This window comes from Ixodes scapularis, unplaced genomic scaffold, assembly GCF_016920785.2.
Source record: "Ixodes scapularis isolate PalLabHiFi unplaced genomic scaffold, ASM1692078v2 PGA_scaffold0__279_contigs__length_252992795, whole genome shotgun sequence".
Taxonomy (NCBI): domain Eukaryota; kingdom Metazoa; phylum Arthropoda; class Arachnida; order Ixodida; family Ixodidae; genus Ixodes; species Ixodes scapularis.
The window spans coordinates 175,761,392-175,833,480 of NW_024609835.1; the positions used below are offsets into that span (position 1 = coordinate 175,761,392).

The window sequence follows — 72,089 nt, forward strand, 5'->3', positions numbered from 1 at the left end:
GACATCCACCAGGTACTCTTTGCTAATCGTTAATTCGTTTTAAAATTCCCTTTCGTGTATTTTTTTAACAAAAGGTTGGTGTGCCTGATGTGATACTGCTCCCTTGAACACGAATAGACCAAGAAATAATCACCAAAATTTTGTTGTAGCATCCCTTACTTTTAAATTAGGCGCCCGTTGTCTTCAATGTAAAAGAGAGACTTCGCCAGCGGCGCATGTACGACTGTTTACCATACAACATCAAGGCCATTGCGCAATACTAGCGCTTCCATCCGCATTCGAATGGCCCCTTTGAATCCTAATGGCTAGAGAAGGGTGAAGGGGGGAGAGGGGGGTGATTATCGCCATCAAATATTGGTGTGTCCAAGGTTTGTCTTTGACTTTGCTCTTTCCCGGTATGTGGATCTTCTAGTAATGCGTTTAGTGTTTGGTTGGTTTCCAGCAGCTACCGCGGACCTTTAGCAAACCGTTACAGTGTCCCGCGTGCGGCACTACTGAATTCCTTGAAGCATGCTTTGAAAGGGATACTACAACGAAATTTCGGCGCTTATTTCTTGGTCAATACATGTTCAAGGGAACAGTTAGTAGCACATCGGACAAACCAATATTTTATTGAAAAAGACAAGAACAGAAATCTTAAAGCGAATTAAACGATTAGCAAAGGGCGCCTGGTAAATGTCGCTAAAGCCTCGTTTGTAGTGCCTGTCTACTAGGAAGCTTGACAGGTAGTGACGATGCCTGTCTTGCCTAAAATTAAACATGCATTGAATCCAGTGCTGCGCGCCAAACACTCAAAATAGGTATTTAAGATAAGATACTAAATACGCATTTCAAAATGTATTTGGAATAGTATTCAAGTTACTTTTAGTACGAACTCCATTGAGTAGAGTACAAACACTTTGAACAAAATGAAAGACGTTTACAATCCCCTGTAACGCCGAATTAGGGCGCAGCTCTTGAGGAGGAGGAGGGGAAGGTACGGAGAGGAGGGATTTTCCCACTAAACCTAGCGGGGCTTTTTTTACCGCTAAATTTAGTGGGGAATTTTTTCCGCTAAATTTAGCGGGGAATTTTTTTCCACTGAATTTAGCGGGGAGTCTTCCTGCTAAACTTAGCGGGGAAAAGTTAGCGGGGAAATTTTTCCGCTAAATTTAGCGGGGAAAATTTACCCATACTGCAACGCGTGGTGACGTCACGAGTGAGTCTCGTGACGTCGTTATGGGAAACGTCAAATAATGAAACGCGCGGTGACGCCGACGCCGGTCAAGCCGAAAACGGGCGCCCAAGAGCTGCGCTCTAAAACGTAATTGAATTGCATTCGAAGATACTTGGCAAGTTTTGTAAGCGGGTAATATAGGACTAAATTTCAAAAAGGGTGCGCTCTATTTTTTATTACTTCTAACTGAAAATAGTTGCAGTGATTCTTATAACATTCAAAAAGCGCGCTAACCGCTGCAATTGAAGCCTACCCTGAAATAATTGGGAATATGCAACATAATGCGTGCTACAATATTTAGGGCGCACTTTAGTTTGACGACAGGCTCGGCTTATGACACATTCTGCAATAAGTTCGTAACATGCTCCTCCGCGATTCGGGGGACTTGACATGTGGTCCGACATCGGATGTCAATAACAGACGAACTAAAAGTTAATCAGGCAGCCAGACTTGTTGATGAATACGCGAATGAACGACACACGTGCATGCATGCTTGGCATAAACATCGACTCAAGGACAGCAGCTTCTGTCGCTGATTAGCGACCAAGAGCGAGAACTTTGTCCCCCCAGTCAGAAGCGAGAAAAAACACTTTTACCTTCAAACTGTAAAAAAAAAAGAGGGTTAAAGAGAGAAACACAGAAAACACAGGATACACAGGACAGTGTGTACAAAACCGCTTCTAAACCTGCCCTTGCCCCCTCTGCACCAGTTCAAACCATTCTTGGCGCAGTGATATCAAAATGGCTAAAATTCCAGAATCACAATCCACTAGTTTATAAATGACTCCGCCTGGCAGAAAACTAGTTTCGAGAAATTCGAGGATGAAACAATGCGCGCATTTCGAAGGAGATCAAATAAGCGCCTTTGAAACAGCTTCGGAGGAAGGGAGGGGGGTGCAACAATTTTAAGATTAAAAGAATTTGCATCTTGTCATTTTTACGTTACTTATCGTGTCCCGGAGGATAGACTCCTTCATTAAAAAAATGTCGCGATTCCGCTGCATAATCGCAAAGCAAAAGCCGAGCTATTTCCCCCACCTGCAGCCGCGAGTGGCAGCCGAGGGAACTACGGTCAGAAGCTTACGTGACCTTGCTCGGCTCTAAGCTGCAGCATAACGCCCGCTAATCTCAGCAGAGAAAGGGGGGGGGGGGGGGGGAGCGTCCTCTGAGAGAGCACACGGGGGCCTACACGGCACGGGCCGAACTACGTCACTATCAGGTGTGACTCGAAAGCCGGAGCGAGTTGAGGGGTGCCAGAAATGCCAATATTTATCCTTTTTTTTTTTCGCAACAATTAGAACAAGCAGGCAAAATCGTTTTTCTGTTTTTTACTTCAGAAGTGTCAGAGGGCAACTTCCACAATTTTTTGACCAAAGTTCGTAAATCGTGTCACCCCTCCCCCCTCCCCCCCCCTTCAAGACACAATGGGCACAGAATAAAATTTGGGGAAGCTTAAAATCTATATTAAAAAAAAGTCACTACAGGTTAAAAAATTTAGCAGTATCTAGCTTCTTTCGCCGAGGGTGTACCTGTGGAAGAAAACGTATGGGCGCATTTTCATACTGGAACTCTAGGAACCGGCGATTTCTGAAAATGGTTCATTGTGATCATACCGAGCGTTGATGTCACACTCTTCCGCTGACGAAACCACTCTAGCTCTAGAAAAAAGGTGGGATTTGAGTGTGAAATCCGGATAACAATCCCAGCACTTTGCAAGCTCAGAGCAATGACAGTTTGAAAAAAAAAATGGACAGGAGGACAGAAGGACACATAGAATCGGGTGTACTTGGAGCCCTCCATTTGGACGTTTGTTGGCATTTAAAGACTGCGTTTTGCTCGTGCCTTCTTTCCTGTTCTCTATTTGGTCGCTTGGCTCCAAGTTTGCAATCGGTTCAGCTTTCCTCTAGAGTCTGACGACCTTTAGTTCCGTAGATTGTTTCGGCGAAATTTTTTTCCAAGGTTGCAAAATGTATTTAAGATACTGAGTACAAGATTGCGAGAAATCTTATTAAGATAGAGTAGCAAATACTCTAAAACTAAATATATTTGCAAACTACCAAAATGCTACCAAAAATTTTAAAATACAGTATCTTGAGTAGAGTATTTAAGATAGGCACAAGTCTGATTAAACCTTACGTCATTCGCCAGCTCTCCGGTCACCACGAGAGAAGAGGCGAGGGAGGAACCCCTGCTCACCGGGACTCTCTTTTGTGTGTCCCAGATATTGCTATTGTCCCTCTAGAAGATTATAGAAGATTCACCCGTTACCTAAAATTCGTACTAAAGCAGCTTTGCGGTTAGTTGCGGTGGCCCGATCGCTGGTGTAGTTCGGCCGCTTCGGTGGCTCGAACGACTAGAATATCCTGTTGACGTCAGCCTTGCCGCAGCTTTGCTTGTCCCGAGACAATCTACGTCACGATTGCGCCGGATGTCACGTGCTTTCCACTGGCTGCTCTCCGAGAGCTTGGTAGAGCAGACCGTTTATAACGAAAGATACAGCCGTCAGGCTCAAAATAGAAACGTGCGATTGTCATTTCGAGATATTAAGTATCATATTTAGCTTATTTCTGAACACAGCAAGTATATTTCAAATTCTGTTGAAGTATCCCTTTAAGCGCGCGCCCGGGTGTTACCTTGACCGCGGGCCTCGCGCATAAAAGCATACTTCAAAGGCTCCGACAGTACGCAGAGCCGTATATAGAGAAGTTTGGCCATTCATTGAGAAGTATAGGAGGTAAATGAAGAGGCGCCATTGGCCGAAAGCGGGCTGGGCGTGTTCAAGGGCGTCTTCGCAAATTCGAATACAGCCGGCCACAAGTCGGAAATAATACCCTGTCGGTGGTCGCGAGAAACAAAATTAATAAATGCGTCGGAGTAACTCTCGGTGTCTGAAAATATGGTGCACGTGATTTGTCCATCACGGTCATGCAAAATCAAAACTTAGCAGAACTATCGACGTGATCCGTACACCATGCGCCAAGGGCCGGGAATCTGGGGTCCCAGCGGTCAGACCCCGTCTGACCAAAACAGAGTTCGAGCGGCACATTCGGTTCTTACCTATTTTTGCATGGTCATAATCGAAACATCACGTGCACCATATTTTCGACAATGAAGAGTTACTACATTTAACTCTTACGCACATATATAAACTGTTTCTCGCTACCACCACTAGGGGATTATTTTCGGCCTCTGGTTGGCCAAGAAAGCATGTCCAGCCTTTTATCTGCGTCTGGTGCACTCTCTGGCTCCGCCCGCTCCTCCCATTGACCAAACTATTTTTATACACGGCTCTGGTAGTGCGGTACGCGGAACACGGCAACGGTTTGCTAAAAGTCCCCAATATATGCGGTGTTATACATAGGCTTGGTAGTGATTTTGTTGCGGCTGTTACAATCATATGGTTGCTTACTTTGTTTCAAGCAAGATAACCAAAATTGTGTCCCTGGGTATTGGTTTAGTGTTCAGTCTCTGGATGTTCTTCCTCCCACTTTCTTTAAAATAAGAATAGTGACTGTATAAACGTTAGTGTTACAATGTAGACGTATAAATATAAACAATATAATTTTAAGCGTTTTTTTTTTTTCCTTTCGGGAAGCTCAAATGCTCTGTTGAAGCAAGACGAAGCAAGGAAAATCATTTTAGATTATATTTCAAGTACTACTTGCAGCTGAACCAGTTGGTACGCAAGATGGAAGACTGCAAGGCGGTGATGTCCGGTAACCATGCTGCCAACAATTGGAGCGTTATATACAAAGGTGTCGCAGAAACGAGTATGCCCTACTTGAGTTGGAAAGGCCATCAAGCAGCAAACGTGGTCGTGACGATAGCGTCGAACCGCCACCTAAAACACGCTATCAGCCGAGCATCAGGGATGCGCTCGCACAAGTTCCAGCTGTCGTAGTAAAGATGACCTCAAAAACTCTAATGGACAGATGCGCCGAGCTGGCGACGAAGAACGGTCGCCCATTTCGGTTAATCGACGACAGCGGACTTTGGAAGATTGTGGATTCAAATCTGAAAGGCTTTCAAAAAAATGTATCTATTAACTCTGAAAACGTACGAGCTAAGGTGAATAAGGAAGCACAACCAGCGAGAGATAATATCTCGCGCTCTCTAAAAGACCACCTAATCTCCATGAAAATGGACAGTGCAACGCGCCTGGACCGTGCCATTCTAGGAATCAACGTACAATACGTACAAGGTGGAAAGCTGATGCTTCAGACAATGGCCATGAAAGAACTATACGACCGACACACAGCAGAGTACTTAAAATCTGAAGTGCTGCAAGTCCTGTCCATGTACGATATTAAAGTCGGGCAAGTGATATTAAAGTCGGGCATTACCACAGACAGCGGGGACAACTTAGTAAAGTTGGTATAGAACTACTGAAAGAATGTTCTGCGGAAGAATCCGAATCCTCCGACTCGAAAAACGAAGACTTAGATAAAAGTGTAGAATCTGCCGGAGTGTCGCATGACACCGTCTTTGGAAGTTTTGAAGGCACCCTTACACTCGACAATGACACCTCATTGTTGCAGGGCATGAAATGCGCTGCCCACACACTGCAGCTCGCCGTTCATGACGCACTAAAGGAAGCGATCCTCACTGACTTCATCAAGAAGAGCAGGACGCTTTGCAAGAAACTCAGGAGGTAGGCAGTGATGCCGGTAGTAAGAACATTGAAGATGAAGAAACCGATAATTGATTGCAGTACCAGATGGATGTCAGCTTTTCGAATCTTGAGGCGACTTCTCCAGCTGCAAGAGTTCTGCGGTGATCTTTTCTCCTCGGAAAAGGAGTTACACTTTACCGAAAAGGACTGGCAGAATGCGGAACGAATCGTGCTTTTCTTAAGCGAAGCAGAAGAAGCTACAAAGGTCCTCCAAAGAGAGCAGCTGACGATGGGTGATTTCTATGGCACTTGGCTGAAGTGCACAATGCAGACATCGGTGATCAACTCTTCCATGGCAACTACGTTGGTCGCGTTCATGATAAAAACAAAGAAGTGACTGCTGGATAACATCCTTTCCTGTGTAGCTACTTATTAAGGCCAAAACCTTATATGTCGCATAGTTCAGTCGACCTTTAAAGTCCTTGAGCGAAAACACGTCGGCGACACGAAAAGTACGAAAACACGTCGGCGACAGGAAAGGTACTAACATCAAAGGTACCAATGAAACGGCGCGAAAAGTGCGTCGTCAGAGAGAGCGCTGTCTTCGGAGGTTCGCTACCACCGGGACCACAGCCGACGCCACGATCCGAGTGAGCCAATGAAACGGTGCCAAAAGTGCGTCGTCAGAGAGCGCGCTGTCTTCGGAGGTTCTCTATCACCGAAACCACAGCCGACGCCACGATCCGAGTGAGCCAATGAAACGGAGCCTCCTTCAAAACTCAGCACCATGTCTCGCCGAGAAGCGACGAAAATAAACAACTTCTCGAATCGTTGAAAAAAAAAAAAAAAAAAAAGCCTCTAGCTAAGAAGGACGTTAGCGTCTTGGAGTTTTGGACCAGGGAAACACTTCATTTTCCGGAGCTCCACCAGCTGGCAGTGGTGGCAATCGAGGGCCCGGCAACCCTACCCAAGTGAGCGTCAAAAGGGCCTTTTCTGGTCTGAAGTAGATCCTCTCTTCTCAACAAGAAAAGCTCGCACCAACCGACTCTGGACAACGTACTCCTTCTCCGCTCAATGTACGGCAACAAGGACAAGGATTGATTGCAAACACCTAAAGCCACGCGATGATTTGTGACGAAAAAGCACGTCTTCAAATGATAGGTCTGACAATAAACGAACATTTTTCGGATTTCTTTAGGAACCTTTGAAACAGAAGCAAATATATCCAGTAGAAATAGGAGAAATGCGGGGTGGTAATGATGCGGCACCCGATGCAACTATGAACATTCACAAATGAGACTACATGGGCCAGATAAACTCTTAACGAATCACAATAACATTTCGCTAAAACAACCAATAGGACCCAATAAAACCCGAAAGTTAATGTTTAGTGCGATGATTTTATTGCCGAAGCCAAATTAGTACATGACCAATGTTATCACAGTAATGAAAAGAACCTAAAAGCATTATCTTTTAACATTTTGGCTGTATTAAAAATTTTGTTATGTTGTTGGCGATTGCGAGCAGGAAAATACTTATATTGGTATGATGTATGCAGCAGCCGTTCCTACTCCGACACTGACAAAGACTCCATTGTTACGAGACAGTTTGGTTTAGCCGATAGGCGTTGAACGGGCTTTCATACCCCATGGCGTCAACAATTCCTTTAGACCCCTTATATCCTAGATATTTCCGTCAAAGCCTCATTGCGTCATTAATATTAATATTTCTAAATTTCGACTTATATTTGCGTTCCTTATCCACCTTCGGCTAGACCGCTACCCCAAGGTCGATTTATAGAAACTTCACCAACCTTTCTCTAAAACTAAAAAAAAAAAAAAAAGAAAGAAAACGAAGCTCAAGACGCGAGCACAAAAAGAAGGCGCTCCTTTTTTCTTTCTTTTATTTGTTTCCGTGCTCTACAACCCGGTACAAGACGCGCTCCATTACCCCCGCGATGGACCGCAGAAGAGGGTAGTTAAAGAGATGCTTGAAATGTACCCATCGTGTTCATAAATAGGTTGAATATGATCCACAATATCCGTAAATGACAATAGCAAGTTTGTATTTTTAGCCTGGTGGCTGTATTTTTCTTTATAAACGGCCCTCTCTGGCAAGCGCTCGGAGAGCAGCCAATGGAGAGCACGTGATATCTACCGCGATCGTGACGTAGTTCGTCTCGGGACGAGCAAAGCTTCGGCGAGGCTGATTTCGAAAAGATGTGCAAGTCGTTCCAGCCACCGAAGCGGCTGCTTTTATACGAATTTTGAGTGAGGGGTTAATTTTCTGTAATCTTGTAGAGGGACGATAGTGACCTCTGGGTCACACAAAAGAGATTCTCGGGAAAAGGGGGAGTTCCTCCTTCCCCTCTTCTCTCGTGGTGGCCAGAGGCGAGACAGTTACCGTCACTACCTGTCAAGGTTTCTAGACGGGCATTACAAACGAGGCGTTAACGACATCCACCAGGTGCTCTTTGCTAATCATTTAATTCGTTTTAAAATTCATTTTCGTGTCTTTTTTAACAAGGTATTGATGTGCCCGATGTGATACTGCTCCTTTGAACACATATAGACCAAAAAATAAGCGCGGAAATTTCGTCGTAGTATCCCTTTAAAGGTATACTTGAACGAAATTTGAACCGTACCCGTCGCGTTCAGAAATAGGCTGAATATGATCCACAATATCCGTAAATGACAATCGCACGTTTGTATATTGAGCCTGATGGTGGCTGTATTTTTAGTTATAAACGACCAATTCTGGAAAACGCTCGGAGAGCAGCCAGCGGAAAGCACGTCACATCAGCGGCAATCGTGACGTAGTTTGTCTCGGGACCTTACATCCGGACGCAGCAGACGCTGCGAGCTATCCCAGCCATTTTCACTCTGTGGACGTAACGTAGCCCGTGATACGCTTTCCGCGCGTCGTTCTGCCCCCTCTCCAAAGTCACGTGACATTCACATAGCCTTGGATCGGCCCCGATGGCTCGTAGGATCCGCTGAAAGCAGCCGATGCCCACCAGCGATCGGGCCACCGCAAGTGACCCCAAAGCTGCTTTTGTACGCATTTTGAGTGACGGGTTGAATCTTCTATATCTTGTAGAGGGACAGCATCGACTTCTAGGACACACAAAAGAGAGTCTCGGGGAGGGGAGAGTTCCTCCTTCAGCTCTTCTCTCATCGTGGCCGGAGGCGAGACAGTTATCGTCTCTACCTGTCAATCAAGGTTCCTAGACGGGCATTACAAACGAGGCGTTAGCGCGCTCTTTGCTAATCGTTTAGTTCGTTTTAAAATTCCTTTTCGTGTCTCTTTCAACAAGAGAATGGTGTGTTTGATGTGATAATGCTTCCTGGAACACGAGTAAACCATGAAATAAGCGTCGAAATGTCGTTGTAGTTTCTCGTTGTGCACGGGGGCAGCAACGCCCTTGACGCGTAGTGAGAGTCAGGGAATACATTCACAGCAGTGGATTGGCTGAGTTTGTTCGTAGCGTCTGTGTGGTTCATCGTAACATTAATTGTAGAACCTGTAGCTCTCTTTACGGAAGCCTCGATAGGCGCTAACAACGTTACAATGCAACGACACGCTCTGATCTTAGAGACGTAACGGGAACGCATTCCTTTCGAACCACTGGAACTTGTAACGGGAACTTATTTCAAGAAAGAACGAGGAACTAGCCTTTGTTCCTGTTTGGGGGAGCGTGAACAACACTGTCTTGCACCCAGCATTCCTTTTTTTTTTTATTGTTTGCGACACGGAAGGCACTTGCAACAGCAGTATTTCAGTGGTTTCGATAGATCCCTAAAGAAGCCTTTGCAGCGGACATGCAGGGGTGATGACATTGAAGAAATGTGTAGATCCACAACAAGGGTGGCCAAAGTGATATACAGCTAGAACCGCAGGAGAAACAATAGTTCTGATAGACGCACAAAGAAAAGGGTGTTGGGTAGGGCTATTTTTAACCAGAAACGATAGAGGAAAAAGCCCTTTCCAAAATTGACAAGTATAATTGTTCTAAAACAAATATCAAGGCAAAAGAAAGGTTTTTGAACCCCTAAGCAAAAATTAGTTCACGGTTTATTAGCCTCTGCTCCTGACGCCTGGTATGCGTCTACGGTTCAGAATTCTTTCTAGAACAATAAAGGAAGCACGGCCACTAGACTTGTATGTGCCAAAATGGAGTCCAGCTGAGCGTATGTAGTGAATAGTACAAGGCTTGAAGACCTGATTTCTTTTTAATTCTAGAAAAATTTGTCTTCAAGATGCAGAAGGGAAAGAGGGGAACGCTCACTAGGGAGCCGCGAGCAGCACTTGAACCCGTAATCTTGGTCGTGTGGCGAAACTACAGTTCGGGAGCCGCAGTGTGGCCACTCCGGATTTTACGAAATGACTATGCAGAGAAATAACAAAGATTCCATTATCTGTTGCATACACCGTCTCAAAAATACATTAGGCGACCTAAAAATAAATGACCGCCATTATTTCGATCCTATTCACTCGCAAATATTTCCAGTTGTCTGAAAAAGAAAGAGCCAGGGTAAGAACTTGGAATCAAGGAATGTGAAACAGTAGTCAAATTTCCGGACGCTTTTGCACACACTGTTGTAATAACTTTCGTTTTTATTCAGTCCTGAAGATATAATTATCTGTCCCAAAAAGATTGCAGCAAGATTCGTGGCAGCGTCTTTACTTTCTTTCCTTGCACCGGTGCTATTAAAGTGGGGCACGCTGGAGCCACGTCCGTCCTTTGAGCTCTTCCTGAGACAATCCCTGCGCCAGGAACGCGAAGGTGATGCCGAGAATCTTGATCACAGACGCTGCCCAGGAGATAGGAAGCCAAGTTACATTTCTCTCAATGAACTCTATTCCCGGATTAAGTAGTAGCATGCTTGGGTACTATGCATGGTAATGAAAACAGTTGCAGTCAAATGGCAAAGGCGGTTTACAGCGAGAAAACAGTGGGTTGCACTACAAGTGTCACAACTAGACGTAACAACTTGCCTTGCTACCTCTAGCGCAACCAGTACGCAGCATCTGCGCCTGACCAAAATGAAAAATTGAATAGCAATCTCGCCGCAGAAAGACCCAATTGGTAGTAAAACAGCCATACAGGTAATTACGACAAACAGAATGCGTTGAATTGAACATCTTTGTGCAGGAGCCCAAAGTTTGTCTTTCAAGATTGGTACAAAACAGGAGGGTATCGACCGATGCATTTTTAATAGTTTTCGGTTATTTTAACGTCTGCGCTGCATATTACCTCTCCAGGTGCACTTTAGATTAGAAAGACTAATAATGTGTGCCACCATAAAACAGCTCCATCCTCGCATTCCTGCATATAGAGTAGAGAGTGTTCAAGAATCACCGACATCAGCGGGAGTTGAAGGGGAGGCAGCGCTAGGCCAAGAGAAAATGAAACGGCCGTCGCTAGGCGGACTCGATTGTTAAAAGCTGAAAAAGCTTAAAAGCGGGAACTTACTATCCTTTTGTAAGCTCTAGATCGAGACGGTCTCACTGGATGGGTTCAGGCAGTATGGTTTCCCGCATGCGTCCATACAGCAAGGGACACCGGCGCAAAAGACATTCGAGCACGTGATGCTCCCTGCGGGGTCGTTGCATCCGCCCTCGGGCAGGACAGTTTGGGGACACACCGGGGTAGATTGAAGGGACCGGTCTTCAACACCTGCGAAAAAACACCAACGTTAGACGGTTCACAAATATGCAACACCAACGTTACTAGGTGACCTCAGTTACGAAACTGTCCATTGTCGCTGGACGATAAACATTTTGTAATATCAACTTCAGTAAATTAACAAGCTCATCTTGTACGACACCAACTATCCAATTTCGGCAAAACAACCACGCAATGAAAAATATTGGTCTGCGAGAACGCAGAGAGATCACCTTAAGCCCAGACGCAGCCGACGCTACGAGCTGACCAGATCGATCATGCAGCGTCCAAAGCGTACCATCATTGGTGGTCGTCATGTCCCTGTACGTGTTCTGTCATCGCTAAACTAATCATAAACAAAGAAGGCCTAGCGACTTGTGCTTCCGAGACTGCTTGATTGGTCTTAAAGACTAATCAAGCAGTCTCAGAAGCACACCAGATGTAGCTTTGGCTGCATCCGGACTAAAGCTAAACGAAGTATACAGAAAAGCTCTTGTGGGCGAGGCTTTCAAGGGGTCCGCCTACACCGATTCCAAGCCGCTTCATCTTCCCTACGGAACGTCCCCGCTTTATATACTGGGTGCGGTAAACGCACACACTTAAAACTGGGCACACGAACATATATAGTTTCGCAATAAATTCTGTATATTTTTTTTTAAAGCTCAACTTAGATGTGGTTAAATACTGAATAGATGAAAAACCGCGTCTGTGCATTTCCTATGCCGTATACCAGATGTTCGCCTTCTGCAGACTGGTTTGTAAACTTGCTCCCAGGCGGCCATTGTCAATTTAATATCGGTGATCGCTAGCCTTTACTATTGATGCTTAGGGTTTTTGCGTTCAGCAAGCCATCCGAGAGCGAGCTCAAACCAGCATGCAGACGAAAAACAGGCTAGAATAACATACACGGCCTCCGGTTTTGCTTTGTGTTTAGGCTACTACCTCCAAGCTGAGCTTCGAAACAAAGAGACATAAAACATCTTGCAAAACTACGTTCGGGTGCTCAATGTATAAGGTCTGTACCTTTGGAGCGGGAATTTTGAAAGATGTCAAATGCGGTGGTCCTTACGGCCGTACCCAGTAGCTCATATCGACGTAGTTTCAATTTACCGTCCCTCTAGTTTGCCTCATGTAAGAAGTTAATGTCGTGCAATGATTGGACCGCAGAATCACTTACGATTCCCGTGATTTTGATCCATTCTGCGTAAGTGTAGCCGCATTCTAATTTCGCCAGATACACGAAAAGAAGAAATGCAGGAAAGCAACTTTTCGTAGTATCAAATTAAAAAAAAACTGAACCCAAGACCTGGTAAGTTACGAGAAAAGTACACCAGTTTATACAGTAAGTACATAAAAAGTACCCAATTACCACTTTGCCACAGCGGAACTACACCGAGTCGGCGAGCAGTGCGCACAATCGAAATCCTGTACGCAAAGTTCACAACTTAATGAAAATGCGCGGTTAACCACCTCAGTCAAAACCACCCGAAGGATAGGTACACCTTTAGTGCAGGCATGGAATCTTGAAGCGGGCATCCACGTGGCAGTATAAAATTGCCGTTTTGCTGAGTCACGCTCTTTGTGCTTCTTACCATCGACACACCAGGATCCACCGCAGGGTTTAGGGCAGCATTCCTGGCCTTGGTCGGCGCACTCACTCGGCGTACAGGTCGTGAAGGAGCAGTCGCTGAAGACTCCTTCGTTGCTCGGACATCTCGCCTCAACCCGAGGGCACAGGAGCCCTAGAAGCGCTGCTGCAGCGAAGATCAGCACACAGTACTTCATGCTGAAGCGGCGCAGTCGAGACAGAACGAACACCCTGAGGTCGGCTCGTAGTCGTTTTATGCAGTATGCCGTCAAAAGTCGCTGTGCGGCGCTACCGGCTGGTCCCCTATTGGTCCACAGACGGCAATCAGCGAAAACACGTGCTGCCCAGCGAAAACTAGCCCTCTCCTAAATTTGATTCACTATTGTATTGCCCCTGTCTGTTTGTTGTGCCTAGTCACTTGCATTTATTAAAAGAAAAAGAAGCAACGGCAATCAGCTCGAGTGCAAACGTCACGGCGACTGTCGCGACAGCAAAGCAGTTTTCTGTTACATGACGCTTCATATTTATTGAATCAGTTTGTTTCTTTGTGTGTTTTTTCAAAAACAAGGTCTTTGATAGCAAGGAAAACGGCAGATTTCCTCTGTATGACGAGGCGCTTTATTTTTTTATAAAGACAGCATTTTATGCAATGCATACCGTCAGCCAGGGATGTGCAGTATTTCAAATACTTTGTGTATTTTGCATTTGTATTTAATTACAAATTGGGTAATGTATTTGATGTGTGTATTTAAATACTAAAACGTGGGTATTTCAAATACAATTGTAATTAAATACAATATTGTGGGCGAAAATACATCCTTCAAATTTATTGTCACTGTCCAGAGCAGGAAGAAAACTACGCTCTGCACCAAATGCAGTGTTTCTCAATCAAGCTCAAGCGCTTAGTGACTTCGTGATTACGGTGCTAGACCAGGGCAAGAATAGTGCGAAATCGACGTTCACAGGCAGACTGGCTAAAGAAGTGCCTATGACAAGTAGTGATGCTTTTCAGCTTGATTTCCATCCATATTTTTGCCTGGAAAATTCTAAATGCACGGGTCGTCCAGATTTTCGTAACTGGTGCGAGTTGCAACAATAAAAAAGTATCTAGCTAGTGCTGCGTGCCTTGGTTGTTTCGGTTCTTTGTTGGTCTATACCAAAATGTAATCGACAAAAAAAGCTGCTTGGAGCTCTGTACTTTTTTCACCTATGACGTCCAAGCTTATTACATTTTTTGTGGTTATATTTCTATTGCGTTACTAGAGCCTCGCACACTAACTTTCGAGTGTGCGATGCAAAATTAAAATGAGATACCCAGAAACCCGTTGCAGGTGCCCTGAAGTCGCTGACGCAAATATTGAGGAATGTATTTAGAAAAGTATTTGGAGACCAAACACATTTGGTTGTATTTCTATCTTGTACTTGAATGCTTTTTTGGAAATGTAATTAGATTTGTAATTAAATACATTTTTGACGAAGTATTTTGTATTTGTATTTCGATACATATTTGCATGTATTTTGCCCATCCCTGCCGTCAGCGTACTACCACGTGTTACATCTAAGCTTTGAGATGAGCTTTAATTGGTACTTGCTTTGTACCAGTGGTATTTATACATTACGTTTTCTTGTGTATTAGGGCAACTGCTGACAATACTTTGTTTCACCCTAAAGGGCTACTATACAACCCAATTGATACCTTTTTTTTTTCTCTTGCAGACGACTGAGAATCAGTATGTCGAACCAAAATTTTTATTGGTTCGGTTGGGGTTCAGGTTTACGTCAATCGGTTCAGCTCCGCGGGGAAAACAATAACGGTTCGAATCGCTATATTATTGTAATTTGTTTCGTATCTTCACTAATGAAACGCCGCCATAAAACGACTAAACATTATTTTCATTCAAAAGAATAAAAGAGAAGCGAGATTAGTTGACTTCAGCAGGGTAATGTTTTATGCTAAAGCAGTGCTAGAAATGTAATTTTTCATTTATGCACAAACTCGGAGATCCATATTCTGTTTCCATATCTATCGTATAACAGGGGACGCGAAAAGCAGATCATAACTGGCTTTATTTTCTACCAAACTTCGTTTGCACTAGAGCCAGAGAAGTGTGTAGAAAACAATCGTGTACCGTGTGCACAATGGGGTACAGGTTTGTGTTCAACGAAGATGTTGGGGAATCCTTAGAAGATAGACGGAGAAATGTCCGAAATGTTCGGAAGGACAATGATGTGTATGCGTGCGCGCTTGTGTGTGTGTGCGCGCGCACACGCGCTACTGTTGTGAACTTTATTTTTATTTTTGTTTGTTTGGAGGTTGGATGTGCACACGTTTCGAGTATTTAAGGTGTGGGACGGAAGAGACGTAGCAGCTGAGTTGAAGCTGAACCTTGTCCCTTTCTTTCTGTGTCTTCAACTGCTGAATGATTTTGTTCTGTATTTTACCACTGTTTCAGGCATAATTATCATAAATAATTGTGCACAATCGCGTTTTTTATTAGGTTGTTTCGCTTTAAGGTTTTAATGTAGTTATAACTTTTACGCAACTCTCGGTGGGGGTGATCACAAGCGGCGAATATCAAAGGAACATTTTTTTTCACATGCTATATGTACTGCTACCCACCAGTTGATCCATAAAGCACCACACGAAATTCACGCACGGGGCGCATTCAGCATTCAGGGTCGCGTTACTCGAAACTGGCGATGGACGACGCTCTGAAGCCAGTAGAAGCCGTGAAGCGAGAGGTTTTCGCGCCTCACTTTGCACTTTGCATGGTCCTTTTTACTAGCCTTCAAAAACGCCCGCGAAATACTAGAAATACCGCATGACAACTCGCTTCCACAATTGCGGCGCGCGGGCGCGCCGCGATAGTGCGTTCTTTGAAGGGGTACGGAAACAAAAATTGAAATATTCATATTTCGTTCGTAAATGAGTCAAGCATGACGGATAATAACCGTAAATGATAATCGCACGTTTGTATTTTGAACGATTGGCTATATTTTTCGTTCCAAACGGTGCACTCGAGGAAGCGCTCGAAGAGAAGCGAACGGAGAGCGCGATGCGTCATGGGATATCCGGCGCAAACAAAAACAGAAAGAAAAGATTCCCCGCGTTCGTGACGTAGCAAGGCTAGCGTGATTATGAGCTTTGCCTTTGGTGGCGTTGTCAGCGTTGTGGTGGTGTCAATAGCGTCAGCGCGTTACAACCGAGCCGTTCGAAGTACCCGCGGGGTGACGAGCGTGTGGCTGGCCCAAGGAGCACGTAGCTTCCACAACACTGTCAGCTCAGTGCTGAACGAGGTGGGGAAAGCAACTTTTGTTCGAGTTTTGAGTGACGGGCTAATCTGCTAGGGGGAGAATGGCTGTTTCCGGTTGCACGAACGAGGGTGCGAGAAAGAGGGGAGTCCTTCCGTTCCGTCTTCTTGGACCGCTTGGTACAATGCGCGATTTGTGAGTTCAGGAGGAAAGCTAAGAAGGAAAACGTTGAAATGCCAAAGAGCGGCGCTGCTCCGAAGGAATCTGCTACGTCACGACTACGTAGCAGATTCCACAACGTTGCTAGACTACCTCCCAAATAGGCTCCGCATGCATCCACCAGGTGCACATTGAAGATCGTTTATTTAGCTTTAAAATTAGTTTTCTGGTGCCTTTCAACGAAAGACTGGTGTTTTTGAGGTTAGGGTGCAACAGGCAACACATTAAAGCTAGAAAATGATCGCTGAAATTTCGTTTCCCCACCCCTTTAAAGGCAGAAAAAAAGCGCGAAAGCGTATCATGTTGCAAACATTTTAATTGGGTGTTTCTCAATGCGCCCTGCCACTTTCCAATTGACATCTCGGCCGTTTAAAGGATATTTAAAAGGTTAGCTAATTAATCTTAGTTATTTATCTGTGCACTTTCGCAAGACGCTTTCTAACAACATACAGTTGATTTCCCTCCTGCAGAGCGCTCCGGTGCAGTTTAAGTACGGTGCAAGTAATCTGGGACGCTGTGTATGTCAGTCGTTCTGAATGGAAAGAACGGTCGAAATTGGACAGAAAAATCGGTACCTGCATTTAAAAAGCTGACTTTTCGAAGGTGTTTTTTTGAATGGCTGGATTCCAACTTGTGAAATTTCATGGCAAATAGCTCCATTCTCGTGAAATGTTAAGAAAAGCCGTTGACAACCTAATTGATGATAATTTAGAGGCACCACCATTGGGAGATACACTCTTAAAAATGAGTCGGGAAACTTACGAGGAAAGTCTTGGCAGCTCTATTTCCAAACATTTCTCGTCAAAATAATGTACAATCATGATATAAGTTTATGTGGGAAAAGTTGCACAAAAAAAGAGGCACCGCATTTTCAAGTTGCGAGCATAGACGTGAAAATGACAATTGAATCATTTCCAAATCTTCCCTCTTGAAAATAATGTACTGCCGGTTTTCAACATTGACTAAGAAACTCGTCATTTTGATTTGCTGCTATGTACGTGACAATTACGAGGAAATCTTCGGCAGCTCTATTTCCAAACGTTCCTCGTGAAAATGATGTACCAGCGTCTTCTGAAACTGTGAGAAAAGCCATAAAGAAAACGTGCGTTGCATTTTTCAACTGAAAGTATGTATGAGTAGCATACAAAAATTATAATCAGTATACTTTACGTAATTGATAAAACAGAAATTGAAATCCTACTTATCACTTTATTCAAATTTCGAGCCTGCCTCACTGTACACTCTCCTTTGTGATGATGGTGTGCCAATACATCCTGCGTAAAAAGAGAAGAGAAAATTACCCTATGCCACCCTATGATATAACATCACATAACTCGCTCAAAGGACCACTGTGTGAGGATGGCAAAATAGTAACAACTTCTTCCTGACACAAGGGTGAGGAAAATTGGACAATATAATTTCTGAAAGCATGATATGTCAGACATTGGTGGTGTGCCTTATTCACATGCCCAGGGCTATGCTACAGGTAACAGCGTTCATTGCAGGGCACAACATTTATTACCTCAAACCTTAGGCATCATAAAGAAAATGTGTGCCAAACAATAGCCTTTTCCAGATTCAAGGTTGCACCTGCTACATTTGAAGCACATATATGGCTTGATGAAGGCCACAGCGAAAACATCTGCAAATGGCCGTTTTTAGTTCTGTGCTAATATAAAAATTTTATTTTATATTTTTAGTATAATACGCTATTTGATAACGACTTAATTTTTGCGAGTTTATCGAAATTGATCAAAATTGGTCATGTAAAAAAGTAACCCCATGAAAACGAATGCATTGAACATTACTCCTGATTGCGAAATTTTGTACCTGCAAACTATTCCCAACACTAACACTTCATAAAATGTATGAAATATTGAGCTCGCGAAAATGAAGTCGTTTACGCCCATCAAACCTTTCAAAGCGCTCGCAAAGTCACCATTGCGATGGATTTGCTTTGTTCAGTGCGCTTCTCCGCACGTGCCAGTGTGCTGTAGAGATTAGCTCTGGATTAAATCCCAAGAATAAGGCATCTGAACGTGGGACGTACGCACACTATACTTCGTCTCACCCTACGATGGACTAAAGGCAGAAGCTACGAACCGCCAGATCCAATCACGAGCCAATTAGACATTGCGTGGTATTTCACTTCGATGCACGTATCGGTGCCCGCGTCTCGGATCACTGATGTGAATGGGCGGACAGTGGTTCGTATCGAGCTATGAGTGACTCAACAATTTTTTATTCCCAAGAAAGCCACGACGTAATGGCTTTTTGCGGTGCCAAAGCTTTAAAAATGGCGCAGCGTTTTTGGATTCGGAGCATTATTCGTCCAAACCGGATCAATGCTAAGCGTGTCATAGTTTAGCGTGGAACTTGATTGGACGTGGCGGCCCGTGGCTTTGGCCTTTAGTCCATCGTCGGATGAGACGAAGTATAGATAAACTAGAATCTCAAAATTTTCACATCGAATGGCTTCCTATGAGACTTCTCCGGGTCCGCATGCACTGTTATTCTGCAACAAGCAGGCTCTCTTGGGAGGACAAGAAAAACCCAGCGCCCTGAACGCTGTTCGAACCAGCACTCGGAGAGTTGAAAAACCTGTCAAGCGCTCGCTTCCGGGGCAAGCCGCTTATTTCCAGTGGCTTCACACCTGTCTGCTTGATGCACCATCCAGCCACCCATAATAGAGATCAGTGGGCGGACGTCACTTCTACTCTTGTGATGCAGTTCCCCAGGTTACCATAGGTTGCAACCTGCTAGCCAAATTGAGTCAGGCCTGCAGCCCTGCGGAAAATGACAACTCCACTCTTTTAGACGTATACACCCGCAATTTGCGTGTACCTGAAAGAAGCTCTAACACAGGGGAAAGAAAATGATTGGCCCTTTTTGAATGCATCCTTTTCTTTTGCTGAAAACATGCACACAAGTCACACGCTCAGTGATGTGATTGGCCTAAGCCGTTTTGAAGCACTTTACGGAGCAGCCAAAACAGTGTTTTGGAGCAGCGAAAGTGGCTTTCGGAGCGGCAAAAGAGGGACTTGGAGCAGATATTCTTAGCAAAATACAAATATTTGTTTAAAGTGCTGGGCAAACAAGAACACTTTGCTCGCCGCAATAAACAAATTATAGTCAATTTAGACCACCAAAATGTGTCATGACATGACACATTTTGCAGTGCTTCAGTTAAATGAGAAATGTATATGTGCCCGCTATAGGTAAATAAGAGCCAAAATGCACATATTAAAATTTATTTAAAAATTACCAGCTTAGTAGAAAATATCACACCATTAGGTTGACTAGTTATATAATAAATGAAAGCTGTCTTTGACTGTTGATACACGTGACCAGTGCAGTGCAATGCGATATTTATTTATTTACCCTCAAGGTACAGAGTACATTTTAGAGGGGAGTGAGCAAACAATAAATAAACGTAATTAATCAACCAAGGGTGCTGTTAATAAGTGATTGCTTAAAGAGTGAAATATCATTAATATCTGCAATAGAAGCGGGAAGGTGGTTCCAGTCAGTCGATGTGCGAGGTATGAACGAGGTGCTGAATTTGAAGGTGTTAAAATTAGGTACGCCTACCTTGTGAATATGGTCGAGACGGGATGAACGGTAAGAGGGCTCGAGCATTAGTTTCAGACGGAGAGATGGGATGTGATGATAAATTTTGTGAAACAGGCATAAACGAGCTGTTTATGCCTGTCGCGCGAGAGAAGATGGCTGTTCGATCGAAACCATGCCACTCCGCTCCGTCGCCAACTAGTTCCCAAAATTGTACACAAAATGTAATTGTCCAGCATACGGGGAAAAAAAAAAAGTTTAGCCGCAGGTGTTTGCCAGACCGGCTGGCAAAGCACAAGCTAAACACACACACAAGAAAAAAAAAAAAAGAACCTGAGCGCATCGATGCAAGACATCACGAGCCAACGTCAAGAAGTTCTTGAAACGCTTTGTGCAACGACTGAACTCGAGACAAACAAGTGCGTTGTGCGGGTTCAGCGTGCAGACATTGCCTTCTTTGCTTTAGCTCACTTCTCTTCACCAACTTTTTTTCGCGACAGATTTTTCATGTACCGGGGTCTCCCTCGAAAGAAAGCCTACCTAGAGAAACCTAGGTAATCAGTACTTCGGCAAAGCAGTCTTTGAGCTAGACGGATTTTTGTAGGAGCGTTTTAAACAAGAACAGGAATGTTGATTAACATTGGGGCGGTCCTTACGTTAAAGTTTAGAAAGCGCCATATCTGCAGCGACGTGGTGACGGCAACACCCGACGTCACACGACCACGGTGACTGGCAAGCAGGGACCAAATAGTTTTCCCACGGCCGTTGCTTTTAGGAGCAAGTGCTTCAGCTCACAAAGTAAATCCTGCCACGCAAAAACGTGGTTTCATTTCACAGGATGATGTCATGGCTGGTACCTAGCACGCTAGCGTCGGGATGTCCGCAGATGCCCGCGTCTATCGTTGAAAAAGTTTCAAAAAAGATGCGAGGCGACAAGAGCAACGAGAGCGCGAAACGAGAGACGGCGGTAAAAAGTTAAAAACCACGCAAGGACCGGATGAACGATTGATGCAGGGTACTTTGTGTCGGGCGGCCGCATGCGCCACCTAGCTCAGGTGTGTCCATTACGGTATTCAATATAGTTCCAATTTTGAAAGGCGACCAAAGTTGGTCTTTCGACGCAGGCTTGGCGCAGATTACTAATATTTTGGCAAAATGTAGCAGGATGTAGCAGGGTTAGCCCCGTGGCGCAGTTTGGCGCAATTGGCGCAGCAATCACATCACTGCACGCTGTTACACATTCAGTGGTGCGGCCTAATTTATGATGAGCACTTTTTTATATAACTTCGAGCTTTAGAGAAAAGATTTAATGTAATCGGTCGGCCATAAAAGGTTGATATAAACTATCATATATATTTACACATTACCAGATATCATAAAAGCAATAGAGCAGGGTATACGCTGTACTGCATCCGTTACAAATTGGTACGAAATTTGTAATGGATGTATTACTATTGGCTAATATTGCCGCGCGCCAAGTAGGCAGCGCGACCGTAGCCTAACGGTTATCGCGCTTGCCTCCCACGCGAAGGGCCAGGGTTCGATTCCTGGCCGCGACTATGCATTTTTGTTAACACTGTAATGTGATGTTCTGGTGAAATCGAGAACCGTCTAGCTGATTCGAGGTCAGAATGTTCTACGCGTCGAACCTTCTACGTCGAATGCTCCAGAAGCCAACGTGTGTACAAAAGCGGCTCCGCGGGCAAGCCGCAGCCAGTCTCGCCCCAGCGTTCAACTCTGCTGTCACACCGACTTCGACGCCCGCGACGCTCTGTTATTACCTTTTGTACCCTTTTTTATTTTTTTGGCACAAGTTCGCCACAATAAACGTTTATTTCTTCTTGTTTATTTATTGTTTTTGGTCACCACCCGTGACAATATCCTTTGACAGAAAGAATACAGAGCGAGTTCAACTCCATCGTATATTCAAGTTGTTTTCGCATTTTTTTCATGCTTTTGCTTTTTCTAACTGCTCTACTTTTTGTAGCGGCTTTCGCCGCGACTAAAAAACGTGACATCCAAACTCACTTTATTTACATCACACAAGCGTAAACTTAGAAAGCGTGCTACTTCGGCATACGCAAAGAGACCGCGCGTCTCTATGACACAGGCATCAGCACAGGCAAGAAGTCATGCTGCTCGCTCCTGTAACATTTTTCTCGCTCCAGCTTTATAAAACAAATCGTTGGCGAGAGGCTGTTGGGACCACACGGCAGAACTAGCATGACCTGTGATTGCTTTACCTGCCGTCAGACTGCACTTGAACGCTCCACAAAAGCGTCGTCGGACGAGCGTCGTAGGATGGCGCCCAGAACAGGCCCCCGGCTGGCCCTCGGTTCCGCCGCACGCGAATATTTCTCACTCTGCGGAGATAGCCATAGGTTTTGAAGAAGATGCGCTCTTTTCAAATAACGAAATAACACCGAATAGAGCATAGTTAGAATCAAGCATAGCTTATAGCAAGCACACGGTACACGACACAGTTTGAAACAGAGGCGCACTCCGCAGAAACAGAAGAAACTTCCTCACCGCCGCTTTCACCAGTCGGCCATGACTGTCTGCCACTTACTTGGGTTGGTAAGACGCAGCGTCTCCCAGCTCTCAGTAATCGCTTGCTATTCTTGATCACGGTATTCGTAAGTAAGATATCTAAATGTCCGCTAAAACGGCTAAAACGTAAAAAGGAAGCAATGCTCGAACTCTGCGGAACACCAACGGCGGCGGAACGGAAGCTGATTGCAGTAGCGATGGTATTGCGCAGTTTTCAGACGTCTTTTTTTTTCTTTTTGAAGACAAAACTAAGCAAATTAATATATATCATTAATAACAATCTCACTATAATAATTTTGTAACAATTGAAAAAAATTTAGTGAATCTAAACTTTATCTAAACTTTAGGTTTTCTTTTTCTGTTTAAAACCGAAACTATCTCAAGCAACGTCTCCTTTGTCGCCAAGGGTATTATGATTCATCTGCGCATGCTTGCATTCCTGGGATTTCGGCTTTTCTGGAAGGCTCGGCTCTCGCGGCAAATAAGTATGAGGGCAACCTTGTATTCTGAAACAATGAGCGTGCCCGTCTTTTTTCGGCAAGGGAAAGACACGTAATATTTACGTCGATTTTTTTACAGTGTGGAACTCTCGATCGACTGTGTTGGCGTGTTCGCTGTTGCAATTGTCAAGCTTCTTTCACGTGAATTGAGATATCTTAGAGTTTTGGAAGATAAATCTACACCATGAAACAGTTTCAGTGAAAGCTTGAGGTTGTTACATGAAGGCGCCGATTTCTCCAACCAATTCCAGAGCGAGCTTCTATTCATAACACCACTTCGCTTGTGCGGTTCAGAAGTTGAGTTGCGCTGAATGTGACTATGCAAGGCGGAGCATCTTATGTCGCCACTATTAGCCGTGGTTTCCTTTGCCTCTTGTCCTTTTGCTTGCTGTGGATGCAGATATCTGAAACAGCGTATGGTTGCGCTGAGGCCTGCATTACAAAAACACTGGATAATCCAGCAAACGTAATTTGTCTACTAGCCTATGAGGCAGCACGCAAGTGGCAGTGCACTTTGAAAACAGAGACATGTGCATGCTTTTGCATTAGCAGCTTCCAACACTTGGCGTAATTGCCCCCGATCGTCTAGCTTAAGGATAGTGCTAACAGTTTTTTACAGTAAGCTTTTATTCTTCAATAAAGGTAACAAATACTCTCAGGGAAAATAAAAGCTATCTTCGCAATAAAAGGAGACATTTCATTTGATAAATATAGTAGAAATGACAAACTAAAATAATTAATGACAAGTTAGATAACGATATTTTCTGTGACGTACAATGTAGCTAATTTTTCTATTTGTGCTTTTTTGAGGCTCATTGTCCATGTTGCTTTTGCGACGTAAGTGTGCTCTGACAGTCCCGGTCGTTTTCCCGGGGAAATTTTGGACCACGTGATCTGCAGTGAAATGAGAAATGAAGCATCCCTTTGTAATATTATGTCAGCTATACCCGGTGATATTTTTTAATCAAATAGGTTTTTAGGAAAAAAAGGGGCTCACTGCCCGGTTCACGCAGTCTTCAGTGTGTCGTGCGACTCGGCAAACATTACATTGGTGTATAACCTTGGCAACATTTTTATTAGTTAACTAAAATTCATAAATTACCTCTTTTACTTTTGATGTTTTAGAGGCAGTCATTATTAGAGCCTAACCCAGTCAAAACAATTCACGAAACAGCAAGGGACTTTGAGATATTTATTTATCAAGTTTTGCACTTTCTTCCCCCGATTCAAGAACCACGCGCGGCAGGGGCAGGGAAAGTGGAGAGTGACTTAGGGGTTTTTGACATGGCATGTCGGTGATGGCATGTGTGTGTGTTAGTGAGAACTTCTCATATGGGAGTTCCATGTATTATTTAATTTTCTAGTGAAGTTACAACCCTCGTAAACTGCTGTCGCATTCAGCATGAACAAGCTTGCACACTTTTGACAGCGTGCCTTTGGTGGATGTTCCAGCATCATACTTCCAACGGTGCGTCCGAAGCGACTACGCAAGCATAACATCTTGCGCTCTGTCCAGCGCGATTTTTTTAATCAGGCGACGAAAGGCAGACTTTTAGCTATGAATAACCCACAATTCTTCACCTTTTCGTAATTTGTTTTAGCTGGGCTAGAGTTTATTCAGAGCCCCTTTAAATTTGAAAATTCAACATGGTCAATTACACTGTTAATTAGGGAACGTACTGCGACGTTTATTTTCTCATCTAATGCCCGCGGAGCCCCCCAAATATTTTGTGAAAACGGCATCGGCGTATCTATCGCGTTTTTAATGTGTTGATGTTAAAAAATCGCACTATATGTATACATATACAGAGTGCTTTTTTTATTCTTACATTATCTTATTTATAAAAAAACGTGAAAGCTACACTAATTCGGTTCGTGCAGGTGGGTTATACGGCCAGGCGGACATTATGTGGGTGGCTAATCTTTGGGATAAGGAGGCTAAATTTCGTTAATGAACTTTTTAATTACTGAAAATAAACATTAGGTTTCAATTAGAAACTTGTAGAACAACATCGAAAACCACTAAATCAACTATTTTTGGAAGGATATAATACTGGGGAAACATTTTACGGCGTTCTGTAAAAGCGTTTCATTTGGCCGCGTTTCTAGATTTCGGTTTCTTATCGGAGCGCATCACCGCGCCCGCGGTCCTGCCCCCCAGTGGCTGAGACGCGCAACACCATGGCAACACACGTGCGCCGTACTTCCCTCCATTCTACGAGGGAGGCGAGGAGGTGGCTTCGCGCCGCGACCACCGGGGAGCAGGACCGCGGGAGCAAAAATGCGCTCCGATAAGAACCCGAAATCTAGAAACGCGTCCAAATGAAGCGTTTTAACAGAACGCCGTAAAATGCTGCCCTGGCATTATATCCTGCTAAAAATAGTTGATGTAGGGGTTTGCGATGGTGCTCAGCAAGTTTCTAATTAGAACTATATGTCTATTTTCACTAATTAAAACGTTAATTAATGAATTTTAATTAATTATCCGACTTATCGCGAAGATTAGCCACCCATATAATGTCCGCCTGGCCGTATAACCCACTTGCACAAGCCGCATTGGTGTAGCTTTGACGTTTTTTTTTAAACAAATGTGTAAGAATAAAAAAAAATCACCATGTATATATATATATATATATATATATATATATCTGGATTTAAATCAAATCGCGAACGTGAACAGCGTGAATCCTACCTAATTTACCGATTTAACACTATTAAACAAGGGATAAATGAAAGCTCCGGTACTCTGGCATCGATTAAAATGCTAACAGACGAATAGCAACAGCAATCAAAACACTTTTTTTTTTTTTTTTTAGATTTTGTTGTTAACAGTGGTACTGTGTTTGGGGCCGGAACTGGACCATCAACTTTTCTTTTATTTCCAGGTTCTGATATCCATTGTATTTCTTTTTACTTCTAGGTTTAACATTGTTCCCTTCCAGGTTTGAGTCATGCATGCCTGCATGCACACAAGTGACCGTGCCGCCCTTTCTTTCTTTCTTTTTTTTTTTTTTGGAGACAGCATTTTGGTTTGCGCGTATAACTTTCGTTTATTGTACGCTATCGTCTATAAAGGTCACCGCTGCCGGCCCGGACACAAAGTCACCCTGCGCCCCCTCTCAAGAAGCTACAACCGTCATCCCGCCGTCCTTGAAACGGTTCGGCCACGCGCTGTTCACAATGAATGTGCTATCAATGCCATTTGTTTTTCAAGTGCCGTCAACTGACACACACCTCGCTTACATATATTTCTTCTCCACTCAGTCTTAGGAATATAAACGCTGCATCCATGAATCTTGACAAACGCTGCGTCCATGAATCTTGACATAGGAACCAGTATTGCGCTGGTCGCGGCTTGCACGGAAGAAAAAGAATTAAAAGGCTGTGCAAAAAAAAAAAAAAAAAATCGCTTCACGGGATTTTTTTTTCCTACAATCTCGTAAATCCTAAATGCTGCTGTGTGCTCATTTCATAACACGTTTCTAGAACGCGCGAGTTCTTGAAGCTTGCTTCCATCGGAATGAGAAAAGAAAATGCTGTGGAGTTTGATAATAATGCACCCGGTTTCGTATAGGCACTTAGAAGCTAACATATTTGTGCGACAGCGAACTCTTCTATCTTAATATTTATCCTATTACGTCCTTCTGGCGTTGCGTTCGGTGAAGGGTTTTTCATATTCCGTATCTTTAATGAAAACTTCTTTAAGAGTCTAATTTGAGTTACCGAAGGCTAGTTCAAATAAAGAAAGCTGTATTTTCTCCCCCCTGTTCCTTCAATTGCTGACACGCCGAGGCGGCGGGATAGTTGGCGAGTTCTACTTGTAAGTGGGTTTGTAAGGAAGTCGCGGATTTTACAGCTACTGCGTCGGACCCAATTAGATGAAGTCCGAATGCGTAAACGTCGGCGAGGTAACCTTTGAGTGCACATAAAGAGACCGTTCCTGGTAGAAATCCCTGAGCCTTACACAGCCTTACTCTACGATGTATCCCGTTTCGTATGTGCTGATTTCAGATGTTTTATTTATAATTTATTTTGATGTTGAAATTTGTCATTTATAATTTCCAAACCGGTTCGCGAACCGGTTCAGCGCCCCGAACCGGTTCGCGGATCGAATTAATCGAACCGGAACTGAACCGGAACAAAATAAATTTACCTGAACCTGAACCGTAACCGAACCCGTATTTTTTTCGGTTCGACACACTGATACATATATATATATATATATATATATATATATATATATATATATATATATATATCAGGGTGTCGAACCGGAACCGAGCCGAACCGAAAACCGGAACCGAACCGGTATTTTTTCCGGAACTGAACCCGAACCTGAACCGTTATATTGTTATCGCGATGAACTCGAACCGGAACTAAACCGGAAAAAAATAACGGTTACCGGCTCATGTCAAAACGGTTCGGCCACGCGCTGTTGACAATGAATGTGTTATCAATGCCATTTGTTTTTTAAGTGCCGTCAACTGACACACACCTCGCTTACATATTTTTCTTCTCCACTCAGTCTTAGGAATATAAACGCTGCATCCATGAATCTTGACAAACGCTGCATCCATGAATCTTGACATAGGAACCAGTATTGCGCTGGTCGCGGCTTGCACGGAAGAAAAAAAAAAATTAAAAGGCTGTACAAAAAAAAAAAAAAATCGCGTCACGGGATTTCATTTTCCTACAATCTCGTAAATCCTAAATGCTGCTGTGTGCTCATTTCATAACACGTTTCCAGAACGCGTGAGTTCTTGAAGCTTGCTTCCATCGGAATGAGAAAAGAAAAGGCTGTGGAGTTTGATAATAATGCATCCGGTTTCGTATAGGCACTTAGAAGCTAACATATTTGTGAGACAGCAAACTCTTCTATTTTAATATTTATCCTATTACGTCCATCTGGCGTTGCGTTCGGTGAAGGGTTTTTCATATTCCGTATTTTTAATGAAAACTTCTTTAAGAGTCTAATTTGAGTTACCGAAGGCTAGTTCAAATAAAGAAAGCTGTATTTTCTCCCCACTGTTCATTTAATTGCTTACACGCCGTGGTGGCGGGACAGTTAGCGAGTTCTACTTGTAAGTGGGTTTGTAAGGAGGTCGCGGATTTTACAGCTACTGCGTCGGACCCAATTAGAAGAAGTCCGAATGCGTAAATGTCGGTGAGGTAACCTTTGAGTGCACATAAAGAAACCATTCCTGGTAGAAATCCCTGAGCCATACACTACGATGTATCCCGTTTCGTATGTGCTAATTTCAGATGTTTTATTTGTAATTTATTTTGATGTTGCAATTTGTCATTTATAATTTCCGAACCGGTTCGCGGATCGAATTAATCCAACCAGAACTGAACCGGAACAAAATAAATTTACCTGAACCTGAACCGTAACCGAACCCGTATTTTTTCGGTTCGACACGCTGATATATATATATATATATATATATATATATATATATATATATATATATTGTGAGACAGAGACAGGTCAGTCAGGTGACGGTTTTTTTTATCAGAGTCTGATAGCTATGGAACCTTTCCCAAGAAAGGTGCCACTAATCAGCTGTCGATGCCGATCGGCCCACCCACAGCCAAAAGTGACGACGACGATGTTCGTGGGCAGTGCTATGCATAAGCGCCCTCACAATTTTTCCTCCGGTTGAGGAAAGGTGGCCACCTGGCCACGGAGGGAAGGAAGGGGGCCGTTGAGCGGAGGGTGAAAGGTTTCAGTCGGGAAACGTGAATCTGTGCGCGGCCGCGGTAGCGGCGATCGGTGGGTGTTTGTACTGGTTCCACGAGAAAGTTGACAGGAGTTGTTTGAGCGATGACGTGGTAGGGGCCGATGTAATGAGGCATTAACTTTTCAGAGGCCGGGCTTGCGTGTTGGCAACGAGACGAGGACAAGGTCTCCAGGTTGAAAGCTGACGTTTTTGTGGATGGAGTCGTGTCGGGTTTTTCGTTCCTGTTGGTGTTGAACAGTGCGAAGTCGCGCCAGTCGACGCGAGTCTTCAGCACGGGATACGAGGTCATCGAGGAGAGTTGTATGGGGCTCAGTTGGAGTATACTCGAGTACTGTGTCGAGCAATGATGTCGGTTGTTTTGCGTGCACGAACTCAAATGGCGCGTACCCAGTGGTACTTTGAATGGCCGTATTATATGCGTATATTACGAATGGTAAAATTGCATCCCAGTTGGTATGATCTGAGGATGCGTACGTTGCGATCATGTGCGCAAGGGTACGATGAAAGCGTTCAGTAAGCCCGTTGGTCTGTGGGTGATAAGAATGTCGTTTTGTGTATGACTGCACAAGCAGCTAAGACCTCTTGTACTGTCTGTGACAAGAAGGTACGGCCTCTGTCGCTGAGCAGCACGCGGGGTGCTCTATCTCGGAGGAGTAGCTGGTGGACGAAAAAAACAGTAACCTCGGTGGCAGAGCCAGTTGGAAGAGCCGCTGTCTCTGCGTATCGTGTAAGGTGGTCGACAGCGGTTACAACCCATCGTTTGCTATTGACTGTGCGTGGTAGTGGTCCAAACAAGTCAATTCCTACGATTTCGAAAGGTTGTGAAGGGCAGCGGGGTGGCAGTAATTGGCCGGGGGGTGCAGATGTGCTACACTTATGTTTTTGGCATACGAGACAAAAAGATGGTACTTTGTCACCGCGGTGTACATTCCGGGCCATAAATATCGTACTCTGACGGGACAGTAAGTTTTGAAGAGCCGGCTGTGGGATTGTCGTGCAGAGATTCAAGGACCAAGGCATGTAAGGTACGGGGAATAACCAAAAGCCAACGATGTCCGTGGGGCGAGTAGTTTCGACGGTACAAAACATCATTTTGAAGCTGATAGTGCAAGAGCTGACGTCGGGAGCGAGCGTTTATCTTTGGTGAGGTTCCTTCCATTTGGGCAACGATATTACGTAGCTGGGGGTGTTGGCGTTGTTGGGTGGCGATCCCTATTCCATCAAATAGTTCTGTCGGTGATGGACCCATCTCAATATTTAGTATAGTCATAATTGTCGAGGGTTGAGGTAGCGGGCATCGTGGGAGGGCGTCGGCATCTTGGTGTTTTCGGCCAGATTTATAAACAATTGTATAATCGTATTCGTAACGCCCAGCGTCCGAGACGAGCTGAAAGATTTTTTAGGGAGGGTAGCCAACAGAGCGCATGATGATCGGTGACGACTGAAAAATGACGGCCGTATAAGGACGAAGCTTTGTGATCGCCCAAACCACCGCAAGACATCCCTTTCCGTTAGTGAATAATTTTGCTCTGGCTTGCTCGAAGATCGACTTGCATAAGTAATGACGTGTTCTACGCACGAGTCGTCGGTTGTAGAAGAATTGCTTCAAGGCCGCAGCCGCTAGCGTCTGTGTGGGGAACGGTGGCGGAGTTGTTGTTGAAGTGTCGAAGGACAGGATCGGAAGTCAGGGCTGTTTTTAAGGATGTGAAGGCAAATTCGCACTCAGGAGTCCAGGTAAAGGTGGAATAGGCCCCTTTCAAAAAATCTGGCAACAGCGAAAATCCGCTGAACGAGTCCAACAACATTGGGCGGCCGGCGCCATTGGGAAGGACTCCGTTGCGGCCGGCATAGCTGTTTTGACTGTAGCGTTCTTGTTGCGTCGATCCCTTCGCCTCTGTATGGCTGCAGGTAGCATTTTCCGATCACGGGTTGGGTAAACGACCTTTCCCAGCTCCCAGCCGTTAAAGATGATGAGATATATCGCTTCTTCAAGAGCCGATCGAACTCGGAACGACAATTCAACAGAAGTTACAACTTCCTCGTTCAGGGGTTCGTGGTCGCCGCATCTATAAAGGCCAACTACGCAAGAAAAAGGTAATTACTAAAATCTTTGTAGTTACGACATCAAACATGTGTTAGTATGCATCAGAAAACGATAGGAGCCGATTGTAATTTACGGGCTGTAGTTAGAAGTCGCCAGTACTCTCCGGATGTGCGACGAAACAGGCGCAGGGGTCCCGCTTCGCTGTCGCTCGGACAGTCGCGCGATGAAGCACACCGCATAAAAGCGACGAGCGAGCGACCAAGGCGATGAGCGTCGTTTTCTAGAAATCCCAAACCAAGCGACGCGACAAGCGACAGTGAAACACTTTCGTCGCTCGTAGCCGACTTTCGTCGCTTGTGCCATCGCTCGACTCGTCGCTCGTCAAATCGTGTTTTTTACTTGGAATTAAGACTTAAAATTTCAATGCGCTAATTCAACCAGTAAAGGACGTATTCGACGCAAGTTCCCACTTGATACGTCGAGTCCCTTTTTCTTGAGGGGGATTTTAGAGTTGAAATGTAGAGCGGCAAATTTTGCAGTGAAGCAGAAGTTGCAAGCGCATGCATGTTGCGTTTCATAAAGCACGCGCTGCACAGATGTCTGCGCTACAGGCAGGTTAAAGCGTCAGGTCGTATGGCTTCATGCGTACCTAACATATAACTTACACGCGCAAGTTGGAAGCATACCTGAAGCTAGGCGCTCGCGAAGCTGTCACGTCGACAAGCGATACCACGAGCAACATTATATTTGTATTTGACGCTTTGATTTCTTCAAACTAGCTGAAATTTGAAAACTCTACCTCCAAACGCAACAAAGTGAGATTAAAAACACCTGACTCAAACACCCAGGGAGCGTAACGTGGGAACGGTTCGTGTTCCGTTTTTGCACTTCAACAGGGAAACGTTTGCGCGGCTACGCCGCCGTCAACCGATAACGAGTATATTTACGAATACGTACCTTAATGCCAGATACCCACTCTGCTTACAGAGGGGTACGCAGCAGTACGTTGGCAACGTGGGCAGGAATTGACTAGCGTCTACGGCCAACGCAGAGTATGCAGCGGCGCGCACTATCCTGCAGCATGGCGGCTGCCACTAGTTGCTGTTGCGTACGACAGGTGGCGCTTTTTTCTCTGATGGGTCTATTGTTCTTAAGAAGGTTGTAAAGTGGAGCAGCAATGGTCGCAAAGCCGCGAATAAAACGACGGAAGTACGACGACAGACCTAAAAAGCTTAGCAATTCCTTTGGGCGTTGTGGTCGAGGGAAGTCTGAAACCGCTTTTACTTTGTCGGGGTCAGGTCTGATACCGTGTTTGCTGATGACATGCCCTAAGATCTTAATTGTTTTTGCAGCAAACGTACATTTTTTAAGTATTAAGCTGGAGGTTGGCGGCAGACAAACAGGACAGGACCTGGGAAAGCCGTTCAAGGTGTTCCTCAAAGTTGGAAGAAAATATTATAATGTCATCTAAGTAACATAGGCATGTTTTCCATTTTAAGCCTCGAAGGAGGTTTCGATCATGCGTTCGAAAGTCTCTGGCGCGTTGCAGAGTCCGAAGGGCATGACGTTGAACTCATATAAGCCATCCGGTGTGACGAACGCAGTTTTTTCTTTGTCCTCTTCATTAACCGGGATCTGCCAATAACCGGACCATAAATCAAGAGATGAAAAATATCAGCTCCCTGCAAGAAGTCCAGTGCGTCGTCAATTCATGGCGTAGGGTAAAGGTCTTTACGAGTGATTTTGTTCAGTTGGCAGTAATCGACACAAATGCGAATGCCGCCTTCCTTCTTTTTGACCAGGACTACCGGTGATGAGAATGAACTGTGTGAAGGACGAATTACACCCTTTTTTAGCATATCAGTTACATGGTCCTCGATTATAGAACGTTCTGATGGGGAAACCCTGTACGGACGACGATGAAGAATAGGATAATCTTTTATGTGGATCCGATTCTCTGTCGTGCGGGTTTGACCAAGGGCAGATGATACGATGTCGAATATTTTTCTGTTCTGCTCTAGCAAAGATAGGAGTCGACGCTTTTTTGATTCGTCAAGATCTTGGCTAATTGTTGTATGCAGAGACAATGTTTTACAGTTCTGGGTGAGCGAAAATTTGGTTTGAGGGGCGGATATAGAACAGAGAAATGGGTGAGTGTGGTGTCGCAGTCACGACAACTGTACCATGTGGAATGAGAACGGCCTCAGTACTACCACTAGAGACAGCTATGAGAGCTTTTCCATCGATGAAACGGATAAGTGCGTGCGGTACAACTATGCCTCTCGCGAGAAATGTGTTCGATGGTTATACGACGGCATCAGTTGTGTAAGCGGTTGTCGATACGAGTGGTAATACGTGTGTTGTGAACGCAGAAATAACCGAGTCGGTTTCAACTGATATTTTCGCACTGTGATCAGTAACTGTATCGCACACGTCAAGAGTGGTCAAAAATAATTCCGGATGACTACAGTCAATTACTGCCGAGTTAAATGAGAGGAAGTCCCAGCCAAGGATAAGTGAGTGTGTACAATTCGGTAAAACAACAAACTCTATGTGATGGCAGGTATCTTGTATTACAGCCCTCGCCGTGCACAGTGCGGAGGGATATATTAAATTGGTTTCCTCTCCTCGTAAACAAGTACCGTGAAAGGGAGTTCGGACTTTTCTTAAGGTTTTGCGGACATCTTCGCTTATAACTGAAATTGCGGCGCCGGTATCAACTAGAGCAAGAACATTTAAACCTTCTACACAAAAGTCAATCAAATTGGATGGGATTGGAGGAGTTGTCTGGTTCCGCTGGTTCGCAGTTCTCCCCCCAAGAACTGCGTTTTTTTAGTTTTCCGCTGTGTGTTTAGGGTAGGTTTGGGTAGATGGAATCATCGGAGACCCAGAGCGTGAAAGTGGGGAGGGGGAACGACGCCTGCTACGTTTGGTTTTCAAATCTTGACCTGTGAGTGGAAATACTTCCTTGGCGGCCGGAGTTGTTTCGACCTAGATTGAAGGTTCCTTGATCTCGGCAAAAGTGAGGATGATGAGTTGTCGTACCTGTCGTCATCTCTACGTTTCCTGCAGTAGCGGGCAATGTGACCCCTAATGCCGCAGTAATAACATACTGGGCGGTTGGGTGGTCTCCAAGATTTGTACGTCGGGGTGAGGGTGGCTGGAGTAAATGCAGCCAAGGAAGGTGGGGTGTGGAGTTGTTGTAGCGAAGTCACTTGAGGGGAAGGCACCCTAGCGGCAATCTCGGCGTAGGTTGGTGGTGCGGGCGTGGGGAGGGGAAGAGTTGCAGGAGGTAGAGCGCCGCGGTGTGTTTCGTTGAACATCTGCCAGAGCTCTTCTCGAACGATGTCTCTAATGAGGGTGGGGAGTTCAGAATTTGTCGCTTTTCTCCGGGATTCTGAGCTGGGCAAGAGACTTTGATGGTCCGCATTTCATCGAGGTGTTGGCAAACAGATATGATGTCAGCTATCGATCCGGGCTTTCGGACCAGAAAAACATTGAAGGCCGGCTCCGCAATTCCCTTCAGGAGGTTACGTACGCGCTCACTCTCTTGCATTTCGCAGTTGACGCGACGGCAGAGCGCGAGGACGTCTTCAATGTAGGAGGTGTACGTCTTTTCTCCTTGGCGTCGAGTCTCGAGTTTCTTTTTCGCGTCTCTTTGCGGCTAGTTGGAGTGCCGAATATGTTTTTCAGCTTCGTGTGGCAGTAACGACCACGTTAGCGAGTTTAGTGGGATTGTCCCATCTGTTGTAGACACTCACGCGATCGTAACTGTCGAGCCAGTCCTCAGCATCTTCGTCACGAATACCAGCAAAAACCTCAGGGTCTCTTTGGCGGCTGCGAATCGTCCAACCAGGAGTGGTAGGGGTTGATTGCGATTGCTGTTCAGTCATCGTGGTGGCTGTGGACGTCGTCGCAGATGGTTGAGACATCGAGGGGGTTTGAGCAGCCGTCGCCGTGATGGTAGCCAGCGTGCGGTTTCGGAGCTCCAGGGTTTTAAGCGGAAGCTCGAAGGTAAGGTTCTTTTGGTACGGGGTGTAAAGGCTCACCTCCACCACGTTGTGAGACAGAGACAGGTCGGTCAGATGACGTTTTTTTTATCAGAGTCTGATAGCTATGGAACGTTTCAAAAAAGGTGCCACTAATCAGCCGACGATGCCGATTGGCCCACACACAGCCAACAGTGACGATGACGATGTCCGTGGGCAGTGCTACGCATAAGCACCCTCACAATATATATATAACGGGCATGGTGGCGGTAGGCCGAAGGCGTGGGTATATAACTGAGAAGGAAAAAACTCTCAGCGAAAACAGCAAAAACGGACGATTTATTCTTCAACGTTTCGGCCGGAGTCCGCTATTACTCCTTTTTAGGTGAACTTTTCCAACAGAAAAAGCTATAGATAGGGCCCCATCAAGCCAATCAGAGTGCGCTGGAGCGAAGCACGCACGTGTCAACGTTTACCATCAGCGTGCCTTCCTTCTAGAAGAAGTGTCCCGCGCTTCCCATCAACACACTATTTGGCTTACAGAGGCGGTAGCCTTTGGCCTTTAGCAAAGTATGGCGAAACGGAGTATAGCTACGTCTAAGAGGCATCGAATCAACTTCGTTTCAGCTCAAAGGGACCATGAAACGGTTCTGAAGTCGAATTTCATCCACCACACGTCGTAAAAGGTGTAAAAAAAAACACCACAAAAACGCAAAAATAGGGAGCCAAAAAAGATTCTTCGCTATATAACTTTGAAAAGAAAACCGGACTTTTTTGCGCCTTCTTTCCTTCGAAAGTTCTCTGCCTTTTCACTGCGATGCATCCGCGGAACCGCAAAACGTCAGCCGAATCCACGTCGCCTATTGGGTAAGAGCCTACCTCACCAGCGCCGCGATCGTAAACAATAAATAGCTGGCGAATGTTTCCAAAAAGTTTTGTTAAATAATATTCAGATTCACATTTTGTAGAATAATTAGAGATGTGACGAAAATTGCCAAATTTAATAATGCTGAGAGCCAAGCGCCACCTATCGTGTGGTGAACGAAGCAACTACAGTAGGGCCGACGGCGTAGTTCAGTTACTTGGCCGCGACGACCAACGAACGTTTATATTTCTACGTGTTCGTCTCGCGTACCGACTTCAAGCAGCAAGAAAAAAGTACTTAAAACAGACGACGACGAACAAGAACGCTAGACCCACAAACACCCGAGAAAAGCTACAACGGCGACGAATCTACCGACGCCGACCAAGCGAGCTCGGCAGATAGGCCTAGCAGGCACTCCGACTCGGCCCAGCGTTGCTTCAACGGTACTTGGCTAAGACCGTCTGCCCACGAGCGGCTGGCGTGCTGAATGGAATATTCCCGCGCGACCCTTGTGGACCTTTCTCGTATTATAGTTTGATCGCTGACCTCAATTTTAGATTATACGAGGTGAGGTCAATCTCTTCCCCTTGTTTTCCGAGGCAATGTTGACGAACACTGTCGTCGAAAAGGGACTCTCGTCGATTCTATCTTGTTTTGTGTGATATAGAGCTCAAATAAACGCCGTATGGATTACCTTCGTATCACGGTATGTACACTCTGCTATTAGTATGCAATTTTTATTCTGACACGACTGCACGTCACTGTCCAGCTATAACAGTTCGTCAGAGCTACGTGCAATGCCGGTCCAACCTTCCTTTGCCGAGTGTCAAGTCAGAATCAAGTTGCAATCGTAAAAGATCGGTCCCGAGGCGCTTACCAACAGCGCGAATGCAGCACTTCCATCAAACGCGCGCGTCCGCTCCGAGTGTGAGCAGGTATTTACGTGGCGCTTGCTGACACTGTCGTAGTTCAAACGTATCTTTTTTTAACGTCGGCTCGCTCCTGCATCTCCGAGGCCGCGAAAAACGCCGCGGCAATTTGTTTTTATCTACGTCGCTTTGCAAACGACTAACACGGGCCGCCTTTTAGCAACAGTAACAGTAGGGCTGGCTTCTGGAGTCTTCACCAGAAGACTCGCCGCACTTCCCAACAGGCATGCCAGTGTATAGGACTAGTCCCATGCTGTTGCTGTAGCGCAACATATATAATTGGATTCCGCTCATCTGCGATGTGTCAACGGCTTTCGCGGCGATGAGAAGCGCCGATTCAGAAAATGCGTCGGTGTCATCAGCGCAGTAGAACCTACCGGCGCACCCCCAACTCGCCGCCGCTAACGCTCCCATTTTCCTACTACCGAGAGAACTTCCGGTTCCTGTCCCAGAGTACGTCACGACCGTCAAATTTACGCCGCAACTTGTTTTCAGGTCAGTTGGAGAGAAAGAAAAAGTCGACATTTATAAATTTTTTGTGTAGAAGTTAATAGACCGAGACGAAAACGGATGCCTGTTCGGCATTCAGTGAACGTTGAAGGTTTAACGTAAACGTTATCTGGCAAAAGGAAAAAGGTAATTTCATGGTCCCTTCAAGTCTAGAGGCAGCAGACGTTACGAGCTGATAGGACCAATAAAACTATGTCAAAAGAGCACCATCATGATGTTCCTCACGTTTCTGTACGCGTTCTATTCTCACTTAACCAATCATAAACAGAAAAAAGCCCAGTGACTTGAGAAGGAAGTGCCAGTTACAGCTCATCTCAATGTTTAGACGTGCCAAGTGGCAGTTCGCTGAGCCTATGCATAGCATAAAATGCTGCCTTATAAATGAATAAAGCGCGTCGTCAGGCAGAGGAAATCTGCCTCTTGCCTTGCTATCCCCGCTAAAATTTAGCGGGAAATCGATTTGGTGTAGAGGTCACATGACGTCAATTTTTCCGCAAAATCTAGCGGGGATCCTGAATTTGTCCGCTAAATCTAGCGGAGAAAGTGAATTTGTTGATGGAAGACGTGACACAACAACGCATAAAGTTGGGCGAGTTGGTTCGACATCATGAAACGTGGACCGCGTGAAAATAAACGGGGGACGAGTAGAAGAGGAAGGGGGAAGAACGCTGTCTGTCGTTACCTCTTCTACCCGCCCCTCGTTTATTTTCGCGCTGTTCCCGTTCCATGGCGACGAGACACCAAGTCATGTGACGTCATTTTCCCCGCTAAATTTAGCGGGAAAATTGAATTGGAGGAGGGGAGGAGGAGAGCGTACGCAGGAGGAGCATACCTCTCCTCCGTACCCTCCCTTCCTCCTCCTCAAGAGCTACGCTCTAATTTTTCATTAAAAAAATTTGTAAACGTCTTTAATTTTTTGATCAAACAAACAAACAAACAAACCAGAAAATAAATTGATGCAAAAATATGCAGTGGCAGTAACACAAAACTGTTTTGCTGCTGCAACTGGCGCCTTTTCCAAACATTTTACGAATATGATAGTTTTTCAAGCGAATGAAGACGTGCGAAAATTATACCGGTTTACAAAAGCGGAAGTGCTTCAGACGTCAGTAATTGTCGCTGCGTTTCAATCCCTAGCAATTGCTCTAAGGTACTTGAACCATATAATATCTGAAAGCATAATGTCTTTTAGACTTCGCGAGAGCATTTGATGAAGTAGCACACTCAAAACTGATACTTAAAAAGAAACTCAATTTTTAAAATTCGTATCGTCACGCAATGAGTTTCGTTTTACCTTTCCTTTCGCGAACAGTATGTGAAAGTTGGATTGATTGAATCTGGCCCTTCACAAGTTGCTTTAGGCCAAGCGTACCCCAAAGAAGTGTCTTAAATCCCCCCCCCCCCCCCCTCTTTTGTTTTTGACTGTTAAGTATGATTTGCCCAGCGTCGTTTCAGTACCAATCAATCTATTCGCTGACGATTATATTGTATACGTAAAAAAAAAAAAAAAACATGGCAAAAAGGGGTTTGCTCCAAAAATGGGTATGTATGTGAGCAAATAGGGAACATTTCAATTTAATTATAGCAAAGGCGGTAGCCTGCTTGGCATGACCAAGGAATATAGATACTTAGGTTTCACATTTACACCTGACCTACGGTGCAATACCCACATTGATGTTTAAAAAAAAAGCTGGTAAAAGATTGTGGTGCTTGAGGCGAATATTAGCTAGTTCAACACCCGAAATAAAAATACTTGCTTATAAAATTGTATTTAGACCTAGTATTGAATACGCCGAAATCGTAACGGACCCCATAACAAATTGTTCTAAACTTCAGAAAATCCAGCGGCGAGCCTCCCGTTTCATTTTTAATAAATATCGCCGCATTGACTCTACTGTACTAAACCATGTGAACTTGTCTACCTTCCATCACCTGAATCTTTAACCAAGCTTGATAGGTTAAAATTTATTTTCAAGCTGATTCATAATCACGTTAAAATTAATAAATCCTTCTGCTTCGAAATCCGCACAATCGAATTCTCAAGGCTTTGCCCCCCCCATATCATGTACATTCCAAACCTATCTGTTTGCAATGACTGTTTTAAATTATGTTTCTTCGCTAGAGCAATCAAATAGTGAAATGCTTTACCCGATAAAGCTGGGTCATGTACAGCTGTTAGTGGACTTCCAAATGCATCGAAAATACTTTTCAACGCCTACTTCATATCACGAGTCGGCAGTGACATTTTCTTTTTCAGTCTTTAAAAACTAAAATATGTTAGTTCTTTTTTCTTATTTCTTTCGTGATATTATTTTGTTTCTTAATTTATGCTTTCATTAATTATGGAATGATGTTGGCTATTTTATTAGGACACTGTTTAATGTTTACCTTTATTTATGCTAAAATGTATGTTTTTTTTTTTTCGTTGTGATTCCTATCCTTGAAATCGTCCTCACTGGCTAACAATATTATATATAAAAAAGTTTGCACTCGAGTTAAATTGCGGTTATTTCTTTTTTCTTTTATAAGTGCAAGTCACTAGACACAACAAACAGACGCGTGCAAAGGCAACGCAATAGTGCATCGATCTCAGAAGCGGGTTCGTGTTCGCTGGGCAGCACGTGTTCTTACTGATCGCCGTCTTTGACCCAATAGTAGGGGACCAGCCGGTCGCGCCGCGGAGCGGCTTCTATGAGCATTCCGCATAAAAGGACTACGAGTCGACATTAGGGTGTTCGCTCTGTCTCGACTGCGCTGCTTAAGCATGAAGTACTCTCTGCGGATCCTTGCTCTAGCAGCTCTCCTGGTACAGTTGTGCACTCGGGCGGAAGCGGAATGCCCGAGCATGGAGGCTGTTTCCAGTGACTGCCCCTTCACGACCTTCCCGACTTTAACGACCTGTACGCCCAGTGAGTGCGCCGACCAAGGGAAGGAATGCTGCCCTAAACCCTGCGGTGGATCCTGGTGTGTGGATGGTAAGAAACACAAGAGCGTGACACAGCAAAACGGCAGTTTATACCGCTACGGGAATCCCGCTTCAAAATTTCATGCGTGCGGTATTGCTACTGCCCTTTAGGGGTTCCCTGAAGCGGTGAACCGTGCACTATTCTATAAGCTCGCAGCTTATAGAATAGTGCACTTATAGAATAGTGGGAATAGTCCGTGACTGGGATGATCTGTATTAACTTTGGTGTTGCTGCATATTCATGAAACGTCTGACGTTGTTCTTGTTTCTTCGCAGGTGTTGACGATCATTTCCTTCAATCTGCTCCGGTGTGTCCCTCTCCTGTCCTGCCTGAGGGCGGATGCAAGGACAACACTGGAAGCATCACGTGCTCTAACGTCCGGTGCCCCGGTGTCCCTTGCTGCACGGATGCATGCGGGAAACCGTACTGCCTGAATCCACCCGGTTGGACCGTCTCCATCTAGAACTTGCAAAAGGCTAGTCAGCTTCCGCTTGTCTTTTCTTCGCTTCTAACAATAGACCGATCTCGAGAAGTGTTCGGCGGATGCGTGACACCGGCATAACTTTAGTTCTCGGGAGGCAGCCGGTCGTGTACGCAAGGGCTCGTGCCTTCTCGTGCTTTACACGCGCAGAGCTCCAGCGAGGTTATCGCACGTGCAAAAAGACTAATGTTCCCTCGATGCATTGCGGCAGCGGTGGCGTAGTTAAACTGGCTGGTGAGATCAGTCTATTTGAGTCCGCCTAGCGACGGCCGTTCAATTCTCCCGTTGTTTAGCACTGCCTCCTCAAATTCCCACTGATGCATTAGCTTCTACAACAATCGCTAGTCTGAATGCAGGGATGCGGCTATGGAGCGGTTGTATTATGGTGCTAGACATTATTAGTCTTTCTGATATAAAGTGTAGTTAGTTACTAAGCTTTGCGATCGCTGGAGGAAGAAAAAAGAGCGATTAGGGACAATGCATCGGTGCATATGAAAGCGTTTTGTCCCAATGTTAAAATTGCCCGATTTGTCATATCCAGTTAATCGCGAAACCTCGACTGCAGCTTTGATCTTCCTTTGGCGATATTGCTGTTTCGGCACATCTTACTGCAGCTGTTTCCATTGCCCTACGTATTAACCATGAATGCTGCTTCTACATCCAGATATACAGCTCATTGAAATAAATATAGCTTATCTTTCTATCTTCCGAGCAGTGTCTGCAGTCCCGGTTTTGTTAATTGTATTCGCGTTCTTGGTGCAGGCGTTGTCGCAGGAAGGGCCCAAAGGACAGACGTGGTTCCAGCGTGTCCCCCCACGTGAAAAGCTCCGATGCACAGCCACCAGAAAACCACGACGACGTCTGCCACGAGTCTTGCGGCAGTCTTGTTATCTGTGATAGATTATTACACAATAATGTACCTCTTCAAGTCTAAATAAAAATAAGTTCGTCAAAGGAATGTATGCGAAAGCAACAGAAAATTCGATTGCTTCATCACAATCCTTGAATTTTTTTCTTTTGCAGATATCTGGAAATATTTGCAGACTGATATGTGCCTATTGCATCTAAATAAACAAAATAATAACCGACATTTAGTTTCGAGGACGTCTGAATTATTTATCGTAAAGTGCATGCAATATCTAGAGAACAAATTTTGTCGCTTTTCTACATGGTCGCCTTGCACTTCTATACATTTCTTTAAAGACTGCCACGGCTGCTCTAAAGACGTCTTAGGGGTCTGCCGTCACCATTATTAATGCAAAGGCGGAGCGTATTGAATTATAGCCTCATTGACACGGATAATGCCTGCCGAATTTCTGGGTTCCCCATTCAATTGGCGCCGTTATGCCTGCTGCACCTAGTCACCATTAGGGTCGCCCCCTTCCCCTTACAATGAAGGCGATGCTTCTCCTCGGTGCACTGCTACTACAACAATGTAGTACAGAATTTTAAAATGTTTGGAACGTAAATTTTGTAGCTGGTGAGCAGCAGCGTATGTAGTTTCTCAAAAATGATTAAATGTAGCGGACGGCATGTAAAAGTTACCTCAATAATGTACCTAAATAGTTATTTACTCTTACGAAACGGTACATAGGTACGTGCCTAGGTACTCGCTTAAATATGTGCCTTAGTACAGGTACAGTTACTTCAAAGATACTTTATTTTCCCCAATTTTGTTAGAAGGTTTTACTTCCAATATATTGGAAATAAAGCTTTTATACTAAGGATTCACACCAAAATGAGTTCAAGAAATTTGCTTTATTTGTGTCAACGCGTTGTACACATCGCAGTTGAGTCCTCGCATGGCTTATTCCCACGCTCCAATTCGTTCACCGAGGCCACAGTTTCCACTGTTTAACATGTCACACCGAAACTGCCGAAACTCGCTTGCTGACGTTCCTGCCCTCAGAGCCGGTGCTAACGTCGACCGGCCCAGAAGACGTCAACCGAATGAAGTACAGTGTACACTCACACCAGATGGAAGAGCACTTTACGAAGGACGAGCATAGACGCATGGCACAGCACTCTAGTTTCCACGGACACGGTAACGCTCCGGGGGCGCTACCGTGCTAGCATGCTTGCAAATGTAGAGCGAACTCACAGTAGCGCGGTGGCGGCTCACGAAAAAGATAAGCTGAAACTCTCTGTTTGAGAGTTTTGACATAACGCTTCCGTGATCCGCCTCCGCGCTACCGTGAGCTAACATTAGATCTCAAAGCACCCTCTTCAGCGCGATTACGGCTAGATACCGTGGCCGCCTATCCCAGGGATCGCGGAATGACAAAACCTAGGGTGCCTCAATGTCCTTCTGTTTAGGGTGATGCCACCCTTTGTAGTACCCGATGCCGACAGCGCGCGCTCACAGGGAAAATACAAATAAATCAACGAAAACAAAATGTCGCCATAATACAGTCAACGCCACAAACGCGTGCAGAGCCACGCTCTTTCACGCGCTTCTGAACAAAAAATTAAAATAAACGTGTGAGACAAGATGGCGAGATGCCACCACCCTAAGCAAAGCGCACATGAAGGCACCCTAACAAAACCCTTTATTATTCAGCAGATAAAAAAATCTCACGCGTTTTAGTATCGCAAGGTACTTTTATTTTTAATTGTTCGATTGTCCTCTCCTGCAGCTTCCCCTTCAGCTTCCATCTGCAGCAGCTGGGGAAGCTATATCTTTATAGCTTCTCCTGGAGCACCGGGAGAAGCGTATCCTTGTGATTACTAATAAGAGACCAGCCTACATGCACGAGTCGAGGCAGCTTAAAGCACACGATGATGTGCCTACAAGTTTTGCCGTTGGGGGTTGTTAGGAGATGTTTATACCACCGCGAAGTTACAGTGCTATTTACGACACTTAACCTAAATTTTCTAAACCTCTAGATATGGTACTGTATGCTGATATGAAATTACAGGAGCGGTGTTTTTTTAGTCCAACTAGAGACATTTCCATTCTTCAGCGGAGAATAAAGAACATTGGCAAACTCATAATCCCTTTTACAGGCGAGCAAAATACCCGAGTTTATTTAGTTGGTTTCTTTGGTTGGCGGTATTGCATCAGGATTTTTTTGATTCCAGTTATTCTTCTGTTTGCTGGCAGGAGAATACTCAAGGATGTGCGAGTCAGTGGAGGACGAGATCGGGAGAGTTTCAGGATCAAGCATGAGAAGGGACCAGTATTATCACATTGGCTGTTTTTGTGCCGTTAACGGGTTCTGTCAGCCGAATATCTGGCTTGTATGATTTTATTTATTAATTATAAATAGCCTAAGTTCCGCTGGTAGCATAAAAAAGAAGTGTTGCCAATGTAGGGGTAGCTGTGTCGTCTGACTGGTGGCGAGCTTTTAGGCGATTTTTATGTTGTGCCCACGTAGATTCACACAGAACCCAGGCTGACAAGCATATACACGCAGCATAAATATTCCCAAGCTAAGTTAGGGTTATTTTTGGACGGATAGAATGCATACTATTTTTTACCACTGCGGCAAACAAGAACTTTCTTATTAAAGCAATAGACTGTATAAAACGTCATGTTCACTGCGTTAAAGTACTTATTGGTTTTTATGGGTTTTTCCAGATTCGTACCGTGGGTATCTTACTTTCAACATTGTTGCGGATCATCGAGCTGTGGTCATTGAACGCAGTATATAATTGAAATAAAATAATGAATATTCATGAATTTGTTTTGTGTGGGATGAATTCACTGCTGAAAAGTTGTGTAAATTACCTCATCAGAAATATCCCTTGCGAAAGTTCACATCCTGTGTCACGTGCTAGCAGGCGAGGCTAGGCAGCGTACTGCCTTCTGGGGCTTTTGCAAGCGATCTTTTCCTCCGCGGGACAGCTGCTTCACCGGTCTAGTGCCGCAAGATATGGGCAAAAATCTGAAAACAGTTTTCGAAACTCTGCCGGGCACGTGGATCACTGTTGCGTACTAAGTATTTTAACAGTTAAATAACAGAGCTGTACTTCTATGCTGACAAGCTCTGCAAGCAATATCTGCCAAAATGCTCCCCAGCGGTTTTCTAATTGTTGCGTGTCGAGTATAAGGAACACCCACAAAGCTATGCCAAGCAGCTGTGATATGAAATTATCTGCCCTGATCATGGAAAGCAGTGTTGTGAGGAGCGCTGGCTCGTCCTGCAGTGCAAATGTTGAGGAGATGCGTGCGGCAACCGTTGGCAATAACTGACGTACAGCTGCAGTCCTGTTGTGGCGCGCAACTTCTGCCAAATAGATTGACACAACAGTTAACAAACACTGCTGGCCAGATTTTCCGCAGCAAATTCCTCGAAACATCTATCATAACCTACCACAAAACTGTTGTGTCGTATGGTTGGAACACATCTGGAAAACAATGTTTGCCGACTGCATTCTAGCAGTACAAACCCAAACTGTTTCCGAACTTCCACGGGAACAGTTTGCTTACTGCGTACAAACAGACATGCGATAACTCTGTTTAACCTATGTTTGCAAAAAGCAAACAAAATGACGTTTCCAAGACATTGCTAAATCAGAGGGCCCAACGGTACCGCAATATTAGTTGAATAGTAGCAGAAGAACACTTCTGTGTTCTCGCAAATGCAACCTGACGTTGTTAGGATATGCTGGCGGAGCTTGTGCTGCCTGATAATGTTTCGCAAACAGTGGCGCCGGCCTTTGCGGAATATTTAGAAACATAAGGACAGCATAGATATTGATACACGAAAGCAATACTTAGGTAACTGTTGTGGACATCACAGAGTCATCGGTTGAGCAACACAGTCGCCGCAGGGCTTTAGGAGCGGACGCTTCTGCTGTGTTATGACTGCTGTTACAACATTGTTATGCGATTGAAAGAAAACTGATCTTATGTTACGCGGCTTTGTTGCGCCGACTGTTCAACGACATACGTTGTTACCTGAATCCAGGTAAATACCTGGCCAATACAAATGTAAATTAGGCAAATACAAATGCAAAATAGTTATTAAAGACGAAAGATGATTCAGCCTGTGTTAGCACTTCGTTGAGTTCGTTGCACAGTTTAGCCAGGGAATCAATTTTTGTTGGTCTTATAGTTTTAAAATGTCTGAGGATTGGTTATTTCTAAGTTAACTAAGTCTTGCTTGCAATGTTTCTCCTTTGCTTTCTTGATGTTACTTTGATCTCTTTACAGAAAATATTATACTCAGTGACGTGAGTCGCAGAATTTGTCATTTTTGCTTTGGCCTAAAGACATCCCTTTTTATTATTTATTTTCTAAGGGTATCTGTAAACCAGGGTTAGTCAACCCTCGTCCTTAAACCATCTAAGATTGAAAATTACACTTCAATTGCTGAAATTTAATTTTGAGCATTTCCTAGTTGCACTGGACTCTTCTTCCTTTCAAGTGCAGTTCGTACTCCGAAGCAAACAGCTCGAAGGACTCGTTTGAAGCATTTTCATTGACTCTACTGTAGACGTTTATGTTGTTGTGGGCTATTGTTTTACCTATTACTGGCAGAGATATTTCCACTAGGACTGCCTTATCATCGCTGATCTTCTCAAGAATACAAATTGATTTTACATTATCTACACTCCAGGTAAAAACAAGGTCCAAAATAGAGTTATTTCTTATTGGTTCTATTACAATTTAAGTTAAACCGTAGCTATTCATCAAGTCAATGATGAAGTCAACACAAAAGTTGATTTCCTTCTCTCTCTAGTTGACCTCGGGATAATTTGAATTCACAGAAAAAATAACAGTGCTACCAGGGAACAGATAAAACATTTACTCCCTGCACGTGTGCGGTTTCACAAAAAAAAAAAATCTACCACGGCCTGGAGGGCGGTAGCAGGCGCCAGCAATGATGGGCAACGAGGGGTGACTCAGGCCGTACCCATAAAATTTCACGTTCACTATCTAAAGATAAAAGGGACGCATCCATCGTTTTATTTATAGCAATGAGTACGCCGCCACTGCGGGAAAGTGTCCGGTCTTTCCGATATAAATGAAATGATCAATGAAAAATGAAAGCCGTTTACAACTAACTCCCTGTAACGCCGAATTAGAGCACAGCTCTTGAGGAGGAGGATGGAAGAGTACTGAGGGACAGGATGGAAGGGTACTGAGGGATAAATAACTCCCTGAGGTCACGTGACCTCAGGGGGATCGCGTGACATCAGGGAGGTCACGTGTCCTCAGGGGGTCACGTGACCTCAGAGGGGTCACGTGACGTGACCTCAGGGGTCACGTGACCTCAGGGGTAACCCTCATGACACTCGTGAGGGTAACCCTCGTGACCCTCGTGAAGGTAACCATCGTGGCCCTTGTGAGGGTAACCCTAGTAACCCTTGTCAGGGCAACTCTCGTGACCCTCGTGAGACTAACTCTCGTGGCCCTTGTGAGGGTAACTCTTATAACCCTCGAAAGGGTAACTCTCATAACCCTCGTGAGGGTAACTCTTATAACCCTCGTGACCCTCGTGAGGTAACCCTTTTGAGGGTAACTAACCTTCTTAACCCTTGTGAGGGTTCGAGGATTACTTTCACGAAAGTTACGAGGGTAACCCTCGTGATCCTCGTCAGGGTAACCCTCGTGAGAGTAACCCTCGCAACCCTCGTAACCCTCACGAGGGGTACGAGGTTTACGCGCGGTTACGCCGACGCCGACGGCGACGGCGACGCCGCTCAAGCTGGAAACGGGCGCCTAAGAGCTGCGCTCTAAAAGTATTTGTCCATCGTTAATATATAGATCTAGCTATTAAATATTTTGTGTGGTTAACCGTCTCCTGCCACGCCTCATTTTGTTTCTCTGGGATGGTCCGGAATAACAAGTTATTCCGCCTCATTTAAGGTCGCCGATACCAGATTCTAGGGCGTCGATTTTATCACGCGTGTCAAAGACTTCACTTCGGACCTCGTGCATAATAGATTCGACCACGGTAAACCTTTCCTTACCTCTATTTATTTCCTGCATTTGCTTCTCAAGAGTGACTTCCTTCTGCTTTAGTTCGTCGACCACTAAACCGATAGCACTAAACCTTTCGCGTGTTTCATTTTGATATTTTTGATTTGTCGACGCGAGGTTTTTAATGAGTTTGCTCAATTTCTTTATATCTGTAGAGCCAGGGTTGAGCTAAACATCTCCGCAAAAATGCAATAACGCATCGAAAAATAGAAGGCAGCTATCATGAAGTAGGGAAGTTAAGCAATTAAACACAATGTTTACAACACTACAACAATTGGTTAGTAGGAGCCTTTTGTCGACGGGGCACGACACCTCTGAGAACAGTGGGTTATTGGAATGATATCGTTTCGCATATTTCATGTAACAAACCTGTGATACGAGCTGCGTTAGATTCGGCATGGTTGTGTCGTGCCTCATAATGGTAGACGTTCTTCGGATGAGAGGATTTCATTACAAGAGCAGTGGCTCGACCAAAGTGATTCAAGAAACGATTTTGCCGTTCCAGGTGTTCCCAACGGCTTTCGTGCCCTTGCTTCTTTCACCGTTTGCCTTTTTTATATACATATAACACGGATGTCCAATGAATGGCGGGTCCGAATGATCAATTAACGTTTACCTACTTGTGTTAGCTGTATAAGAAAGCACTTTTCTGAGTAAGAAAACATCAAACATTCACCCTGCGACATTCGGCGAAGTTTGCAAAGCGCTTATGTCAAAAATTTTGATATGAATAACCTTATTTTTTGTGATCTATTGAAATCACATATTTCTATACATTATGAGATTGTGATCATACATTAATTACACGCAGCGGGGTCAGATAAATTTAAACACCAGATTCGAGGCATGGTGAAATTTCGGGATATATCTTCCTCGAAACACTTGCTCCTGGAGATTTTATTCTATTGAGACCAGACTTTCATAGAGTTACACAATTTCTTAGAAATATTAACAATCGTAAAAAAAAAAAAAAACTCGATTTATTGAGTGTAAAGCGTCCATGTTACAGTGTCACGCAACATTCTTTAGCAGTATCGGTGCACAGCGAGAAGAATGTACGGGATCAACTATGCCAACAGAGAACGCAGGCAGACGCGGCAGTTTCTGAAATAGTCGTTTCAATGGCCAATAACGTGAAAGCAAGATGAAACAAAGAAATCACCAAAACTGGCAATCAAGCTTTGTAACGTTTGTGTTTTTTGTTGAACTGAAAGCTTTGGTCCTAAAACTTCCCCTTGGCAAGAGGAAATCATCTCTTTATATCGCGTACACGGCGGAGTTGGCAACACACGAGGCTGCCACGCGGAGGAACGAGGTTTGAACCCCGTTCGGTCCGATTCTTTTTTTGATTATTATTTTATCTTCTGAAAAGTGCCAGCTCACTCGTGGTTATCAACGTGAGTTTCAAGTCGGAAATTACGTAGAGTGTTAAGTGAGTGTACGTTGAGTGTCCGAGTGTACCGCGTGCATAGGATCACACACTGCTTCGGATCAGTCGCAGTATGTGTGCCCCATATAGTAATTAGATTGTACGCTAGAGGTCTGAGTGGCGCTAGTGAGCGGTTTCAGGTTGAAGCAGACGGCGACCCGTCTGAAATTGACTTTGGTAATGCCTTTTACGAAAAAAAAGTGAGTGCATTTACTCCCTGCGCTTGATTATAATAGCAAATATCCCGAATAATCCGTATGTACTAGATAACTTGGAACATTTCTCAGGCATGTTGATAAAATTATTGGTCAACAACCCCAGGAATCCGGGACACGCCGCTGCTTACAACTTGCGCCATCTCTGGGCAGTCACATCAGCGCCCCAGCTTAACTCAATGGGCAAAAAAATTTATATTTTTGTAACTCAGTAAAGAACCCGCCGATTTTTTTGCACTCGGAGGATTGTAATATTGACCTAATAGCCTGCCTATTTTAAGAAATTCAATGCCACACGACCATTATATTTTCTTCCTGAATCAATGAACCGGTTCCCATAGACCCCCATTAAAAAAGAGACCATGACATTCACTTCCCAGGAAGAAAATCTTAGCGTCACACACACTTGAGGTGAAATAACATTATTTTATTAATCTTAGCTTTAATCGATTCCAGGAGAGCATTTTGAAATTCACGTTCAATTTTGAGTTATCGAGGTCTAAACTTCCGTGATAATCGAGAGCTTGCAATAGCGTGAAAACATGGATCGGCCAGCACGAAGTTCCCGTTCAAAACTTTTCGCGAATATTTACTATTTCAATAGATTAAATATGTATTAATGCGAAGGCATTCCCTTGGAGTGAACCCGGCGAAAGACTTCACCTAAATTCCCATTGGGTGCGACGCGCCATGTGGCTCCATAGCAACGGGGTCATCTTTGCCGAGGAGCCAGCCGAACTGCTGGCGGCGCAGTGGTATGGGGGAGGGGGTGGGGCGGGTATGCGCTGGGCCGACGTCAGGCCTAACGTTAGGTACAACGTCACGCTTTGAGGTCTAACGTCGTCAACCGGTACACGCAGATGTTTGACGTGAGGGTGGGACGCGGGTATGCGCCGGCATGACGTTAGGTCTAACATTATGCTTTGAGGTCTAACGTCGTCTACCGGTACTTTGAGGTCGTCCTGGACGTCGTCCTCAAGGCATCGTCCTTGAAGTTGCCCTTGAGGTCGTCCTTGAGGTCGTCCTAGACGTCGTCCTCTAGGCGTCGTTCTCGACGTCGTCCTAGACGTCGTCATCTAGGCGTCGTTCTCGACGTCGTCCTAGACGTCGTCCTTGAGGTCGTCCTCCGCATCCTTCTAGATGACGTCCTTGAGGTCGTCCTAGACGTCGTCCTCTAGGCGTCGTTCTTGACGTCATCCTAGACGTCGTCATCTAGGCGTCGTTCTCGACGTCATCCTAGACGTCGTCATCTAGGCATCGTTCTCGACATCATCCTAGACGTCGTCGTTGAGGTCGTCCTCCGCGTCCTCCTAGATGACGTCCTTGAGGTCGTCCTAGACGTCGTCCTAGATGTTACTCTCGACGTCGTCCTAGAGGTAGTCCCATACGTCGTCCTCAACTATAATACGTGTGGAAGCATTGCTTACATACCGAGCTGTGCATTTTCATGCACAGCTCGGTATGTATAGCATCACATTCCAGGAGACAATTTTGATAATTATTAGAATTATTTTTATGTGACCTTTTTAATCGCGTCCCTTGTACAATAAGTCGGCTCTCTTCGCTGCGGCGACTAAGTCCGAACGAGCTTTTTTTTTTGGCAGTTGCCCCTCGCTCAGGAAGCCACACAAATTGTCTGACAAGATTAATTCTTCGCCTATCACGTACCTCTGTATGCCTATTTGTATATTCCGGGAGAGCATTTTGATATTACCTATATTTATTTTTCTATAAAGTTTTCAATCTGGTCTCCCGCAACAAACGTCGGCACTGTTCGCTGTGGCGGCTAAGTCCGAACGAGTTTTTTGGGCAGTTGCGCCTCGTTGAGGAAGCCACACAAATCGTCTGACAAGATTAATTTTTCTCCTATCACGTACCTCTGTATGCCTATTTGTATATTCCGGGAGAGCATTTTGATATTACCTATATTTATTTTTCTATAAAGTTTTCAATCTGGTCTCCCGCAACAAACGTCGGCACTGTTCGCTGTGGCGGCTAAGTCCGAACGAGTTTTTTGGGCAGTTGCGCCTCGTTGAGGAAGCCACACAAATCGTCTGACAAGATTAATTTTTCCCCTATCACGTACCTCTGTATGCCTATTTGTATATTCCGGGAGAGCATTTTGATATTACCTATATTTATTTTTCTATAAAATTTTCAATCTGGTCTCTCGCAACAAACGTCGGCACTGTTCGATGTGGCGGCTAAGTCCGAACGAGTTTTTTGGGCAGTTGCGCCTCGTTGAGGAAGCCACACAAATCGTCTGACAAGATTAATTTTTCCCCTAGCACGTACCTCTGTATGCCTATTTATATATTCCGGGAGAGCATTCTGATATTACCTATATTTATTTTTCTATAAAATTTTCAATCTGGTCTCTCGCAACAAACGTCGGCACTCGAACGAGTTTTTTGGGCAGTTGCGCCTCATTGAGGAAGCCACACAAATCGTCTGACAAGATTAATTTTTCCTCTATTACGTACCTCTGTATGCCTATTTATATATTCCGGGAGTACATTTTGATATTACCTATATTTATGTTTCTATAAAATTTTCAATCTGGTCTCTCGCAACAAACGTCGGCACTCGAACGAGTTTTTTGGGCAGTTGCGCCTCATTGAGGAAGCCACACAAATCGTCTGACAAGATTAATTTTTCCCCTATTACGTACCTCTGTATGCCTATTTATATATTCCGGGAGAGCATTTTGATATTACCTATATTTATTTTTCTATAAAATTTTCAATCTGGTCTCTCGCAACAAACGTCGGCACTCGAACGAGTTTTTTGGGCAGTTGCGCCTCATTGAGGAAGCCACACAAATCGTCTGACAAGATTAATTTTTCCTCTATTACGTACCTCTGTATGCCTATTTATATATTCCGGGAGAGCATTTTGATATTACCTATATTTATTTTTCTATAAAATTTTCAATCTGGTCTCTCGCAACAAACGTCGGCACTCGAACGAGTTTTTTGGGCAGTTGCACCTCACTGAGGAAGCCACACAAATCGTCTGACAAGATTAATTTTTCCCCTATTACGTACCTCTGTATGCTTATTTATATATTCCGGGAGAGCATTTTGATATTACCTATATTTATTTTTCTATAAAGTTTTCAATCTGGTTTCCCGCAACAAATGTCGGCACTCGAACGAGTTTTTTGGGCAGTTGCACCTCACTGAGGAAGCCACACAAATCGTCTGACAAGATTAATTCTTCGCCTATCACGTACCTCTGTATGCCTATTTATATATTCCGGGAGCGTTCGAGCTTGTTTAATGTCGAGAAAGCAGAGTGCTGAAGCAAAAGGAAAATAATAAGTAAAATATAAACTTCAAAATACAATCTAGTAGTGCACACAAGACAGACCACCATATCAAGGTGGATGGAAAACAGGAGACCCTGTAGAATTTTTTAGTCATAGATCATCGCCCGCTGTCGCCAATTGCGTTTCTTTTAACTACATACTTCAAAAGAGTCCTGTTTAACAAATATGTGGCCTCGCAGCTTTCCAAAAGATTAAACCAGGCAACATTATTCGTCGCGAGCGTTTCCGCATGAGCTAAATCTGCCGTTTGAGAGGTGGTGATACTGGCTCACGCTGTACCTGAGAAATTCAGCCTGTGCAACTCAAACACGTGCCGGTACGATGCTCATCCTCATTGGTGGGGACGAACCCAGGATCACCGGGTTTTTGTAGCCTGATCTTTCTGCTCTCCACATGCCCCGAGCTAGCATGCGCTAGCACACTCGGTTAGGGACTCTCAGAAAACCAGGACTCAAACAGGAAATGTTGCGGGTCCCTCGCCTTCGCTGAAGGTATAAAATATATGGGCGAACAAGCATATAATTATTTATTTATTTGCACCATATAGTATCTCTCTTTCTCTCCCTTGCACAATATTACCAACTGCAGAGCTTACAGATGTTTCTGTGACTATCAGACAACTTAGTCAAATTTCGACACGGGCTTAAAATCATGTGGGTTACCACAATTTCAAGGCTACTTGCAGAGTTTTTGCTGAACCTGGAAACACGACTTGCAAAAACCTGCATATTATACAGTTTGTTACAATATATGGTCAGCAGGGGAAGCTCTAACTCCGGCTCTAGCTCTCTAAGTTTGGTAACGCTTCAACTTACGAAGAATGACAAGCGCGAGGTGGAGACGCAGCTTCTCCTGCTGACCTTCTCGGTGTGGTCCAACCATTCGTTGGTACCGTCTCTATCTGTACCACTTAACGACGGCTATTCATCGCGCTCGGCGTGAGTTGATATCACAAGGGCGCCAGGGTGTTTCGCGCCCCAGTAGACTTCTGGTAATGCGCTTATTTGTCTATCTCTAATGCAAAGCGTGCTTTGTGTTCCGAGTTATACCTTTATATGAACGTGCGTACAAGGGTCGTTTGATGAGTTTGGTAAAAAAGCTGGCTAAACGCTTTGTTAGAACAAAAGGTTGATGTCGTTTCTCAACATAGTCCCCATTGAGGACTATCCACTTGACCCAGCGAGTTTCTAAATTTTCTTTCTCTCAGAAAAAGAGGTTTTCTTAAAGGCTAGAAAATATGAACTGACGAGAGTAATGACATTTTCATTCGAGGAGAACTTTTTTCGACAGAGTCAGATTTATCAAGTTCGGGAACACGAATAAAACACACGACGCCATATCAGAAGAATGGGGTGGATGAAGAATCAGCTCGAAGCCCAAGTCTTCCAATTTTGCCATTGTCACAGTCAATTCGTAGGAGAGCGCGTTGTCTTGGTGAATGAACGGTCTGGTACCAACACCTCCTAGATCACAAGGCCGTAGTGCTGATAATTTTTCGTCACAGAAGAAGGCCGATCGCTGGCGGTGATTGGATACGAGCGCTGCGTCCGTCTCTCTGATTAGACACGAGACGCTGACGCAGCCCTCGCGTCTAATCACGGCCCACGATCGGCCTTTTTATGTGGAAAAAAATTATCAGCACTACGGCCTTCTTATCTAGGAGGTGGTGCTGGTACCCATCGCGCACACAGCTTTTTGAAAAGGGTTTTGTGCACACGTTATTTTGAGATGCCTATGGTCTCAGCAGTCTTGAGCACATTCACTCGACTGTCCTCCAATTATTATATCATGAATTTATTCAACAATATCCGTCGTGGTGACCTCAACTCGGCGTCCGGAGCGCGCTTCATCTTCAGGGAACGTTCTGCCACGTTTACTCCAATGAACCCAGAACTAAACAGCCTTCAACGTTGAATAAGGGTCCCCATGAACTTCATGCAACTCGGTTTTGATACGTGGACGTTAACATTTTTAAAACAAACGTGCTTGATCATTGCACAGGGTTGGTTTTTGTTTTTTTTTCCATTGTGGCAAGCGCTACAGTGTTCGCTTCAACCGTCTGTAAAACATGAACAGCGCTTCGCTCCCGTCTGGAAGCTAGCCTGGGTTAGTTTGAAGAATGACACTTGCCAGCCATGGTGTCATCTATTGAATAGTTCATCGTATAAATTTACCAAACTTATCAAACGACCCTTGTACTTGCGAGCTGTACAGGAAGCAAAATGACGTGGAACAAAACGGAAAAAAGTTCGAATCCGGAAGCGCGCAGGGGTTCGCCAATAGTGGACTTCATAGTCTGTGACAGCTCAAGAGTGCAGTGGAAGCTCCGCTTACAGCACGAGCTTTGTGGCCTTGCTAGCACAAGTGTGCACGCGCAGCCAAAGCGCGGCGGAAGGCAAGGAGCGCGCGCTGAAGGCGGAGCTTCCACTGCACTCTTGAGCTGTCACCCACCATAGTGAGCTTGTTTACAAACAGACAAATAAATAGCTGATGTGCATATTCCACCGTATCACGGCCAAAGCTATAATTGTGTCTTTTTAGCAACCACGCGCAATAAAAGCCTGGGGTAATCGCTTTGGATGACGCCTCGGCAGCTGCGCGAGCACTCGTACTGCGAGGATGCCAATCTACGCAGTCAGGGCTGTCGTCTCACGCTAGCGCAGCCTCCGTGGTTAGTCCATGTTAACGTGAGACTGCGAAGTACTACTGAAAAGGTTGTGCAAGCGCGAGCGGCTAGCCTTGACAAACTCGACTGAAGTATTCTCTGCCCGAGCGCTCGCGCAGCCACCGAGGAGTGATTCAAAGGAAACGGCTCGCGCCTTTAGCATGCATGGCTAACAATAGTCCATGCTGAGGTGAGACAAAGTTTAGCTTGAGCCAAGGTGCCCTAAGCCAGAAGACCCTCTCTAACAGGCCCCAGTGATAAGAGAAAGCCGAGCCTGAAACAGAGCACTTTTAGCATCGTTTTACCTTATGTCCGATGCACTACCGCCGGTGCGATACAGTGTACTAGAATATTCTAGTACACTCTAGGTGCGAGGTAGGAAAACGCAGAGGATTCGGCTCGCGCTTCAATACTTCGTCTAACCTTAGCATGGGCTATTGTTGGTGGCGTGCTTCGACGACACCTCGGCGGCTGCACGAGGACTCGTGTGGCGCGAACGCCAATCAAGGCTACCGTCTCGCGCTAGAGCAGCCTTTGGGGCCAGTCCATGCTAAGGTGAGACGAAGTATAGCTTTAACTTTGCTCGGTTTAAATTTGGCTTTTAGCGATGGAGCAATAGTCTTGAGCGTTAGCTTATCACTTTAGAATGCACATTGACTGCGGGAGAAGCAATTCCACATTGCACGTCTGCGCTAGGCGCGCCCAGCTGTGACCTTGAGAGGTTCCGAGGTTCGGAGCTGTCTTGAGCGTGTTATCAGTGCTATGCCCTTACTGCATTACGATGTCTCCTCTCCGGATTCGAAGATAAGATTGGCAGTGCGGGCGGAAACAGAGGGCACATTGGAAATTGGAAAAGTGATTTCGCTCGGGGCTTAGGCGCCACATTCGTCGCGGAATGGAACTAAACCGAATGTCTCGGATTCTTGGCCATGAAACAACATTTTTTTTTAATTTTTCTTTTATTTTTTTTTATTTTTCAAATTTAGGTTATCTAAAATTGTGCTAAGATTGCTTAGCATAGGTTTATATGTATACAGTCCGAGAGAACATGAAACTGAAAAGGAAAACATTTTTTTAATCGACCTGAAAAAATTACAAATATTACAAAACAAATTGTCCGCAAAAATTAATTTTTTGAGACATAATTCACAGCGCTAGAAGAAGAAAAAAAATAGATGGTGCTATGGAGAATCTGGCAGCCTTGAAATGGCACCGGCTACTCCAACCAGCGCTAGACTTGTTTTACTTTACAGCTTTCAAATGAAAAGGGGTGCACAACGTCACCACCCTTCTTCTTCTTCTTCTAAGCGTTGTGAAAGATGGTGGGGGGAGGAGAGGGCCCGTCCTCACATGTACACGCCAAGGGCAGCGTTCCCATTGGCTACCTCTCCTCCCCTTACCTCTCTTCAGCGCGCTCAGGTCCTCCTTTCCACTTTTCTCTCGCGCCTGATTTCGCTAGGCGGAGGGGTGGTAAGAGGAGGATGAAAACGTTGCCCCTTGTGCTTACATATAGTCACGTGATGGTGAAGTCGTGTACCCATTTTTGGCGCGCGCGTTTGAAAGATGTGAACTAAAACAAATTTTGCACTGTAAATAACTAATATATAGGTTTTTTCTCTCCAAGCTTTATAGATTTGTTAAAACAAAACAAAACAGTGAAACTTACGCTTAAGCGGTTTGCGCAGGTGAGTTGTACGGCCAGGGGGACATTATGTGGGTGGATATTAAATTAGATTGGTTAATAACTTTTTGATTAGTGAAAATCAACATATGGTTCCAAATATAAACTTAGAGAACGTCATGGAAAACCAGTAAATCAACTCTTAATAGAACGACTTGAAGCTCGTGGGAAACTCGGGGGCGCACCAAAGTTGCTACTCACAAAGTACGCGCAAAGTTGGCAGTGGCGAAACGCGGATGATTAGATTATCATCGCGTTCCGCCACTGCCAGCTTTGCGCCTGCTTCATGAGTGGTAACTTTGGTGCGCCCCCGAGTTTCTCACGAGCTTCAAGTCGTTTTAAAAAAAAGGTGACTTAGTTGCTTTCGATGACGCTCCGTAAGTTTTTAATTAAAATCACATGTCTATTTCAGTAATAAAAAGTTAATTAACGAATTTTATTAATTAGCCGACTTATCGCAAACGTTATCCACCTACATAATGTCCCCCTGGCCGTATAACTCACCTGCACAAACCACATAAATGTAACTTTCACGGATTTTCTTTAAAAAATCTGCAAAGCTATAAAAAAGGAAGTGCCCTGTATATATATTTGCGTGAATGCTATTTTGTAATATATTTTTTTTGCTGTTAAAAATATTTTTTTAGTGTTTCTCTAAAAGAATTCTTTTGAAGGTTTTTTCACGAACAACCCTTTAAGGTGGTGCTTACAAAAACTGTTGAGGTGCAAACTATGGACATGCCGAAGAACACCTTAGAGTTCTTAAAGCAACCAAATTTTGTTTTAGAGTGTAGGTCCGGAGTAATAGAAAGTAAAACATCGCTCACTGATCGAAGAACTTACTGTAACTAAATCAATTTCACTTTTTTTTATAATGTTAATAAAAATACCTACTATATTCGCGACGACCCAAGCAACAAAGGTAATTACTGTTCTTCTCCGGCGAAGAAACAAAACGCATGTGCGTTATCCCCTAGGAATGCAGTGGAGCACCGCAAAAGTGCTCAGGTTGCTGCCTGCTTCAATTTGAAACCGAAGTCCCAAAGACACTAGCGCCAGTTGAACCTCTAGCGTACACTATAATAACTCTATGGTACGGCCTACATTTTGTTTTAGTTACTGGTACAAGTTCGCCCCATTAAACGTTGATTCTTAGTTTCCACGCGAGTCTACATTTATATCCGTGACAATGTCCCCTGATAAACTTGTACTAAGGGCTGCTGTAAGTCACACCGATGGTTTAGTTCGCCCTACATTCTCAAGAAAAAAGGGTGTAAAGGGTGCATCGTTACACCGCTTGTCCCATATAATACACCTCAAAACTTCAATTCAACGTACAGCGCCCAACAGTCAAACAGACGGCCCTAAATATTACGACTGGCTTGATAGCCGTGCGGTACAACTTATTAAAATAGCTAACGTACGTTTTACTGACTACAAAAAAACATAATCGGGGTTTTCTTGGCCCTACTGTAAAAACTCGGTGTTTTCTTTTGTGGGCTTTGATACGTACTTTAGATATTTAATAAGTTATATCGCTCCGTTATCAAGCCGCTCGTAAAATTTGGGGCCGTCTGTTCGACTATAGGGCTAATTGAAGTTTTGGGGTGTATTATATGAGACAAAAGGTGTAACGATACACCCTTTTACACCCTTTTTTCTTGAGAGTGTAAAAGATGTTAGCGATGCAACGTACTGCCGCGAAATGGAGCTTGGGGCACGCTCGAATGATATTTATCGCCCTCAAAGCAAACCCAAGCTAACCAGGCATGATCAAGCTAACCTCTCAAGACTTCAAAACGTTATTAATTGAAAACGAGCGTGTTGGTGAATAGACACGAACTCATGAAAGAATGAAGCATTCAGGACGGAGACGGAAACAGGACATCTTTCAACTGAGCGACAACATAGAATGAAGCAAAATATAAAGCGTTCTCGCAGAAGAACGTTGAAAGCTTTGTGGGTGGTTTTATATTTTGTGTCATTCAAAGTTGTTGCTCAATGAAAAAAGACCTGTTTCTGTCCGCGTCCTCAATGTTTCATCCTTTCATGTATTCGTTTCAAAACCTTGTTTTCTATGTTTTTTGTTGTTGTTTGCTCTTCTGGCACCTCAAGAACCCTACTACCTATCTTCTACTATCCACATATTTTGTTGTTGGCCATCCGCAGACTGTCGCCGCGAAGCGGCATGAACAAGGGGGAGGGGGGGGGGGGGGGGGTCGACCACTGATCTCTACTATTTGCGACTCCAACTAACTATAGGTGGCGCCACTCATTTTCCAAGATGGCGGGTATAGTGAGGGTCAGAGATGCGTGCCGCTGTTGAGCCTGTCTAGTGCGGTGGCTTCACTGAGCGACATAAGCTATTCCTGGTAATACGAGGAAGCTAATGTTTAATGAGCGCATGTCACCTCTTTAACTTGAAAACAAGAACGGTGTTTAGCGTATTATTTACGGAAGGATGCGCGTTTTAATTCTGGAGCGAAACCGAAACTTACCTCTATTTCGGATTTAATTTCTCGATATATGTTTTAATTTCGGATTCTTTCACGACTCACATCGTAATTATTTACTTAGACAAGTTGTTCGCGGAAACTTTATTTTGTGACATACTGTTCGATCCAGGCTGATATTTGTAGTTGTTGAAAAAATTAGTGCTGATATCTGTGCGTTCTCACTGCCTTTTTCTCTCTCAGATATTGTCATGGGAAATAATGACAATTATCCCAGCACAATAATAAGAGAATAATTCAAATTTTTACAATATGTCCACGAAACGCATCAGCTAATAAACGCTGCTCTCACTGCAACAACCCAAAGACGAAATCTGAGTCAGACAGCTGAAGTGTGTGTGTGTGTGTTTTTATAGCACCGCGTGATGCGTAGGACTTCATATTACACCCAGTGTTTAACTGTTTTTCTATCTTGAACACTATGTCAGAGTTTTCATATGCTAAAAAGAAAACAGAATTATACCTTTCTGGAAAGAATATTATGGGTTAATAGCGTATTCTAGTGATCTTGGCTTTAATTGGAGGCATACATTGCCGCGAGTTGTATTAATAATAATAATCTTAAAATTCACATTCTTGAATAAGTAATTCTTCAAGCTCTAATATAATTTGTTGCTTATGATCTAAATTTAAACGTGCGAATAAATATGACAATGAAAACTGTGCTAATTATCATCACTGGTTCCAATTGCTGCATTTTAATTACCAATAAAATAAATATAGTCTAAAATCAATGAAAACATTCTAGCTAACGTGAGAAATCCATGAAAAATTACATTAATTGCGGGTAAAGTATATTGTGCTATAAAAAAACAGATTTTTTTTTTAATTACTAGTTTTTCCATAACATTTATTTACTTTTGTATTTGCTCGCCGTCGTTTTGCCAATCTCAGCCTTTCCAGTTCGAAGGAACACCAACCTGCTTGCACGTCTGGTCACTGCAGCAAGTTTCGTTGGCGTTGGAAGCCGGTGAAACAGTTGTGAGTTTTAATATTGCGTATATGAGCGAACTCAAGCCCTGTGTGTCTGCGTTAGCTTTGCGTGTTCCACACTGCGCGTGCGCGGAGCCCGAAATTGCGGTCTTGGATGGTGGATGGCGACGAGGCGCACGCACAACGTGGGGCACGCAACTCTAACGCAAACGCACACCGCTTGTGTTTGCTTCTATGCGCAATACTAAAACTCTCCAGTAAGTGCAATCCCATACCGGCTGCAGCACTGCGTTGACACAGTGAGGAGTGTTGTTTGCATTCTGAAACGACATTTTGCGAGCCATGATCGCGAGCAGTTACGCCATGCCCGCTGAACAGGAGATTCGGGGGACCCTCACTAGAGCGCTTCCCGTTTCCGCCGCGGGAGGGCGAGCGTCGAGCTGGAGACGCGAATACACTCTGTGCAACCCGACTGGCGCGCCGCCGCGCGGCCGTTACCGAAGGTAGTCAGTAAGAACCCCAGCGAAACGAAACCACGCCGCGTACATTGGTACGTATTGAAGTGGGAGCGGTGCGGTTGCGCTGGGTTAACAGCATGAACTGCAACGTTAAGTGCTCAAATAATTATGCGTTGTATCTTGTGGGAACAAAGTTTTACAGTTTTCCAACCCGCCGATGCTCTGTGGGACAGCGGCAACGATGGACCCGTGCCGTACGACGCGAGAAATTCGGTCTCGCTATCATGTCTGCCACTGCGTCGGCACGCCTGACATCCACTCTAAAAAAAAAAGTGTCATGGGGTACACCCATAGGGGGTGTTAGTGCTTGTCACTAACACCCCCTATGGGAGTTAGTGACACCCATAGGTGTGTCACTATTTGGGGTGCACAAGTATTCCCCCTTTGGGGGAATACTTGTGCACCTCAAATATGCACCTGTGCACCTCAAATGTGGGAGTGTGTGTACACCAGTTGGTGTGGTGCACATGCACAATGAGCAAAACGTAAGCGCGCAAGTGAGCTGGTGTATATTAAACATTTTAGTGAAAAACCTGAGACTGCGAGTTTTTCAAATGTCGAACCTAGCTATCCGGGATAGCTAGGTCCGACATTTGAGAAAGGGTACATGGAAGTGACGTAATAAAAAGGAGGAGCGTATCCTAGCAACACTCACGTGGCGGCTCTGCCCACTTTGACGCCGCTACGTCATCGCAAACTTGACACCTGTCACCCGTTAGCGCGACGTCCAGAGCCAACCCCCGAGGAGCGGAGGGAGCTACGCATTCCCCGAGGCGTCCCTACGCGCGGGATACGGGGCAGGATTTACTACGACGCGGGGAGCAGTTTCTGCGTTTAGTTAAGGAACGGCAACCAATCCTGTGCGTCGCTGGCCGTCGCATCTGTTCTAGTGCACGTAAAAGTATTGAAAAACAATAAAAACCTGTTGGGCGTTGTTAAAACAAACCGCTTTTTGTGTCCCTTTGCAATACATTTAGAAGTTCATTGGAGAGGAAGTTGTTTTAATATTACAAGGAATGCGGGATGTGCACTTCGCGCCTTCTTTAAAGCAACATGTCAGAGCAAGCCAGAATCGCGGGTTTGATGGCTGCACATACAAAGGTCCCGTTACCAGCGTTTCGCGGTCCCGGCGCTTAATGAAGGCGCGGAAGCAAGCAGACGACCTGGACAAAGACGCCTGCTTGCTCTGTTGAACCCAAGAAACATTCGGTTGATGTGACTTATTCTGAGACAGGGAAGAAAGAAGATACGTAAAAGCAGGGTGTCGAACCGAAATGTTTTCCGTTCCGGTTTTCGTTCCGGTTCAGGGAAAACGGTTCAGCTCCGGCTCAACTCCTGAGTGAAAAAATAAAGGTTCAAACCGGTTCGAACCGGTTCGTACTCACATGCTACAAAAACTATTGAGGACCGCAAAAGATAAACTATGCATATTTTATAAAAGTGGTACATATAAAAAGCAAAGTCTCGCATTACTATGTGGAACGAACGAACTAGTGCTGGGGCACCTCGGGACGCGGGTGAAAGCGCGGTTCAATGTCAGGCAGCTGACCGAAGAAACAGGACATCGTCAAGCATATCCGGGGAAAGACGGCACCTCTGAGACGATAAAACGAACTTCAATGCAGAAAAGGCTCGCTCCACGCTGACCTGGGTCGCAGGCACTCCAAGGGCTACTTGCGCCAATGCGCAGTGTTCTGGATGGCGCTCCCGTCTGTCTTCCCAAAACTGCAACACGTTAGCGTCCCTTCAAAGCCGCGGCTCTTTGTCTAGCATTTCGAGGAGGCATGCTTTATAAAGGGGGTTACTGGTACCTCGAATGTGCACGCCAGCCTCAACTTCTTTTTCCTTGAGGAGCGCTTCCAGGGCGTCTGCCAGATCTTCTGGAGCCGCCGCAGTTTCAGAAGACAGGGTAGAATCTTGCTCGCATTGCAGAGCTGCGATCCGCCTCCAAGTCTTTGTGAAATGCGACGTGGCCCGGTACTTTTGCTCAGGGGTGAAAAGATGGTGGTAGCGGGGATTCATGTACACTGCTACACAGAAGACGTCCATGTCAAGAAGTTGTCGCTCCCTCTTTTTCATTGACTGGACAAAGGCCTTTGCTAGCGGCGACGATATCTTGGAAGTGTCCATGAAATATCTCAGCCATGCGCCGTAAAAATCTCCTAGATGAGCTGTTCGTTCTGCAATGTCTTAGTCGCCACTTCTGCCGGGCGCAGCGATACTGCGAGCATTTCGACTTCCACCCATACGTCTTCAGCCGACCTGGAGCTTTCTTCTTTTGAGAGCAACCCTCCAGCGAAGCCTCTCAGTTCAAGTAGCCCGGTGAGCATATGCAGCGTGGACATCCACCGCCTTGGACAATCAACCATTGGTTTCTTCAATCCTAGCTTCCTAATCAGTCACATAACACATTGGACACGTAGTTTCTTAACAAGCGCACTGCTTTCTCCGGATTGCGCGAATATATATATATTAGATTTTTTTTTTAGGGTACATGTGTTTTTTGCCACGCACTTTTGACACGCGACCTGACTTCGTGTATGAACCGAAAACCACATGGAAAACATATCGGTTCCGCTCCGGAGCGAAAAAAATAATTTCGTTCCGGTTCAACTCCGGTTCGAGAGAAAATAACGATTTTTTCCGGTTTTCGGTTCACGGTTTGGGTTCGGTTCAATACCCTGCGTAAAAGGGACGCGGTCAACGCACAGCGTATCCAAAAACAGCTGTGTGTTCGGAGACGTGCCTTTCTTTTCCTTCCCTGTCTCAGGCCAAGGTATGTCCACTTTTCACGAGCTCGCCTGAGCGCTCACCTTTTTAGAGACCTACAGTGTAGTCATAACTTGCAACAGCAACTAGTTTCATCTTGTCTGTAATACCTCAGTAGCAAACTTCGCCATGTCTTTTTTGTATATGCTGTAAACGACTTAATTTTCACGAATCGCCTACAATTCGCGAAAATTGGGTCCCGCGAACAATTCCGGTAAGATGTCAACACATTGGAATCTATATTGAGACCCCTCAGCGTCGCTAAAATTAGAACCCGCGAATTATTACAAAACTTCAGCTTTAACCTAAATCGCAAAATATTTAGCCCGCGAAAAATAGGTCGCTAAGAGTATGTTATTGTCTAGCTGCATTTAATATAGTCTCGAATATGGCAGGCCTTCGTGTATATTAGTAGATTTGTTACGAAATACAACCTAGAGGTAGTGTGCTGCAAAACGTGTTAAAAAAGGGAGATCAATGTTCGACATAACATGTGATTTAAGAATCTCCAAGTGTTTACGTTGTGCTATGTTAGTAAGTGTTAATTTTTACTTTCGAGAATGAAATATTGCAAAACCTGTTTTCATATCATTTTACGTTTTCAAGTTACAGTTCTGCATTATAAAAATGAAGCACTTTCAAAAATAAACTAGCTGTGCAACATAACATAAACCCGTATACTCTACGACGTCTACGTAAAAAAGGATACATACACCGAAAGGTCTCAAACACAGCTGAAAATTTTTTTTTCCAAAATGTGCTTAAATAGGCACCGTGATAAAAAGTAAGGGAGAGATAAACCTGGAATATCTTGAGAGATCCTAACACAAATCCCAATACTAACATCAAGAGGCACACCTGAGTGATGTACAGTCATAATACAAAAGGTAATAATGGGATGCTTAAAACCACAGGGGAAACGAAAAAATACCCAAAATGGCAAATATCCCTAATTTAATGAACGCTAAAAATAGGTCTTTACAGGTGTACAGGCGGTATAAAACATTTCTCGGCTCTTTGCGGGGGCAAGCCAGGTGACCTTAGTCGGTTTTTCAACCCGTAGCCTTCTCTGTCATTTTCCCACGCATTTCATGACTTCTGCTCATAAAATGGAAAGGGTATCAATATCACCGCCATTCACTCAACACATATCCGGGGACAGTATCGTCCGTCTCTAAACAGGGCACACTAAATACCTGTGAACAAAAACATCATGTTCCTCAACCTCACACTAGAATTTAAAGATATAAACATATGTTGGAAGTATAAACCAAGGTCCTGCAAAAGATATCTTTCGTTTGTATCTGGACATTCCAAAACTATAAAAAGCAGTGTTTCCTACATTGCTCTTGAATCGGCCTTAATAGAATATTGTCACCAGAATAATGGGCAAAGTTTTGAAAATCAATTTTCCTGCCTATGTGATTCTGGGTATTCGATTGGTTTCCTGGTATGCGCATTTGAAAACATCTGCACCAAACTGTAACACAAATCAGCTGACACAGATATGGAGGAGAAAATACAAAAAAATACTAAGAAAAAATTTGTAATACCTTACATTCATGCCATAACCCATAAATTACAAGGAGGTAGCTGCGAGGCAGGGCAATAAGGTTGTGTGCTCTGCTCCAAACAAGGCGTATTGTATGAAGAAAGGTATAAAACGCAGGCGAGCTGGTGAATGACGTTCATAGTAACCCCCAGACGTAGGAACAATAAAAAAAACAGACAGAACAATGAACTCTCTAAAACAGCTTGAAATGTTTTGAACAGCCATCGCCTAATATAGATGTCCCAGACCTCTTTTACAATTCAAACGACCTCCTCGCCCACTACACAGTGTACCCTAACAAGACAAGACAAAGTAAATATCAACGTCAACTAGATGAAAATGTGCAACATTTCTTACAATATGCCCCGTGTGACACAGGGGTCGTTAATCACATTCCCCTATCACGTGGCAAATGTCACATCGGTCAAATTTGCAGGTGTGTAAATGATAGGACAAGAGAGCATGCGGAATCTGTCAAGGAAACTACAGCAGGTCATTGCCGCACCTGTACATGCAGTGTTGTGTTCAGTAGCATCACCATTCTTGCAAGAAACAAAAGTTGGTGTGCACGAGAAATGCGAAAACATTTAAAACAATGGCCATCGAAGGAAACAAAGCAGCATGCGTCAGCGTGCCTTCCACCAAACTTGACAAAAAAAGCAATAGTGTTTGGAATGTTTTACGACCCGCTGGAAAGCGGGTCGTTTCAAACTAAATTGCATCTAACGCTCTCAGCATGAAGAACAAAAAGAATCATATAGCTGAGGCACATGAAGAGGAAGAAGTTTTAAACCATAGTAGGTAGTCCAGCGATTCTCACGTTCAAGCTGGCCCTAGCCATGGTGGATGTGTGATGAACTGTGCAAGGAGTTGGAGCTGAAGAGACTGCTTAGCTTATGGACGGCCATGACTGCGGAGCAGCGAGCGAAGTGTGCACTTGACGACTTTCACGGGGAGGGTTTCACTGATGGCAAAGGAACAGACGGGTGCTTGGTGGTCGGGACCTCAGTCGTGGTGGCGAGCGGCTCCCCGTCACCGGTGGCGTCTGTGCTGGGCATGACTGTGGCGAGGGCGGTAGGGGCTCCCCGGCGGCGTCCCTCATGGGTGGGACTGAAATCCTGGGATGTGCGGCGCTGCACAGGTGCACAGCTGCAGCGAATCTTGAATTGGGCGACAAGGCGTTGCCTCAAAGCCCTGTCTGAGAGGCCGACCGGAATGTTGGCAGGAGCCAGCCTCTCACCGTCAGACGTTCACCCCTCCGAGCTCCACTCAGACTCCAGCTCTGACTTTGCAGGGTCGGAACCTGGGTTCGGTTGGGGGGTCTCAATACAAGGCAGGCGTTGTGCCGCACTGCACGTGCCGTTATAATGGTGGTGGTGGCTATTGAGGGACGGTAATGCAGAGTCCAGTGCCTTTGCAGACACCACAATCTGTTGTTCAACAGCCCACTGCAGCGCTCCACAACGGACCTGACCGAGGAATGTGCTTCACTGGACCGGCAGCAAGTAATGGAGGTCACGTGGATTCCAGGGACAGGGGTGATGAATCAAGACTCCAAGCGGTAGCCGTAGTCGCCTGCACGTTTAGAGGATGAAACCTATTAGAATCTGTTCCCTTTAAAATTGACGGCAAGAAAGTAGCGAAAAGAGCCGATTGCAACTTTGTGCTTTCCTGGTACTATGCTCCTTCGGATTGTATTTACAAATACGTGCCAGAGGTATTGAGACAGGGCCTGCACAGTTGTTAGTTTGGTACAGAACATTTTCTGTGGTACTGTGGTTTTCAAGCGGTACACACAGCCACCGTATGCAAGAGGAATGAATCGAGCATGCTCACCGAGGAGGATCCTGTCATCGTCTACCAGCCGCCCTTGCGTGACGTTGCCGCACAGTCAAGAGAAGCATTGCACGAGGGAGTCGTGCGCCGAATTAGGGCACCGTGGCTCCATGCATCTTACCCGGCATTCGGCGTCACGTATCTGGAAGTGTGAGAGAGATACCGACATGGAATTCACCCCAATGTTCTGCTCATGGTTCACAAAGCAGTCTCGATTCCAGAACCTTCCAAGTTCTTTTGACACTATTAACATGATTGCAACACACCTTCATGGATGCAAGATATGATGACAGGAAACCACTTCCTTCAAACAAAAATAATCTGGCGGGCGGAAGGATGCCGGTTTTAAATGTCACGACATGCTACTAGAGCTCACGCTCGTACAGTCGGAGCACAGGGGCGGATTCAGAGGGAGTGGTCCGTATGTCCTGACCCCCCTGTTGAATTTTGCACGTGTAAAAATTAAGGGCGTAGAAGGGGGGGGGGGGGGGGGTCTCAAACATATGATATGCTAACCAAAAACTTGACCTTCCTCTAGAAATACCTGTGTCCGCCCCTGGCGGAGCACACAAGCCCTCACCTCTCGTTTATAAAATTGCATAGCCGCACCGTACCGGCGTTACGCTGTATTCGTTTTGACACACATGCAACTGATTTTGAGTACGTAATACGAGCGTGCTTACCACCATCACGTTGAGGGCGTAGAAATGTTTGCGGCACGGTACACTGCCTTCGTGGCGGTGAGATCTTTCTTGGAAGGGCCGACGATGGCGATCATCGCTTCGTTCACGCAACCGATGACGCCGAATATCCTACCGAGTGGCCGGAGGCCCGTCTCCACGTCGTACCTCTCGCTCGGCGTCTCGGGGAAGCGAAGCCAGCCGCGCCGGGCCCCGACACGACGCACGATAGCGACCGACACGACGTGGACAGAGACGCCGACTGTCTTCAGTCCCACGCTACGTGCTAGTCGCTCGCCAACTGACTTTGGAAGCACTCCGTGGCGTAGAAACGAAGTATTAAACACTGGAAGCTCCACAGTCGTGAACGTTCACGAGCTTCGTTCCGCAGACTCTTCACCTCCAGTTCCTCGCGCCAACGTTGTCTCGCGCTGCCGGCGCTGCGTCGCACGCTTGCAATCCCCCGGGAGCTCAAATGCAGCGCGGTTCTGCCGGTAAGTCTTCCCGGCGAAAACAATACCAAAATTAGTTAAAAAGTGGCATCATCACCCGACGACGACACGGTTTGGAAAATATGACCAACGAAAGACACCTACCCAGGAGCTAGTACCTTTTGAAACGTACTCAATACAAAACGAAACGTCAATATGTTGTCACGTCCCACTCTCAAGAAAAAAGGGTGTCAAAAGGTGTATTCTTACACCTTTTGTCCCATATAATACATCCCCAAACTTTAATTCGACATACAGCGCCCTACAGTCGAACAGACGGCCCGAAATTTTACGAGGGGCTTGATAGCCGTGCGGTACAACTTATTACAATAGCTAATGTACGTTTTACTGAACACGAAAAAAATAATCCGGGTTTTCTTGGCCCTACTGTAAAAACTCGGTGTTTTCTTTATGTGGTCTTTGATATGTACTTTAGCTATTTAAAATGTCTTAAAGCACAAAAACCTAAAATATACTTTGCCTTGCACGAGCGTTCGTCAAAGCTTTATTATGATTATTTACATCGAATCTTTTATAAGGTGAAGTCAGGCGCGCGCGGACAGTAGAATTACACTTCCAGCGTTTCCCACGATGCTTGGGTAATTTACTAATTGGCATATTTCCACTGGAGCCGAATCACAGGTTTTTAAATTAATGATGGTGTTATTTGCAGTTCTTACATGCTGGCCAACCATGCTGCCGGTGTACCACCCGGCCTTCACTGCTCGCTTTTTCCTTATCGTTTCTATGGGACTGAACGTCGTCGTCCTCTTTCGAGCTTGGAAGGAAATTTCAACGAGGCTTGTCTTCAATTCAGAGAGCCAAGCACTTAGAATTTTTCCAAACAAGGGTGAATTTAGTTTTACCTGATCCAATATTTGTACCACGAGCCACAAAAAAGTGTCTAGTCAAATGTATGCCTCGCAGCGTCACAAAAACCCGGTAGCGCGCGTTTTTAAGTCCCCCCTTTTCGGGAACTTTTTCCACGGAAGCCACTTACATTCGCGCTACCACCCCATAATAAAACACGGAGCTATCGCTCATCCAGCCCTCGTCAAACTTGTCTAGGTACTTGTAGGTACCTAGTAGGGAAGGGCGGTTAAGTTTTAACCGACGTTAAAGTTAACCGGCTTCGAGCAAACGGGCCCAGGAGGCATCTTTATGGGCCCGCGCGTCTCAAGGATGAACCGCATGTAAACGATTCGGCGAGCGACGAGTCAGCAACGAGCGACGGAGATTTTTCACTGTCATTTGTCGCGTCGCTCGGTTTTTGAATGTCCAGAAAGGTAGTGGATATTCTGCCGAAAGGTAGTGGATATTCTGTCGGCGCCCAAGGCGGGCGGCCGCGGACGGGTGATGAGCGACGCTTTCAGAAAACGTCGCTCGTCGCTCGCTCCCGTCGCCTTCGTGCGGTGTAAGTTCGTCGCGCGACTGACCGAGCGACAGCGAGGCGGATAGCCTGTCTTGTCGCTCGTCAAATCGCTTACATGCGGTTTTTACTTCAATGTTGTGGGTATCCCCAAGCGGCGCAAAATGATAAAAAAAGAAAAAAAAGCATGTAATTAGAGTTCATCCACTGCGGTAGTCTTTTTTTTTATTGGTTTGAGGTTTGTAAATGATAATTTAGCGAAGGCCATCAAATGTAAATCAGATGTATACCCCAATTGAAGCAGAGAATGCCTTTCCGGCACTTTGCGGTGTGTCCACGCGCAATTAGCAAGCTGTGCACTTTGATTACATCACCATATTCGTGTCCGTGACAGACGGCGGCACCTAAAAGCTGCACGGGCCACACTCAACGAGATGGCGATACTTTGCAAATCTTACTCCATCTCAGGTGACATCACGCACGAAAATAGTATATCACTCGAAAAGCTAAAACCGAGGACAACAGGTGTTGCGGACTCCTGGTTTTTTTTGGATATCGCGGAGTCCAAACAACGCGCGTGTAAAGGCTCGTTTCTCTCCGCGGGGAAGCAACGCGAATGATTTGCGATCGCTTCAACGGGGAGAACCTTGATGAAGATCTCGGCAAGTCGAGTATGTTCAAAGTACTTCGTCTCGGATAAGTGTCGGCAAGGTTGGCTTTTGTCCGACATTATTTTGATTTAAAATGTCACTTCAACGGGCTCTGCCTGCTCACTGTAAAGTTCTAATGTGACAAACAAGAAGGTCGCGAAACTGGAATGGGAGTTCCTTATTGCAGGAGCGTTAGAAAATCGGCATAGAAAAAAATGACCGTTCATGAGCATACAAGCTTGCAGCAATCTCGAAGGTTGCGTTGTTGTTAACTGTCACTGAAGATTCTTACGCCTTGCACATTCCCTCCTTCGGCTCTTTTTTTTTATTGATTTGGCATTGTGAAAATGCTGCAGCAAATTAGTTTAATGTCTACAGTCCTGACTGGGCAACAAAGAAACATCTTGGCTACACGCACACTTGACAACAAAGAGACACCTTCGCCAAGTCGGCGTACCACTCTTCAGGGGGCGGCTCTCCCTTGTCTGGAAGCTAGATAAGGAGCGCCCCGTCCCAGATCAGTTCTTGTTTGGGCTCCCAGCACTCCTGTAGCCTGGCGGCCCACTCTACATGTCTCTGTCCCAGCCCAAGACGTTTTCTGGATGGTAATGAACCCTTACCGGTCGTCTGGTCGATCACCTGTGGTGGACGACTGAAGTTGAAAGCCCCATTATGCATGTGCAGCAAAGATTTACCTCCTTGCGCCGCTGCCAATTGGCTGGAGTGCGCATTCATTCTCTGCTACTTTCGAGGAGGGTGCATATGTGAAGTAGTGCTTACTGCCACACCGCACACACGCGGTGCAGATTTACCTGCTCCTTTTGTTACGAGGCCAGAGACCATATCGTGAAATCCGGGTGAAGTAGCTAAAGAATGCTATTGCGTTTAGGAAAGCAGCAATGTCGGAGGCGTTCGCAGTCCCCCTCACAGATTACTGGATTCTTGCTTACTCAGGAACCCCACTCTCCGTCTCCCCTTCCAAAGTCGCCTCTATGAGGAGACGTCGCCCCAACTCCACGACGCCACCTTCCCGCTGCTCGAGATGCCGCCATGTAAAAAGTCACAAGCCCCACACAAGTAGACGTGCGCTCACCAACTTCACTAACATACTCACATACTCTCTACTTGGGATTTTTTTGGGGGTTTTGCCCATTGATGCAGGCGAGTCATTCTCGTTTCAAGGAGAGCGACCGAGCCATTTCGCACGCGTGTTCGGACTCCCGGGATTTGCAAATACTGGGGGTGTGCAATGCCTGCCGTTTTCGTCTTTTTTTTTTTCAGTTCATCCTTTGTCCTTGTGCGACAGCAGACTGTCAAGCGCAACACCGTTTTCGTGCATTGTGTCACCTGAACCAAAGAAAGATTTGCTGCATAGTGTGTCCCGTGAGTTTATCGCTGGGACGAAAGTAAAGGGGAGAGAGTACATCTCCGGTCTCGGTATGAGCAATGACAATCACAAAAACGTAATCAAAGTCTGTTAATAGTCATGAACATCAACGCCCGTAGCACCGTGAATAAAGTAATTGCGCTTGAACATCTTTTACTCACGTACTGCCCACATATAGACGCTTTGCAGCCGCTGTGCATGGACGCCGAAATAACTGACCTTCAGTTTTTGTTTCCTCTTGTTCCGTTTATTTCACATCATCATTACCATAGCAGGCCAGGTTATTGGCATATTAGATTCAACTGTGTCCATTTCTAAAGCATCGGTCTATGTAGAGTATCGTCAACTACCGTTTCAGTTGCTCGGCATCTCGGTAAGACAAGAGAAGGTCAGCAATGGCGGCTGTAATTGGCGCGTGTGTAAAGCGTCTATATTGATT

The 72,089-nt window shown here is 45.0% G+C and overlaps 2 protein-coding genes across 2 annotated transcripts; one reads left to right on the top strand and one right to left on the bottom strand.

Moving 5' to 3' along the window:
* Positions 1-11,320: 11,320 nt before the first annotated feature.
* LOC121833337 (keratin-associated protein 9-1-like) lies at positions 11,321-13,281 on the bottom strand. The gene is made up of 2 exons (XM_042286554.1): positions 13,089-13,281; positions 11,321-11,508 (listed from the first exon to the last, which is right to left on the bottom strand). Exons 1-2 carry the CDS (start codon positions 13,279-13,281, stop codon positions 11,321-11,323), a joined length of 381 nt encoding a protein of 126 aa, XP_042142488.1.
* A 26,736-nt stretch (positions 13,282-40,017) lies between these two features.
* Positions 40,018-40,682, top strand: LOC121833338 (keratin-associated protein 10-10-like). The gene is made up of 2 exons (XM_042286558.1): positions 40,018-40,228; positions 40,495-40,682. Exons 1-2 carry the CDS (start codon positions 40,018-40,020, stop codon positions 40,680-40,682), a joined length of 399 nt encoding a protein of 132 aa, XP_042142492.1.
* The last annotated feature ends 31,407 nt before the right edge of the window (positions 40,683-72,089 follow it).

Coding starts and splice junctions, on each gene's coding strand:
- LOC121833337 (XM_042286554.1), bottom strand. CDS start 13,281: ATGAAGTACTGTGTGCTGATCTTCGCTGCAGCAGCGCTTCTAGGGCTC. Junction 11,509..13,088: donor TGGATCCTGGTGTGTCGATG/GTAAGAAGCACA, acceptor GTTTTTTCGCAG/GTGTTGAAGACCGGTCCCTT.
- LOC121833338 (XM_042286558.1), top strand. CDS start 40,018: ATGAAGTACTCTCTGCGGATCCTTGCTCTAGCAGCTCTCCTGGTACAG. Junction 40,229..40,494: donor TGGATCCTGGTGTGTGGATG/GTAAGAAACACA, acceptor GTTTCTTCGCAG/GTGTTGACGATCATTTCCTT.